General features: G+C 33.6%; 5 protein-coding genes and 1 pseudogene across 6 annotated transcripts in view; 2 read left to right on the top strand and 4 right to left on the bottom strand.

Annotated features, from left to right (window-relative positions):
• Positions 1 to 2,410: 2,410 nt before the first annotated feature.
• Positions 2,411 to 8,734, top strand: LOC132610324 (uncharacterized). 2 transcript variants are annotated; one of them, XM_060324628.1, is made up of 12 exons: positions 2,411 to 2,559; positions 2,661 to 2,763; positions 3,618 to 3,681; positions 3,816 to 3,917; positions 4,015 to 4,079; positions 5,310 to 5,408; positions 5,646 to 5,725; positions 5,807 to 6,023; positions 6,775 to 6,830; positions 7,063 to 7,191; positions 7,322 to 7,499; positions 8,374 to 8,734. In XM_060324628.1, the coding sequence occupies exons 1-12, from the start codon at positions 2,507 to 2,509 to the stop codon at positions 8,479 to 8,481; spliced, it is 1,254 nt and encodes a 417-aa protein (XP_060180611.1). In that variant the 5' UTR covers positions 2,411 to 2,506; the 3' UTR covers positions 8,482 to 8,734. The 2 variants fall into 2 exon arrangements, with proteins under 2 accessions (XP_060180611.1, XP_060180610.1); XM_060324627.1 differs by having other exon boundaries at positions 2,412 to 2,559; positions 7,322 to 7,505; positions 8,374 to 8,693.
• Positions 8,735 to 17,216: 8,482 nt separating this feature from the next.
• LOC132610492 (subtilisin-like protease SBT3.14) lies at positions 17,217 to 28,327 on the bottom strand (annotated as a pseudogene).
• Positions 28,328 to 31,851: 3,524 nt separating this feature from the next.
• On the bottom strand, positions 31,852 to 33,793 carry LOC132611005 (protein BOBBER 2-like). The gene is made up of 2 exons (XM_060325414.1): positions 33,462 to 33,793; positions 31,852 to 32,871 (listed from the first exon to the last, which is right to left on the bottom strand). Exons 1-2 carry the CDS (start codon positions 33,706 to 33,708, stop codon positions 32,414 to 32,416), a joined length of 705 nt encoding a protein of 234 aa, XP_060181397.1. The 5' UTR covers positions 33,709 to 33,793; the 3' UTR covers positions 31,852 to 32,413.
• A 15,703-nt stretch (positions 33,794 to 49,496) lies between these two features.
• LOC132610490 (protein BOBBER 2-like) lies at positions 49,497 to 50,009 on the bottom strand. The gene has a single exon (XM_060324805.1). The coding sequence runs from the start codon at positions 50,007 to 50,009 to the stop codon at positions 49,497 to 49,499; it is 513 nt and encodes a 170-aa protein (XP_060180788.1).
• Positions 50,010 to 53,357: 3,348 nt separating this feature from the next.
• LOC132609849 (protein BOBBER 1-like) lies at positions 53,358 to 54,976 on the top strand. The gene is made up of 2 exons (XM_060324020.1): positions 53,358 to 53,832; positions 54,372 to 54,976. The coding sequence occupies exons 1-2, from the start codon at positions 53,493 to 53,495 to the stop codon at positions 54,788 to 54,790; spliced, it is 759 nt and encodes a 252-aa protein (XP_060180003.1). The 5' UTR covers positions 53,358 to 53,492; the 3' UTR covers positions 54,791 to 54,976.
• A 4,886-nt stretch (positions 54,977 to 59,862) lies between these two features.
• The window catches only part of LOC132610488 (probable magnesium transporter NIPA2), a 5,965-nt gene continuing 4,879 nt past the window's right edge, over positions 59,863 to 60,948 (bottom strand). The window contains exons 8-9 of the mRNA XM_060324803.1: positions 60,678 to 60,770; positions 59,863 to 60,198 (exon numbers count right to left, since the gene is read on the bottom strand). Coding sequence (XP_060180786.1) covers positions 59,863 to 60,198; positions 60,678 to 60,770 — 429 coding nt within the window. The remainder of the gene's footprint in view (positions 60,199 to 60,677; positions 60,771 to 60,948) is intronic.

Genomic DNA, 60,948 nt, shown 5'->3' with positions numbered 1-60,948 from the left:
TTTTTCACTTTTTTTGAAATTTTGGAGTTAGAATTGAAGACGGAGTTGTGTTTGGTTATAGATTTGCAAAGAATATTTAGTTGTTTGAAGGTATCGAAAGTAAAAACAAGGTTTTAGTTGTTTTTGAAATTCCAAATACAACTTCAAGTTGTATTTGGAATTTTCATGGCCAAACGTTGATTTTCAAATAAAGTGAAATAATTTTTTGGAAAAAAGTAAAAAATTCTCATGGCCAAACGGGTCCTTAGTTAATGATAAACATGGAGATATTATTTCATCTATTTTGATATTCAAAATAAGATTTTTGAGATTAATAATGACGATACTTTTTCGAATAAACTAGAAAAAATCATTTTATAGTTGTCATAACCCAGTTATCTAGCACATAAAAAGCTTTAAAGAAGACAATTTAAATGACCAAGCAATACTTGAAAAATGGAGAATGAGCGATAGAAATGCCACTAATTAAACACATTTTAGGATAATCTTGTCAAAGATAAGTATTAATCTCTTTCATTTTCGATTTGTGCATGAGAACTGAGAAGTATGCCATTAGGTTTTAAGATAGTGTGCAATTAACTAAATGAAATTGAAAGGAAGAAAATTAAGGATTGATGATGGTGGTGTGTTATTTGCAATAATTTCCGCTTATATACCTGCAATTATGCTATTCCCCAAAATGTGGATTCTAGCTCTGTAATGGGAAATAAATCTAATAACCATATTTTATTTATTAATATTGGATAGAGACAAAAAAATCGTTCATTTTCTACAAAGTTAGAAGACTAAAACTGCTCAATAATATATTTAAGGGATCATTTTGACTTCAAAGTTTTATAATGTTTTTAAATACAATTATAAAATATAATCTGAGTTGATTTTTTTCCTAATATAACAACAACAACAATGTACTTGGTGTAATTTCATAAGTGAGGTCTGGGAAAGGTGGGATGTACACAAATCTTACATGTGTAAGTGGGGTCTTTGTGAGGTAGAGAGACTGTTTTCGATAGACCATCGGTTCAAAAACAGTATTATCAAAGCAGGATAGAGAGGAAAATAACGACAACGAAATGAATTATTTGCACTTTTGTCATTCAAATGGGTTGGTCTTTAATATTTACCCTTCATACGATGAGATAGAATGCAATAGAAACAAAGACAGGGAACAGGTTACGTACTCTTAATGGGCAAAGCGAGCCCCTTTAACTATTCAATTAAAATGAAATATTACAACTATAACATAACAGGCGTTTTTGTTTTCAAATTCAGATTCGTTAGAACAAAAATCGATTCAATACATTTCTTATGTACCCATAGGTACTATATTGGATTTGAATCAGATTTCGGATCAATCTATATTGAGTGACTGCCTCCATTATGTTGTTGCTAGCAAATACCACTATCTTTGGTTTTGGATCTTCCAAATCATTCCTGCAGGAGATCCGGACCCATTTTTTTCTGATCCTTCGAGAAAAAGATTCATTTTCTTCATAAAAATTAGGAGGTAGAACCAATAAAGATTTCTTTTTCGATTCATCCCTGGCCTCATTCAAGGCTGTTGTTTCACTTTTATCCTTGAAATCAAATTTATACCTAACAGACATAAGTTCTTGGCGCGAAGCATAATTTATGAATATTATGATGCAAATATATAAACCTATGCCCAGCAAAAAAGTTATTTGTTTTGAAGGTAAAACTTATAAGCCAACACAGAATAGGGACAAAAGTGCAAATGACCCTGGCAAAATAGCAGGATAAACAGGACAAATGAAGCAACCACTATTAATAAAAGAGGAGGTTTTCCCACTAACTTCCGTGTGTAATACTTTATGTGGTTTTTTGCGCCAAATATTCCCACTGATTTTCGCTGAAAAATCTATATATATAAAAAATTATGTATTTTTTATTTTCTCACCGATTCAATGAAAATATTTATGAGAGTAGCCACTGAACATTTTTTGGTGCGATTTATCAGTAGGAAAACATTGATTTTCTATTAGTGAACAGGTAGTACTGGCATTTCATGCGAATGTTCCCAATGTTTTTGTTCAGTAAAGTGGGCCCGAATTTAGTGGGTTTTATTTAAATGGGCCAACCTAAAAAATCCACTGTATGGGCCTGACTTACTGATCCACATCCATTTTCTATTCTTCATATCCTTTTTCGCGTCTGCTTTTGTGAAGTTTGATATGTTTTTAGTCATTTTTATATTGAGATTTGAAATTTTTGTCATATCCGACATAACTTGTAGGAACCAAATATTAACTTATGTTAAGTGAAATCTAAGCTTATGTCGCGCAAAAAATACTGAATAACAAAATTTTAAGACAACCTCTAAATATTTTTCAATAAAGTGAGATGTTGAGCCAGAATTTACGGGCTTATATAAATGGGCCAACATACAGTTTCTCCTCTTCATTAATCAACACAAAACCACAAACCCGTATATATAACAATGGCGGGAATTTAAATTAAGAAAAAAAATCTCACCAAAAAAAAAAAAATGGAGCAAAAAATGGAAAACCCAAGTCACAATAATGTTGATTCTCTTCACAGGTCCCTTATTTTTTTTTTAAATAACAATATCAAGCTAAAGAATTTATTTTTATGCTTATTTTATTGATGTTTGTTTAACAATTTCAATTTTTTAATAATAGGAAAATTGAAGAGCTTAGAGATATTCAAACAAGTGTCGAAGACCCAAAATCAGTGGATCTTGAATTGAAGAAATCACTTGAAGATTCTACACTTCAATTTGAGGTAACCAAAAAAAAAAAAAAAATTAAATATGATAACTTTTGGAGATTCTTGAACTTTGAGGTAAATACAGTGGTTAATTGAGTACACTGGTTTATTATTTTGATAAGGAAAAAATTACAGTGGTTGTAGTTTGTAAATAGCTAAATTTATTTTCCAAAAAGAGAGTGGATTAACTGTTTTCAGTTGAGTGAAAGAATTGAAGAAATAAATATTTGATTTAGAATTGAAGTATTGTACACTTCAATTTCAGGTAACAAAAAAAAAAAAAAAGGAACAACTGATAGTTGAGGTGTGTTTTAATACATAGACGGTGATAGTTCAGGTAGGAAAAGGGTACAACTGATAGTTGAGGTGTGTTTTAATACATAGACGGTGATAGTTCAGGTAGGAAAAGGGTACAACTGATAGTTTGGGTATTAAATTCTCGAAAAAACTATAGTTCAGGTGTGTCTTTGGCCATCATCTCAAAAGAAAATGGATTAACTGTTTCCAGTTGTGTGGAGGAATGTTTTCTATGTTTTTGGATTATTTTCGAGTGTTGGTTTGATATATTTCTGGAGTAAGTGTTTGAGATAATTGGAAAGGAAAATGACTTATGTCATTAGCTAAAGAATCCATTTTCCCCTTTTAGGTGGAAATTGTTCTCATTGAAGAAAACATTTTCACTTTAAGATGACCAAACACGTTAGCTCTGAAAATGATCAAATTGACACTCGATAAGGGACAAGGAATAGACAAATGGACGAAAGCAAGAGAGATTGTTTCTTTTTAAATTTTATTTGAATGGATCATATCATGTTTTCTTTATATTTTTCTGTCAAGGTCGTGTTTGTTCACTTTGTATGATTTTGCAGAGCAAAGTGGAACAAATATTATGTGATGCTTCAGAAGTCAGCTTCTCGTCTGATCAGGATTTAGGTAGAAGGAAAGCTTTTCATATCTTCTTTTTCCCTCCATGTGTGTGTTCTATGTATAATGCACACACGCACACATATATATATGTCTGGAGGGAGCTTTATCTGTCATTTATATTCTCGTGTTTGCAACTTCAGATGAATTTTGGAAATATTTGAAGAATGAGCTAAGCACAGAGGAGGCTAAGAATGCAAAAATAGAAGATGAAATTGAGGGGCTTTCAAGGGGATATGTTGAAGGTGTTGATGATTCCGGCTGGTTTTGGGAAATTCAGATTTATGTGGGACTGTGACATGTGCTTGACCTCTGATTTTGAAACGTTCTCTTTTTCTGTAGGTTATAGCAAATTGGTGAATGAAATTGAAGGCCTTAGTTGTTCTTTGGAGCTCATTGAATCACTGGTTTGTTGCTGTTCATCCACTGATTCTACTTGAATATATGCTAAGGGTGTGTTTGGTTTTGTGGAAAATGTTTTCCTATTTTCCCTATTTGGTTGCACTAAATATCCTTGTTTTCCTCAAAATAGGAGAAAATAGAGAAAAATATTTTCCTTAAAAAATTGAGGGAGAACATTTTCTGGATAAAAAAAGCACATTAACGTATCCCCACCCCACCTATCCCCAACCTACCTCCTTACCCCCTCTCCCTTCTACACCCCCCCCCCCCCCCCCCCAACCGATAGAAGTTGCACTCCGAAATAAAAAACCACATATTTTTTTGTTTTGTTTTGAATATATGCAAATGCTCTTAAAATGACATTTTCTAACTTGCGTGCCAAACACAAGAAAATGAGTAGGAAAATCACTTATAATATTTTCTGTCATACCAAACACACCCTAAGTTTGTTGATCAGGGTGGGTGGAGGGCGATTGCTTGCAGGTTTAGCAAACACGTTTACTTGTTGGTTCCTTAAGAAATTGGACATGCTATAGTTTTGTGGTATCTGGCTGCTGACTGAAGTTAAAGCGTTAAGGTGAGAAACCAAATAAAGTGCATGTGGTGGAAGAATGTAAACTGTGACAATTTCTAACTCTTCTGTGTGGTTCAAATCTATATTGAAGCTGTTACTATTTGTGCTAGTGCATAAGTTTACAATATTTCAAGCTTGTATAGCAATAATGGATGTCAATTCTGTTGCACGTTTACCATATCATCCAAGTACAGGGAGCAAATAAGCGTAAAGTTTTCATGTTTTTTCTTCCGTGAAGTGGGATCATCATGTTCTTATTTGGGGACACATTGGACAAAATGGTAGTTTCGTTGATAAGAAAGACACATAAAAGATTGGTGATAATTAGAAATGAATAAGTTACTTCCTCACTAGCCTCCAGTAAATAATGGTAAGTTGTCGATCATGGAATCTTTTCAAGTGGAAGATTAGCAAGGATACTTTTGTTATACTGCTGAACCAGTTTAATTTGATAAATTACCTTAGAGAAAGTTACACTTCGATTAGAGCTGAAGTTTTTTGCTACGTGAACAGTTTCTTGCGCTTTTTCTATCTTTCTCCCACTTTTATTTTCCAAGTCAAATGCATCAATCTTATCATGCTTCCTCTGTGTCTTAGAACTCCCAACTTTGTTCAAATGCTCGTTATTGTTATTCTTATTGTATCTTACCTTTTATTTTAGGGACTTGAACAAGGAAGAGTACTGGAAAATTTTGCTTGTTCTACACCTGGAGAAGATAAAGGAAACTTGTCAAACACATCTGTAGAACATAACTTTAAGGTAGTTACATCTTCGACAACTTAGAGTAGCTTGATATCTATATCAAAATGCAAATCTTGCTGTCAGTTGCTGATGCATCAATAATTTTTTAGTCTATTGGTAGTCTCAATTATCACATTGCATAACAATCTTTCTACTGGCAAACTGCTAAAGCATATTTGGCTGTTGTTCTGTTATTTTAAAAGAAAATTAAGGATACCTCTTTTGTATCATTGTTTTACCCCTTTTGTATTTTAGATCTTTGAATTAGGTAATCAGCTTGAGAAGAGCAAATTGAATTTGAAATCGTTGGAAGATCTTGAGAGTGCTTTCAACAGGTATCTTTGAAACTAAACTTGCATAGTTCTCCGTACTCTCTCTTATCTAACTCTGGTGATTTAATTTTACAATACCATCAGATTCGAGGCTATAGAGAAGATTGAAGATGCATTTTCTGGTCTTAAGATAGTAGAATTTGAGGGGAACCGCATCAGATTATCTTTGAGAACTTTTATCCCAAACTTCGAAAACTTGCTGCACGACCAAAAGATAGTTGATGATGGTGAACCACCAGAGCAAAATCATGAGTTGTTACTTGAATTGATGGAAGGAACCATGGAGCTAAAACACGTCGAGGTATGGTTTTTCAGCAGTTTGCGACATAAAAATTAAGGATAACTGCATTTTTGGTCCCTAAGTTATTGGTTAGATTATATTTTTTGTCCTTGTGATATATGACTCAGCATACTTAACCTTCAATTAATTAACTTGTGTAATTTTGGTCACTTCGGGTAAAAAAATATGTTATATTTGACTATTTATAAATTTATATTACTGGAAAATATAAAGTAACAATACAAACCTAACATAACACATGAGTAATTAAGTGGTGAAACAGTTGATAATTATGGCAAATTTGTGAATATTCACAAGCAAAAGGATGAAATTTAAACAATTTAACTAATTGGAGGTTTACTGGTTTAGTGTGCTTAGACAGATATCATAGGGACTAAAATTAGAATCTATCAATAATTGACAGACCAAAGTGCTATTAACCCTGAAATTTATGAGTAACTCAGTTTTCTTCCACTGACGAGGTGATGTTTCAAAAGAGAATGTGGCATAACATTGTATGAAATGCAAGCCTGCCACAGAAAACAAATCTAGAATAGACTTTAACTTTCTGCCGACAGGACATTGGCTCAAATTGGATTCATTAACCTTCTGTATATCTTCCAGAAATCAAAATACTTACCCACTTGATACATTGACAACATACATGTAATTAACTGTTTGCTTTCCTTTGTTTCTACCGGTCATTAAGATATAGTGCTGCCATTTCTGATCTATTTTGTTCCTTAATTACTTTTTTGGTGATGCTCTTCAGATTTTCCCAAATGATGTATATATAAGTGAAATAACTGATACTGCAAAATCCTTCAGGTGTGTTTCCTTTTCATTTTTCTCTTACACTCGACTGGTCTCCCTAAATTTTTGCTTTTGTAAATCTATATAGAAGAAATGAAATATTTGTTTGTTTATGCCTGAGCATGAAAAATACTTTATTATTTAAAGTCAAATTTGATGCGAAGTTTTAGTTGATTTTTGCAGTGTAATTGATATTTCAATTCTCATTCTGCTACTATGAAAATTCACATAATGCCACTGCTTCCAGACAGGTATATTTCCCTGTGGGAGTTCTTGAAAATAGATTTTCTTTGGAGTGGTTCGTTAAAAGGGTGCAAGATCGAATTGTTTTTTGCACGTTAAGGCGATTTCTAGTGAAGAGTGCAAATAGTGCAAGGTTAGTCCTTATTTTGTACTTTATGCATGCAATTTGAGTTAGATCTTCCTGCAGAGGTGTTGTACCTTTTTTCTTTCTAATAGCGTCAATCACAGTTTTAGCACTTCATTTATCTACTCAAATCAAACAGGCATTCATTTGAATACGTGGATAGAGAAGAGACAATAATAGCTCATATGGTTGGTGGAATTGATGCTTTCGTAAAGCTACCTCAAGGTTGGCCACTTACCAGCTCTGGTTTAACCCTGATGTCTCTCAAGGGCTCAAGTCACTCATCAAAAGAAATATCTTTGACCCTCCTTTGCAAGGTCGTGGTAAGTTGTTCATTGGTAGTGCTGTACGCTGTTATAAACTATAACTTCTTTGTTGTCCAAAAAAAAAAAAAAAGAGGAAGAAGAAGAAGAAAAAGAGGAAACTATGACAGTTTGTGTTAGTTTGATAGAATGAGAAGTTTTTCTTTCCTTATAATACGCCTCTAACAACATGGACTTCCAGTAAGATTGTTAAGCATGTGATCAAAGAAACAAATTAAGTTATGAGTTTTCACATGGAAAAGTCATTTCAGTTGAATGATTGTGCAATATTGATGCTTGGTTCTGATTTGAGACCTAGCATGCGATAAAAGGAAACTAAATTCAGATTTTTCACATGGAAGGTAACTTTAGTTAACATGATGGTGCAGTGCGAATGGTAAATTCTGCTGCTTTTTTTTTTTTTTTTTAAATAAATTACATAAGGGGTAGGGGAAGGAGAAATGGGCGAGGGGGTTACAACTTACAACGTGAGAATTCGAACCCCCACCAAACAAGGTGAAAGTTCAGGTAGCCAACCAATTGAGCTACTAAGATCCCTACGACCTAGCAAGCGCACTAAATTCCATTTTTTTTTTTCTGATATCAAGTGATATCAAGTGTTGACTGCATAATTATTAAAGGTTAAGGTATTCTCAAATGGTCTGCAAAGCGTTTCCAATTGATAGGAGACAATGTCGGGATGGGTAAATTATTGGTTTTATATGAATGTAAAAATTTAATGTTAATGCGATTTTTCTTCTGGGAAGAAAGGAAAGGCTGGCCTATTGTCCCTCTGATGTGCAGCCATAAAGATAGAAAACAATTTGGCAGTTTTGATGCTTTCCTAGTTTTTTGTCCTTATGATCTTTGCTTCGTTTTATCTTTTCAGGAAGTGGCAAACTCAATGGATACAAATGCACGCCAGACTATCTCAGGCTTCACGGATAGAGTTGAAGAAATACTTATGCAACAAATGAGTACAGTAACTTCAACCTGAAAATATTCCGAAAAGATGACTGCTGCCCTGCTTTATTTCCATTCAATAGTACTGATGTCTGCTGCTAGTCCTCAGATTCACTCAATGTACTCATTTCAGATGTTAAGATGTTCTTGTAGCGAATTAGCATTATGTTATGTGTTAAAATATCACTTTGATCTAAACCTTAACATACTTTATTTCTGGATATGGTAAAATATCATTAACATGCACCAAGTGGGTGAGTATATGTACAGCAAAACGGATTTCATTCTCCCTCAGTTTAAACTTGCAGGAGGTTATGCAATCTGTAATAGAGTTATGCCAAGACTTAAACAGTGTAAATATATACATTAGAAACAAAAACTGGCTATATTTTCATATGCTCAAAACATCTGTCATTTCTTTCTTTCCAGTTTCCACACAGCCCAAAAAACTCCAAGCAGGCACCTTAACTCTAATGACCTTTTCCTGTTCCTTGTATTTTGTATTAAATAAAAGTTAAAACACCTTCTACTTTGAACGTGTATGATTCCTTCTTTCTTTCATTAGTTAAGGCACCTTACTCTAAAAAGGATTCTGGTAATTCTCCCACGGCTATCGCTGCCAGACCCTCGTTAGCAGGGAAGAAGGAAGCGAGCAGCAAATGATTATTTGTGTGAGATTAGTATCGTAGTGGATGTGTAATTATTTCCAAGGTATTTAAGATTAAGAATCCTGTTTTTTTTACCTTCTCAAAAGGCAGGGTTTTAATCATTTTAAGGTATTTAGCTTGGGAACTAGCAAATCTAGCAGAAACAAAAATAATACAGTAAGTGATTTCTTCCAATCTGTAAGCCCTTGGTTAGAGTTATCCGATACCTACCAGTGCTGGTGGGAGATACGAAGTATTCCGTAGAATTACTCGAGGTGTCTGCAAGTTGGCCTGGACACCACGTATGTTTTTCTCATAGTTTAACCACTACTTTAAAACATACATCTGAGAATATTTCAGTGTATCACTACCAATCAAAAAATAATATTTTAGCGTATCACTACTTATGTCTTGATCGTGTCAAAACATTTCAGCAGGCATCTGCGTATAAGCTTTTGGTATCCTTCATGTATCCCTAAGTTCATCTCTGAAATTTGATTTACTTCTACAAAACTTAGAAGAGTAAAATTTTGTGGCCCAAAGGCAATGAATTAAAGGGACTTGCCTAATACAGTGTTACATTTTCAGTAGATTACATCTTTTTTAACCTAAAATAGCGTAATATATGTTATGAAAGTTCAACCACCAAGCTTTATGAGTAAAATAAATTCCGCAAAGATGCAAAATTATTTACGTTTTAAAATACATTATTATTTCCTATGTGTTTACATGTAATGTGTTATGATATTTGACTGTTAGTTGAAGTGCTAACATTAAGTGTTTACTTTACGTTTAAAGAAAAAGTATTTCTGTCAATGTATTTCTTTAGCATAATTTTCCAAATATGGGGAGAAAGTTATAAGCTCACACCAAAAGTTATTTAGTTGAATGTTTTCACTTATTTTAAATTGAAACTAGCCAATAAAAAATCTCCAAGTTGGTAAGACTTTGGAAAACGTCACAATAAAAAAGATATTAATGAAGTTGATATACAACCATATGAACACACAATAATCACTATAAATTGGGCTAACATTAAGAAGAAAACCATAAGCATAACAAGAAAGAAAGAAAAAAATTCACCATGTCTTCCTACTCATCACATCAGAAAAAAATTCACCATGTCTTCCTACTCATCACATCACTTTGTACTTTGCCTCTTCTTACTTACTTTTTTAACAGTTCCATCAGTTAATTCAGAGAGCTACCCTCGTTTCACCGTGATCATAAAAAATGAAACTCCGAGTACAGTAACAGCAACATGTTATATACATGATATTCGCGATGACAACTCGATGCTACCAGGTCATACTACTGAATACTATATGCACATTATTCCTGGATATAATAACACCCTTTCTTGTGACATGAAATTAGGGGAGAAGCGGGGGCTTTTCGAGTTGTTTAACGTGAATAATACTCATACTTGTCACACTCCTGATGTATATTGTGATTGGAGGGTACATCAAGATGGATTATGCATGTTGATTGCAGGTAAATGTGTGCTCTTCAAATGGGATACTCACTCAACTGCTCGAGGAAAACTCCCTTCACCTAGACATATTGCAAGTAAACCAATGAGATATACTGCCGGTGAACCAATTAGATATATTGCAGGTGAATCAATTCGATATATGGAAAATAATCCTTAGTGAATCAATGAAATTGTAGCATTTCATGATCATATGAGGTTGTTTGAAATTTATAAGAAATTTTACGGATTATGTATGAAAATACGGTAGTATGGTACTTGTTATTTTGCTTCCTCTTTCTAAATGAATATGCTTCAATTTTTACGCTCAACCTAATGTAGCAATGCACAGCCTGTTTCAACAATGTGCCTGTGTTTTATTTTAACAGAAACTGTTTTTTATCTGGGGTATAAGGGCATGACGAACAATATGCGATATCTTCTTAATTTGACGATGAAGGAGTTTTTCTACAATTGTTGAATATATTGATGAGAAATTGACAAAACTTTTGTCACGACCCAAAATCCTAAAAGTCAGTGACCACAAACCAATTTCCCAGAACCAGTAACGTAAAACATATTAAACCTCATATGCAATCTTAACTAAAGCTGCGGTAAATTCATACCCTAGACAGATAATAATAAATTGAAATTTCCGAAATGAAACCTATGTTTGAGCCAATATGTACAACATATGTCATGGAAACATTTAAGGAATTCTTACGGGACAAGCCCCACATAATAGAAATAAGAGAAAAGGGTCAATGCCCCTCTACTTTGGGAAAGTAAGTATGGAAGCACAGGAGAAACCTGGAGGGATTAAGAAAAAGTTGGTAGAAAATGAAAAGGAACTGAGGAACCGTGGTGAAATAGAGTATGTGGGTAAGGGACCTGGTCCCGAGGAAGACTATTTGGATCTTGTACCCCTGTCTTCCATTGTTGTTCCTCTGGAAAGATGCCCAGGAAGAGAACCTGGTGCCTCAAAACCATCTGGGAAGGGAGATACTACCAAGAGTAAACATATTGCCAAAAAGAAAATTTTCTCATAGCCTAGCAAGAAACCTTTCACTATCAAATTCAAAAAATCTCTAAATCTCCTAAGAAAAAGAAGGCCATTGAAATTGAGGAAATAGGTCCATCCAAAAGGAGAAAGGTGGAAGTCAGCAAGGGACCTGGTCTTTCACGACAGGGAGCACTTAAGAAAAATGAAGAGATTTTAAGAATTAAGAATCTGAAAGGACAAAAGGTGCTACTTGGAAGAGTAGTTGGAATGAATTGATGGAAATCTTAAAAGCTCAACAATGGGACCATCTATTTAAAGGGCCTGCTTTTGCCCATGAGAAAGAGGTAGAAGATTTCTTTGTAAATCTGCAGTACACTGACAACTATACCTTAGTGTGCAGAGTTAGAAAGGTCGATTTCAATCTGGATGAAACTTAGCTGGGAGAGATTCTAGGTGTCCCAATTGAGGGAATGAAAATGCTGGACAATGACTAAAATATCAAAGCCTAAGATGATTTCAAAAGTTTCATAGTCGAGATTGGAGAGAAAGTGACCACCGATACTCTGTACAAGAAGAAATTGAAGCCACATTATCAGCTTCTTTTTGAGTTGGTCAATAAGGCGGTACTGCCCAGAGCTGAGAAAAGGTGCATTGCATCTAAGAGGGATCTGTTCCTGATGGAGGTTTTGGATGAAGGACACTTACTCAGTCTACGCTCCATCATGATTGAGCATATGATGAAAGTCGTTTGCAAAAGATGGCAAGCATGGTCTACCTTATGGTTTCCTCCTGATAAAAGTTTTTGATCACTTCAAGGTTGCTACTGGGAAAGATACTAAAGGTATAAGGAAACAGATGTTCTCTTTGAGCACATTAGAGGAATGTGGTATTGTGCAAAAAAAAAAAAAAAGAATAGAAAGCACCTCTACTATTTTGAGTCTCATTGAGGCAAATGAGAAAATGTTAGTTGAAATAGAGAGGCTGCAAGTTGAAAATGCCTTGTTAAGAGCAGAAAATGCTAAGTTAAAAGCTTGAGGACCTGGTCCTTGAGAGATACAGACAGCAAAGGTTACGAAGTTAAGGGATGAAAAATGTAAATCTGCAGTAGAAAGTTGGAAAACTTCAGAAGCAGATCTTGAAAAATCACAGAGCTGCAGATGCCAGGCAGGACATAATGCTCAAAACTCTTAATCCAATCAAACCTGCAAACTCATGATCCCTCTCTTTCTATCCTTTTGGATCCCTCTTTTTGTTTTTTTTCCTTTCTCTTGCTTAACCCCGGTCCTAGTTTTGTAAACTCTCTTTTTGGCCAGTAACGATGACTATGGCATTACGACAACTTTATTTTGTATATTTATGCTTAAAATGAATGCTAAATCTCAATGACAATTACTCTATTTTGTGCATATATTTTCCCCTTCATATTGTTCTGGTTTTTTCTGGTACTGATCATTCTGAGTTGTCCAAGTGGCTTGAGTTAATGTCTTTGAACTTCTTCAGGCATGTGCTAATCTTATATCTCTTTTCAATGATGCCAGAAAGGGGAAATAGGGTGAAATTAAACAAATTGATGTTCCATTACTTTTCTTAACTAACTAATTGTTGCTAGTTAAGCATATGCACAATTAGTGTAGATGCCAATGAAAGTGAAACATACTGCTGGCACTTGATGTTAAAGGCCATGTTCTCAGGGGGAAGTCCCAAATGAACTTGATATGGTTGGCTGAATATTGCACAGTTGTGAATGGTTTAAAACATGAAGATTGAGAGTCTAATTCGCAGGGGGAACCTAGTCTCACAGGTACAACTGAAAAATTACATCTTTCATCCTGTTGGAGTTTTCTATGAAGAGGAATCTGGTTCTCAGGGGGAACATTAATTACAAGTTTGTCATTAAAAAGAGGGAAATTGATGAGTTATAATATGTTGTCATTTAGATGATTTGAAAAACACAAGGTTGCAATAGATTGTAATCAGAATATTGCTCAGTTTAGTGAAGTTGGAAATCCTACTGGGGTAGGTCGTGGTTTTTAATCCCTTGAGCAAGGAGTTTTTCACGTAAATATCTTGTTTTATTTTCTTTCTATCATTATTCGTGAAAACAGTTCAGGGACCAGGTTCCTTAGACTATTTGGGTGAACTTTCAGGTTGTGAAATCATAAGTGAACTCATAGGTTCTATCAATGTAGCAATATTAATGTGCCTATATTTTCTTTCACATATAGTTGTGTCTCATTTACAGTAGATTAAATTAAATATTGTTGGCCTAAAATAGTGTAATATATGTAAAAGTTTGCCTATGTAATTACATGTATGCTTTTTTTGTTCGACTGTTATAGGTGAAATAATTACGAGGTATTGACTTTGTGTGCCAACAAAATGCATTTGCTTAATTTCCTAGTTTCCAAATAAGGGGCAAAGTATAATAAGCGCATACCAAATAATTGCTGGGGCAAATTCTTTTGTATAGCCGTATAGGGTGGGTATCGGGCAGTCCAGATTTATTATGCAAGTTTCAGTTTTGATTTTTGATTTTTGGACTAAAAATATTACAACCCATTAATAAAAATATATATATACATATATATAGATAGTAGGTAAATGTGTGCTTTTCAAATGGGATACTCACTCAACTGTTCAAGAAAAATCCCCTTCAACTAGACATATTGCAAATGAACCAATTAGATATATATTGATGGTGAACCAGTGGAACCATGAAATTGTTGCATTTTATGATCCGATGGGGTTCTGTGAAATTTATATGAAGTTTTTAGGGATTATATATGAAAAAATATGGTAGTCTGGTGCTTGTTATTTTGCTTCCTCTTTCTAAATGAATATGCTTCAATTTTTACGCTCGACATAATGTAGCAATGCACAATACTGTGCCTGTGTTTTCTTTCAGCACAAACTCTAGAGAAGAAGAAAAAGAATACCCGATATACAAAGTATATAAAAATCACATATAAATTAAAATACATACAAATCACATACAAGATACATGCAAAGACATATTGTGTGCAAATAATAAGCAAAATGTATGAAAGTTGTACGGAAGTTGTATTTAAGTGGTGTGGTGTTTGTAATTGTATTAAATTTTTATAAATATTATTTATGAAAATTGTAAATAAATTATATTGTATCATACATTAGTTTTTCTTGCTTGATTTGATTTCTGTACGGAAGTTGTATTATAATTATATAATGAGTTGCATCAAAATCATATTTAAGGTTAGGCTGATCAAATTACATTTTTTGTATGCCGATTTCGAATAATTGTTGTTTTATACTACAAAAAATTATATAAAAAGTTTGCCAAACTTTGAAGCCCTAACTTGACCTTCAATGATAGTTGGCATTTGGGAGTGAAACATGACACATTTTTGCAAGGAAGAACAATATAAATCTAGGAGAATCACATAGAAGCTTTTGAAAACTGACATCCCTAAAGATATGTGCTAATCATGGTGGTAATTAAGCTAGAATTTTGATTTTGTATATATTTAGTTAGCAACATGTCGCTAGTTTTGGTAAATTGGAAAATACCACGAGAGAGAGAGAGAGAGGATGATCTTGCTCTTTTAGACTAACCATTGCTGTGTGTGCAAGGGTGCTGTAGGCGATCAGAGCTCCGGTTTTTAATCATTGACTACAACTAATAGTCAGTCCTATCTAGTTGAGGTAAGCCACCACTAGATTGTGGAGGTGGCTTCAACTCCTATCATTTTTATCTAGCTGCATCTCAAATCAGTTGTACTCGGATTCTAGTGCTCCATGACTTAGTATTTTGTTGGGGTGTACGAATTGATGTTCATTGTTTAGTATTTCATTTCCGCACTTATTTCTATTAAGAAAGCTTGAATAGTGTTTCCCTCTTATCCATAGTTCTAACTTAGAGGGTTCGCCTAATTAGTGGTGGTTCATTAGGTGCCCTTTCACCACTTAGGTTTTAATAAATCGTGAGAGGAAATCTTTTTACCCTTTTTCCTTTTATTTAAGTATCGAAATTTCGTTTAAAATAAAATAAATAAATATTTAAACTCCTAAAATCAGATTTCTTGAGCCTCATGTTTTGTATTCTTTCTCAAAGTCCTTCACTAGCTTTATTATTGAAACACGATATGATTGGGCCTCTGTTAAACCAATGATTGTGGCCTCACTTTATAGAAATCTTAAGCCTCCGGATCTATGATCCATGTAAATGTTCAGTAATGATCTGAGATAGTTTGTTTTGACCCACCTTATTTTTTGAAATCCATGTATTTCAATACTATTATCGTAAAAATAGAAGATATTGGGTGATGAAATATCTTTAAAGATAGTATTTGGGTAGTTTTTTGGGCTATTCGGTGAAAGTGTGATTTAGGCTCTTATTCTGTATTATAACCAACAATTGCATTAACGGGTCACCATTAAAAATTGAGGAAATATTCAATGTCTTTAAATAATTTTATGTATAAAACATGATTTTAGATTAAATAAATTTAGAACAGCATAAATGTGTGAAACATTTTCAAGTTTCTTTGCCCACATGAAATGATGAAATGTTGTCCAAAGTGTTCAACCAACTTGAGGGTAGGGGTGGGCGTTCGGGCCATCAGATTGGATATGAAATTTTCGGTTTGGATATTCGGTTTTTAGATTAAAGAAATTACAATCCAAATCCAATCCAAATAAGTTCGGATTGGATTGGATATTTTAAGTTCGGTTTCGGATTATTCGGTTTGAATATTTCGGAGTTTCGGATTTGACTCTTGAGACTTAAGGCAAACTTATTAGGAACGAAATTCATGTGTTAGTTTCACAGAGGTAAATCTAAATCATAATTGCTCAGTAAAAAAAGCCTTCTAGTTCAAATTAGGATTAACGAATCCAAGTCATGTCCAACATAGTAAATCCATATCAAATAAAAGCATTCTGGAAAAGTGGAAATGAACAAAATAAAATCTAAGTAGTCATCTGAAAAAATAACAAAGAACTTTGTCATGGGTGACACTAACGTGAGCCTTTTGAGACTTGAGAAGTAAGAAACCCTATATTATATTTGATTTAGTAGAGAACTATATATTGGATTTAATATTTTAATGGGTAGGGCCTTAGGTATTAATCTATTGGACATTTAGAAACTAGACTTATTAGTATTGACCACATATGATATACGTTGGGCTAGATATAAGGTATAAAAATTTCGGATTTTCGGATACCCAAAAATTCATAGTACTAAATCCATATCTAATCCGAAATCCATAAATTTTAAAAATAAAATCCGAAATCCAATTCATAATCCAAATATCCAAACCAAATATTTAAAAAGTTCAGATTTCGAGTTGGCCCAAACTGTGCCCACCCCTACTTGAAGGCGACATTAAGAATCGTAAACTCAAAAAAAAAAAAAAATCAATATTGATGCTAATTTTATTTAATTACATAAGAAAAATAACACTAAGAAAAAAAGTTACTAGGGAGGGGGGTTGAGCAACAAACTCACATGCATTTCTTGAGTTCTTTGATATTCACTCGCTTCCTCGTTTTCTTCTGAAAAGATGCTCATACGTAACAAACAAATGTTTTTCTTCTAATAAAAAATGAATGTCATCACTCCATGCCACACTTCTAAAGCTAAATTTGGTCCCTTTTTCCCTAGACCTCTATTGTTTTCTCACAGCAATAGGAATTCTAACAAAATGCTTGCCATCAGTCCATGCCAAACTTCCAAAGTTAAATTTACTCCTTTGGTGAGTAGATGTGATTTTGACCTCAAAGGTAATCTTCTTTGTCTTGGAATTGAACTTCAAGACATGTGAACTTACTTTAATTGCAGTAGTTTTAGGAGGTTTAATCACTAGTTTGTATACAGAGTTGACATTTCTAACATTAGTAGCAATTCTTCTAACAATAGTTGAATTCTTGAGATTTGGAATAGATATAGAAGGGAGATTCAAATCCAATCTAGAAGGTACTTCATTGGGACATATAATGCCTGCTGCAGTAGAACTTTTCGTATCGGAAAGTAATGTAGTTACATTGTGAACGTTATCATTATTATAACGCAAACTGCAAAGGTAATTCAAATAATATTTTTATCCATATCATAGACTAAGCCAGGATCTGTTGCTCCATTTGGATTACAAATACCACCTCCAAAGTCAAATGGACCAGCAAGTTTGTCTCTTGCTCCGTTCGAATAGATTTCAGATCTATATGTGTCCTCGTTCCATGCTACACAAATAAAATTTATATTACAATTTTTTATAAATTTTAGTTACACCAAAAGAGAAAGAAGTTACTGGAATTATTTATTTTATTGTTCTTATTATGTGTTTATACCTAGAGTTCAAACGCAGTATTACTTTGTTTATAAAATTTTGTATAAAAAAGTCAAAATTTTTAAACGTATGTTGTACATATGAGGAAAGACTATAGATAAGTTGACTCTAGGATAATTTTTACAGAATTATATGTATATTCGAAAATATGCTGAAAATGAGGAAAGAATATATATTTAAATAATTGAAGTTTGTCTATTAATAGTGTATTTCCTTTTTGTAGGATGAGGCTAAAGTGAGCTATGATAGCAGGTATTATCTATAAAAAGCTTAGTTTAATAATGTAGAAAATAAAATAGATAACTATATATTGATGGTGTAAAAAGAACGCATATAAATTTAAATCATATTCTCAATGAAATTTGGAAGTGTAGGTTATACACACTAATATTATACATGTATTTTAGCATCAATAGGTAAAATTGACTTATAACAGTGGATACTTATCAAACTTGATATGGCGTTAAACTATAACAAGTTAAATGCATGGATCATTTAAAAAATTATACTATTAGTATATATAACTTAGAATAATAAGATATTACTGGTAGTTACAAGTGCAAATTTGATAGCTGCAGAAGACCAATTAGGATGTGCAGCTTTAAGGAGTGCAACAATTTCTGAGACATGAGAAGTTTCCATGGATGTTCCTGAATACGTGTTGAATCCATTGTCTCCTTCATTAGGAGGTGCTGCAAGTATACTTACACCAGGAGCTGCAACATCGGGCTACAACAATATTTGGGTAAAACTTATAAATTATTGAAGAATTAAAAGAAAAATAATTCACAAGAGAAATTGTTAAATTAAGCGTAGAGGCAGATCAAAATTTTAAATTCTTGGGGGTCAGTTGTAAGGGTTTTAGTGTTGAATTCACTGTACATCTGAAATTATGAATTTGAAAGTTACTACTTTTATTTCAATTTTAAGTGACTTAGTCTAACAAGACACGAAGTTTACGGAAAAAATGAGACTTTTGAATCTTGTTATAAGCTGAGACTAAACATGTGGCATGTGGTAAAATAGTAAAATGTTCTTTGAATCTTGTGATCTTAAATAAAGCTTGTAAATCAGAAGTAACTTACCAAATATAAAAGGTATAGAATAAAAGTAAGGCAGTTGAATTGAAATGGAGGATAAAATATTTTGAATGTTTTTGGGTGATTTTTGCATATATATGTGTGTATTCTGTGTCAACACAAAATTTATTCTACGTTTGGCACTGCTTTAGAGACCCTTGTTGATGTATACTTTTTTAGAAAAAATTCATGTCAAAACAGCATTACTTTACTTTACTGCTATTTAGAAGAGTGAGTTGTTACTCACTCTTCGTCGTCCGTTTCAACAACATTTCGTCGTCATCGTGAGCCCTTAAAAAAAAAATTGGCCTCATATTAAACAGTCCCTTAAAAAAAATTGAAAAAAAAATTATGGACCCCATATTAAACACCAAACAATATTAAAAAAAAGAAGTGGAAATCACCACATCCAAACTCATGGGAAAAAAAAGTTGATCCCATATTAACAAAATCAAGCAATATTAAAAAAAAATGAATCTCATATTAAAAAAACAAACAATGTTAAAAAAATGTGGGCTCCATATTAAACACCAACTAGTATTAAAAAAAAAAACGTTGAACCCACCACATCCAAACTCACGGGAAAAAAAAGTGAACCCCATATTAACAGAATCAAGCAAAAAAAAAATTGTGAGCCCCATATATATTAAACAACAACTAATACAAAAAAAAAATGTGGGCTCTATATTAAACACCAACCAGTATTAAAAAAAAATGGAACCCACCACATCCAAACTCATGAGAAAAAAAAGTGAACCCTATATTAACAAAATTAAGCAATATTAAAAAAAAAGTGAATCTCATATTAAAAAAACAAACAATGTTAAACAAAATGTGGGCCCCATATTAAACATCAACCAGTATTAAAAAAAAAGTGGAACCCACGACATCCAAACTCAAGGAAAAAAAGGGGATCCCATATTAACAAAATCAAGCAATATCAAATAAAAAAAAAATAATCCCATATTAAAAAAACAAACAATGTTAAAAAAAAGTACTTAGAAAATCAAACAATTAAATCAATAATGATGGATTCATTGCCACATGCGTATTAATCCATTAGTGGCAGCAAATGAAATTATTGTGCAGTAACATACTTAAAATACTTATATATTAAAATAAGATAGAATTTAATTACTTTTTCATTTTTTTCTTACTCTAATAAATGTGAAAAGAGATTAATTTCATAAAAGAAAAAATAATATTGAATGGAGATCAAATAATTAATAAAGTAAATTAGTGAAATTATAATTTTAATTGACGTTTTCCTTAAAAAATCGTGTAAAAAACAACATGACAGATAAAATGAGTTAAACAAAAAATATTTACAAAAAATCCTTTGTGGTCCCACCCACTTTTTTATTTAAGGGCAAAAAATGACATTTTATACTTTATATTACCAACTCTTCTAAAAAGTAGATACAAATATTTTATTATATTTCTATTTTTCTACTATATAAAAGCATCGGTTTACCCATGCTTCGTCGACAGTTACTCTTAAAAATAAAAATAAAAATTAAAAAAAAGGCTGCACGCCACCCTCTCCAAACTCATAAAAAAAGATGGACCCAATGTTAAAAATAAAATAAAAAAGGCAACGTAAAAAAAACGTGCACCCCATATACTAAAAAATCAAACAATATGCATGTAATTCCCAAAGTATCCCCATGGCTCCACATCCAAACTCACGGGAAAAAAAGTAGAACCCACCACATCCGAACTCACAGGAAAAAAAAACGCGGACCTCATGTTAACAAAATCAAACAATATTAATAAAAAACAAAATGAATCCCATATTAAAAAAATAAACAATGTTAAAAAAAAAATGCTTAGAAAATCAAACAATTAAATCAATAATTATGGATTCATTGCCACATGCGTATCAACCCATTAGTGGGAGCAAATGAAATTATTGTACAACAACATACTTAAAATATTTATATATTAAAATAAGATAGAATTTAATTACTTTTTCATTTTTTCCTTACTCTAATAAATGTGAAAAGAGATTAATGTCATAAAAGAAAAAATAATATTCAAATGGAGATCAAATAATTAATAAGGTAAATTAGTGAAATTATAATTCTAATTGACGTTTCCTTACAAAACGGTGTAGAAAACAACATGACAAGTAAAATGAGTTAAACAAAAAATATTTACTAAAAATTAAAAAATAGAAGTTCTTCATTTAGACAAAAATTAAATTTCTACTTTGTTTCATCTTAAACATATAAAATTAATATAATAATTTGAATTAGAATTATCCAAATAAAAATCTGATAAAAGAATTATATGTATTACTTTACTATTACTACTATATAGAAGAGCCGGTTTATAGAGGCAAGATCATCGTCCGTGTTCGGTCCTATTTTTTTATTTAAGAGTAAAAAAATCTTTTATGATCCCACCCACTTTTTATTTAAGGGCAAAAAAATGACGTTTTATACTTTATATTACCAATTCTTCTAAAAAGTATAGATAGAAATACTTTATTATATTTCTATTTTTCTACTATATAAAAGCATCGGTTTACCCATGCTTCATCGACAGTCACTCTTAAAAAAAAAAAAACTGGACCCCACCCTCCCCAAACTCATAAAAAAGCGGACCCCACCCTCTCCAAACTCATGAAAAAAAAAGATGGACCTAACATTAAAAAAAAAAAACAACGTCAAAAAAAAAAAAAAAAAAACGTGCACCCCATATACTAAAAAATCAAAATATATTCATGTAATTCCCAAAGTATCCCCATCAAGTCAATAATAGTGAATTCATTGCCACATGCATATTAACCTATTAGTGAGAGCAAATGAAATTATTACACAGCAAAAAAACATGAACCTCATATTATTACTTTTCTTCAAAATATGTAATTGCTGTATTCGCTATTCCGCCATGTCATTTATTTGTTATGTTTACTAAATAAATATACTTAAAATATATATATTTAAAAAATAAGATACAATTTAATTACTTTTTATTTTTATTCTTACTCTCATAAATGTGAAAAGAGATTAATATCAAATGAAGATCAAATAATGAATAAGGTAAATTAGTCAAATTATAATTCTAATTCACATTTACTTAAAAAATCATGCAAAAGACAACATGACAAGTAAAATGAGTTAAACCGAGAATATTTTCCAAAAATTAAAAAATAGCATTTCTTCGTTTAAATAGAAAATTAATTTCCACTTTGTTTCGTTTCAAACATGTAAAATTAATTTAATAATTTGAATTAGAATTATCCAAATCAAAATTTGATAAAAATAATAAATATTTTACACTTTTAAAGTAATCGAATTAAAATTGAAAGTATCAACTGATGCTTAAATATTGCTATTACTTTATCTCAAAGAGAGAAAAATAATTTTCTTTTAAACAAGTCTTCTCTTTTAAAAAACATTAATAAATGTTCGTAGCAAACACGAATAAAATATAGTTTTAGATACGGAGCACAAACTACAATGTTATATTAATCGTATTTTGAACATATATATATATATATATATATATATATATATATATATATATATATATATATTATCACTATCTAAACACAACTACATATACATAAATACATTTTAATTTGAAGTGTTGGGCCATGCGCTTAGCATAAGCCATCTAGTATAACTATACATTTACCTTCAGAATTTCTGGGGCAAAGGCATTCGGGCCTCTTTGATGAGGACTTAGGCACCTTTAGAGATATCTTATTGCCCTCAAGAACTTCAGATTGGCCCAATTTAATCATAGGATCTTGACTACTGTTGCAAACATCAAATCGATATGCACTAATTTAACAACAATTTTAAAAAAAAAATCATAGAAGTGAGTTTCCAACTTTTTCTTTTCCGGAAAATAACTCATTTTCTAAAGAATAATTTACTCAAAAGTATTGTTTCATATTTAGTTGGAGAGTGAACAAAATTTTTAAGATTTTTTTTTAAATAATCTTAATATTAGCATTGGATGATGTTTCGTGAACTTCTTAAAGTACTATAAGGGTTAGGTATGATGGTAAAGGACAATGACTTCTGTCCAAAAGTGAGAGACGTCAGTATTCCATATTAAATATTTCTAGTCTAATCTAGTCTAGTCTAGCCTTTAGAAGAGCCAGTAAGAGGCACCTTGGTCGTCCGTATGTGGGCCAAAAAAAAAAATTTGAGTCCACATATTTTTTAATCAACTCGCTTTTTAAATAAACCCACTTCAATTGTTTTCACTTCTAAAGGGTAGAATATTATATTACCTTCAAAATCAATCCAGAAACTTTTCAACTTGCTTTCATTTCTAAATGATAGAAAAAAAATAAGAAGCTTCTCATCAATTTATACCACAAAAAATATAATATAATTTTGCTCAGGCTGGTGCTGCAATTTTTTTTCTGGTAATTAAACACTAGAAGACAGTTTATTCCGTCATATCAAATACATCCTGAAAGTTTTAAAAAGATATCAAAGAACCCATAAAAAATGAAATACAAAAAAAGAGTAAGATATATATATATATATATATATATATATATATACTTATTGAGATTAATGCAAAGTCTTTAATTGTTGGAGTAATGTAACTTCTTTGAATGAATGAATTCCTTTCATTCATGACAAACTCCTGATCTTTCAATGCATTTTCCATTGAATGGAGGAATAACTCATGTTATTAAACATCAATAACTGATGTATTGATTTTTGTAATAACGTATTGTTTGTAAATGCTACGGATTAGCATTTCCCTATAAATTGAAGACCATTGAGAACATATCAACCATCAAAAAATTATCATTTTTCTCTATCCTTTTTGTTTCCTCTAGAAATATGAGCAATTATATTTTGTGCAAAATGCTTCAACTTCCAGCCATGAATACACGTTTCTGGAAGAACTGTGAAACTTTGAGAAGCCACCGGCTGTGAACGATTTGTACCAGTGTCGGGCCGAAAATTGCTTTCAAGGCAGTGGCTTGCCACGACACCATGTTTGTGATAATTTGGTTACTATTTTTTAGTTCCAAGTTCAATATTAATATTGTGCTATTTTTCCTAACAATACTTACTTCAATTTACATTGTTGAAAATAATTAAATATTTGCTTTCCTGCCTCCACATCAACTGAAAAGAATGGTATTGGGACACCATAAGTTTGATTGCAGTCATCGTTTTCATTAAGAGGGGAAGTAGAAGCAATAAGAGCTAAAACCCCAGTATTATTTAGAGCCGACAAAGAAAGAACCATTTCCTCTTTGTTTTGAAAGAAAAGCATTAGAACTTTCCCTTTCACTTCATTGGCAATAGATTTAACTTGTTCATGACTGCAAATGAAAAATACAAGTATCAACAAAGTAAATATTTAATTAGAAATTTAAACAATGAGGCCAGACTAATTAACTTGTAATCTATATTGGATGATGGAATGTGCGTTTTACTTACTTTGATATGTTTGCAAAAATGACCAAAGGAGCAAAGGCTTGCTCCTTCCCTTTAAAAAGTCCTTGAGAGGCCTACAATCAGTCAACTACTTTTAAAAGTCTATAGTAGTATGTATAGATAAGAAACTCTCAATCATCAATTTAGCAAAATTTTAACAGACTACATCAACAATATTTACGACGCCTTTACAAAAGGATTAAATGAATCCTCACTATCTATGATGTTTTAACTAAACTCGTTTTCAGTATAGTATTATATGAAAAGAATTAGTTTCTAAAGGAAAATATTACTGCATCAACAAATTAAATTAGAATGTTGGAGAGAAAGTGCACAAACTATTGAAGGTTAAAGAGAAAGTGCCTCAACAGTTAAAGGTTGATTAGAAAGTCATTTCTATTATTGAAGCACTTTGTATAAACTCTTTGAATTTCTACAATATCTCTTGTTTTATATTATTCTCTCTAATTATGAAAATAGCTTGCAACATCCTATTTATAATAGTATGAGAAAACCTATTCCTATACTAATTTGGCTATAAATCCTAATTAGACATGAATTAAAATACCAATCCTAATTAATTTTGCTTTCTTACAACTTTAATTATTATTTCCAAACAGTTTCACTAGCATATACATATCTAAGAAGACTAAACAAGACTCCTAGCAAACTGTTTGACATAAAATAAATGTACTAGTATGATTTAAGACTAAATCTAACTTATTATTGATATCACTTGACATTTCGAGATGACTTCCTTTTATTTGATCTTAAACTTATCTCGTTTTATTTTAACACTTTTAACTTACATGGCTAGTCTCCAGCTTACCGAGGACGTGACCCTAAATAGAAAAGCGTGGAGGTCGAGGATTAAGATAGAAGGCTAGTAATAGAATTATTAGTACCTCCCTTTCTTGCCGGACCATTATTATTTCCATCAATTTCTTGTATTTTTATTTTAGCATCCGCATATCTCTTATTCTTAGTTTTCTATTGCTACTTGTTGTCCTTTCTGTTTTAGTTATTTTTGCTATTCTGATGTTGCTTCTGTGTTACTTGAGCCGAGGGTCTTATTGGAAACATCCTGGCAGGTAGAGATATGGTCTTTGTATACTCTACCCTCCCTAGACCCCACTTGTAGAACTACATTGGGTATGTTGTTGTTGTAACTTACAATCATAAAAGTTATGGAGACTTACTAGTATTGTCTCGTTAGCATCATCAATATCGGCAAGAATATCAGCTTCACAACATGCCCTAGTTTCATTATATTTCCAACATACCTGTTGAAAACACATAACTAAATAAATAAATGTAATGTGTTTTCTCTAACATCTAGCTTTTAGATAAACATTGTTCACTACTAGAAATAGAGATTTTTCCCATCGACATTTAGTGGGAAATAGCTACTGATTTTTTTTTTTCCAGTGAAAAATTAGTGGAAAAATAGAGATTTTTTTTTTTTATAGTGGTTACATATTTTTAATAAGCAATTCATGTGTTTGATGGCCATAAAAAAATTTAAATAGGATGTTATTATGCTCGCTTTAACAATTTAAACTTTTAAATAAAATAGATTAATGGTTCAAGAATACCTTATACATAGCTAACCGTGCAAGTGGTGCTCCACCTCGTACTGTCCCTAAATTAAGACCATAGAATTGAAGATTGTTAACATAAGAACCAGCGGCTGTATAGGCAACATGTGTACCGTGTCCTTCCTCATCTAATGGTGATAAATTAACAAATTTTTCGACCATTGTCTGATTTAGTTTAGCTTCTTCCATTAACCCTTTTATGTACCAACGAGCTCCAATGATTTTTCTGTTACAATGTTTTGTGGCATCGATTTTTTTTTTCATATTTGCAATTACCTTTCCATCGAGATGGAATTGGACCTAGCCTTTTATCGTTAAAAGCTTCTGAGTCACCATATATACCTATACAAAAGTTGTATTTTAGAGTTTCGATTCCACAGGTATGCGGCGTAAAATATATTTTGAGAAAACAAACACAATCTTAATTATTTATTGTCTGTTTAATTTGGTCAAGCCAAAAGTTTTTTTGATTTTTTATCCAAGCATTTATTTAGGAATAAATAAGTGCTTATGAGTAGCAAAAGTTGTTTTCAGAAGTTATGAAAGTAGTTTTTTCCCTTAAAATACTTTTGAAAAGTTGACTAAGCACAAATTATTAATTTTTGTTAGGGACAAGAGTATTTTTCAAATTGATTAGTTAGATACCATCTGCTACTCTCACAAAGTATTTTTTATGAAAACAATTGGTATTTAGATTTAAATATTTAGATACTTATTCAAATTTAATCATCTTAATCTTGATATGTACATCTTAATATTCAAATACAAATGTCTTAATCCTAATAAAAACAAAGTCCTGATTATATAAAATATCTATGCACCACCATGCATACAAATCAAATCATTTTTTATCATGACAAGGAACGAAATATTCGGGGGGTTGGGGGTTGTGAAAGAGTGAGTAATAATTAAGGAGAAAATTAGACCTGTATCTAAAATGCCAATGATTATTCCATCACCCTGATTGGTTTTGTTGAGAAGATTGTTGGGATCATTTTTAGAGAGACCCAAAAAATCCCAACTCCTTGATGTATGTGTCTTGTAACGACGGTTTTGTATAACTCGGACTAGGGGTGGGCATGGTACGGTATGGTTCGGTATTTGAAAGTTCGGTACGGTAATTTCGGTTTTCAGTTTCTAAAAATACTATACCATTACCGTACCAAATTAGTTCGGTATGGTTCGGTATTTTAAAGTTCGGTTTCGGTATTTTACGGTACGGTAAATTGGTACCATAGTTTGTCCGACTTCAACTTACATATACTCATATCGTGGAGAATTATGACTTCCGCTACTTAAGAAACATCTCAATTATTATGAACTAAACACCTTATACACGTAAAAATATTCAATTGAAAGTACAACCAATCCCCTTCGTAAATCAATTACACAAAAAAGACATTTAAATTAAGATAGAGTAGTCAAAGTTCCAACGTTTAAACAATTAGTTTTCTAATAATACTAGTTTATATATTTGTTAGTATTATAATACTAAGATATATGAATTTTATATGTAATTATATACTTCGGTATGGTATTCGGTATTTCGGTAATTTCTTGATGAATACCGAATACTGTACCGAATACCAAACTTTTTAAAAATGCATACCAAATACCGTACCAAATACCATAATACCGAAATCGCGGTATAAAAAATTTCGGTTTCGGTATGGTAATCGGTATCTACCATACCATGTCCACCCCTAACTCGGACCACACCAGGTAATTCTGAAATGCAATCGAAGCGCATATATATATATATATATATATATCAACTTTATAAGAGAAGCTTGAAAAATAATAAAAAGTCGAGAATTTTTTTTTTAATTATAAATGTGCTAGTATCATCAGGGGCGTATCCAATATATTAGCCACGCTTTCATTTGAACCCATTCATCTTCGCTTAGGCTATGTATATGTTTTAATTTTTTTAATTAAATATATACAAATAATAAATTCTGAATCCAGCGTGATAGATTGCCAATTTAAACTCATAAAAAGGTCAAATTTCAAATCCGCCGATGAGTATTATAAGGTACAAATGCATGATAGTGACGGTATTTTATTAACAAAAAAAGTGCACCTCCAATTTGTTTGGCTTGAGAATCGCGTGATAGATTGCCAATTTAAACTCATAAAAAGGTCAAATTTCAAATCCGCCGATGAGTATTATAAGGTACAAATGCATGATAGTGACGGTATTTTATTAACAAAAAAAGTGCACCTCCAATTTGTTTGGCTTGAGAATCGGTGAGCGTAGCAGCAAACCCAGAGAAGCCATATTTATAGCTATACACCATCCGTTTTTTAGCTTCTTCCTTGAGATCCATTTCAACTCATATGCTTAAAAAGAATTAACATCTAAAAAATAAGCAGATAATGTATTATACTAATACAGGTTAAAATTCACTAATACAATTATATAAACGGTTAGTGTAAATAAGATATTCACAAAAAAATCTCCAAGTTGGTATGACTTGTTGGTAAGACCGTACGATAAAAAGATATTATGACAATCACCTTCATTTAAAGAAGTAGTTGATACAATCCATATGACACTCATAAATCACTATAAATTTGGCCTGCATTAACAACTACTTAAATCAAACGTAACAAAAAAGAAAGAAAACATTGCCATGTCTTCCTCATCACAATATCACTTAGTACTTTGCCTCTTCCTACTTACTTTTTTAAAAGTGCATTCCCAAAGCTCCAATGAAGATTTTGTTGTTAAAATTAAGAATGAAACTCCAAATACAGCGAACGCAACATGTTATTTATATGGAGAATATAGCGGCGACACCTTGATGGAACCAGGATTGACTTATACAGGACGTGCACCCATTCTTCCTGGAAGAAATAATAACCTTTCTTGTGGCATGAAAGTAGGAAAAAAACACGGGTTTTACCATTTGTTCGACTCGAATAACACTAAAATTTGTCACACTACTGAAGTGTGTAACTGGAGAATACGTGAAGATGGAATGTGCATGTTGTCTGCAGGCAAATGTGTGCTCTTCAAACGGGATTGATACATAGTACTCACTCAATTAGAAATATTGCAAGTGAGTAATTAGATATATGGAAAATAATCCTTAGTGAATCACATGAAATTGTATCGTTTTCATGCAGATGAGTTTCTATAAAAATATGGTACTCTTGTTATTTTGCTTCCTCTCTTCCTAAGTGAATATGTCTTAAGCTTTATATTCAGTGAGTAACGATTATGGGAAAATATTCAAGATGTCTTGATATAATTTTGAAATTATGTGTTAAACAAAATAATTTATTATGTCATTTCTGAAGAACTTGGGGGTAATTTTGTGAAATACATACGCTCACTAGTGGAATAGTATGTCTAGTCCAAATTTCCAGTTGAAAAAACAAGACAAGTTTAGAGGGTAATTATGAGTTCTGCATAGTTTGTAATACAATATTCAAAGTGTTTGTTGGGTCTCTTTCTTCATCAACCTTAAGAGATGTTTATAGAGATAGACTATGTTTGATTAGATGATGCAAAATTTATTTAAAAACAATCAACTTTCTATTGTGTTGGGTAATAACTTTTCTAATTTGAGAAAGGGAGGGGAAAATGGTGGGTGATGCACAAGAATGGAATATTTCTTAACAAACATGACAAAGACATGCACAGAAGCTTAAACATCTGAAGAACTGGAAGTGTACAATATTTTGTCCAGAAACATGTTCTCCATATATTCAGCTAATAATTACATAAAATATCAGGGATTTGGGATATGTCCATAATTGTGTGTTTGGTTTGCGAAATGGTTTGCTTTAATTTGCCCTCCGTTTAAAATTGCGGCCAACTACACCTTCATCGTTACATCGGCACACATTTGCAGCTTATTTTCCAAGTCTGTTAACGAAAATATTACAAAATAATAATAATAATAATAATAATAATAATAATAATAATAAAAATAGAAAAAAGATCCAAAAATTGCCCCAGTTGTTTGGGGAATTGTACAAATTTCCCCTTATTTGTTCGGTTCAAGAATTGTTGTATTTTGATAATTTCAGTTTGGAAGATTGTAAATATTCCTCTCCGGTGGATTATGAAAGATTGTAAATGATCATGTCTCGCTTCTTTATATTTCAAGTAAAAAGGAAAAATAATTTACCTCTTTTACTTTCATCAAATAAAAGAATAATGTTAGCACTAGTAGTGCCGAATGTGGGAGCATTTAATTGAGTTTAAGTTCTGTATTGGCACTGTGTAATATTTTTATACCGTCAAATTAAGTTGTACGCAGTAATATGTAATTAGTTAAAATTTATTGATAAGTATAAAAAGAACATTACAACAGTAAGTGTATATAACTTAGGTCCGTAAAACAGTAGTAATTGCGTTTTTGTTTGAGCGTTAGTTAAAGTTTTAACTCTCTGTTTTCAAGCAATGCATTTATACCACTAAGATGTGAAACTCTGTCCATTTGGAAAATTAATTTACTTCTTTTTTATTCATTAGACAGAACAAGAAAATTTTAAATTCTACAATGTTTCTCCTCATTTAGCATAATTTAATTCCTTGTTTCCAAATAATTAATGGAAAAAAATTAATAAGCCAACATCAATAGTTATGAACCTTTCCATTCATTTAGGGGTCGTTTGGTACGCGGACTAGTTTATCCCGGGATTATAATTCTGAGACTACTTTGTGCATCTAAGAGATGGTATAAAATAATCCCAAAGTTAATGAGATAAGGTGGATATTTCATCCTTGAGGTTGAGCTTCATTTTATACCCTATTTGGTAGAAGGTATAAATTTATCCCAAGATAAATTTATACCTTCTACCAAACATGGTACAAACTCAGTCCCAAAATTAGTGATGAGATATCCCACCTTATAGTTTGACTTTTATACACCAATACCATATCACCTAAAAATTACTACAAGTAATCATCCATAATTATAAGCAGAAATAAAACCAAAAAGTTAAGTGCATAATATGCTAATTAAGGTTAAAATTCACAAATGATGTAATTTTATTTATTCGATTAATATATACAGTGATGTTACTACATAGATTGAAGGGTGGGTAGCGAACTTGAAGGGTGGGTAGAGAACATCCTACATCAAAAACTATAGTGTGTATAAAGAGAATAAACGCATAGATAGGTCAAAATTTACTTTTTTTTTTTTTTGGGTAATTAACTGATAATTTATTATCAAGGTAGGAGAAAATTTATTTTATATTAGATCTCGACTGCCCTTAGCGAAATTTTTAATTTCACTCACGAGTGTATATCAGTTAAATCCTTTGTTTAAGTTGAAGTTAGTTGTTGAAAATCTCCACTAAGGTTATATGACTTGTTGGTAAGACCTTGTCAAATAGTATCAATAAAAAGATAAAATCCCTATTATCATTAATGAAAGTTGTTGATCCAAATAAATATTACACACATAAATCACTATAAATATCAGGGCCAACATCAACAAGAAAATCATAAGCATAACAAGACAGATTTTTTTTATTTTTTTATATCACCATGTCTTCCTCATCACAATATCACTTTGTCCTTTGCCTCTTCCTACTTAGTTTTTTAGCAGTTAATCCACAAACAATTAGCTATCCTGATAATTTCATGGTGTTCATAACAAACGAAACTCCAAGTATAGTTGAAGCAAGGTGTTACTTATATGGACAAGATCACGGCGTTCAGACAGTGAAATCAGGTTCTAAAGAAGGATATTTTATGCCCATTGCTCCTCAACTAAATAATACCTTTTCTTGTGACATGAAATTAGACGGAAAACACGGGTTTTTCCGTTTATTTGACTTGAATGACACTGAAATTTGTCACACTAGTAATGAAGAATGTAACTGGAGTATACATGAAGATGGATTATGCATGTTGTTAGATGGAAAATGTGAGCTCTTCAAATGGGATAGTACTCACTCAGTTATAAATATTGCAAGTGAACCAATTATATATATTGCAAGTGAACCTGTGAAACCATGAAATTGTAGCATTTTCATGCATATGAGGTGGTTTTATAAAGGATAAAAAAAAAAAAATTGGTACTCTTGTTATTTTGCTTCCTCACTTCCTAATGAATATGCCTTAAGCTTTATGTTTGATGAGCATTGATCGTCAAATTAATCTTTTCTATTGGGAAAGAGAAAATTCACAAGTAATTTCAAAAGGTTCTAAATATTTGATGGGCAGAATTATTAATATGTGTAAAACATATACTACGTGAAATATTTGAGACACCGCAAACTGATCCGATTAATCAATAAACAAAAATAAATAGAATTGATCTATGCGTTTACCAAACAATAAATCCCCACAACATCCAAAAAGTAAAAACACTCCAACAAAAATCCCAATCTCTCATACTAGTATGAAAAGAATATATAAATCTACTGGAAATTAGAAAGAAAAAACTTCAATGCAATTTGCCCATCATCTTAGAGTTTGGCATCATCTTAGCATTATCAAAATTCTTAGCCATGTCAGGATTTTGTTCCATGAATTTCTTCAACATATCTTGATTCTTAATCTCCTCACTTGATGGAAGTCCCATTTGTTTTTGTCTCTGATCAAACATCATTTTTTCAACCGCTGCCCTTGTTTCTGTGTCTAAATCAGACAATTTACTAGGTTCTGGCTCAACTTTTTGTGTGTCAATTTCTGGTCCACCTTTGAACAAACTCTTCCACCAATCAGATTTGTTTTGCTTAGTTAAGAGAATTGAAATTTCTTTTTGATCTTCTAAACTCCAATAACATTCATCAACTTTCACTGCCTTGAAATATTCACCGTCTATTATTAGTGGTTGATTCTTGAGTCCAACTTTGAGGGAATTGTTCTTGATTTCAACAACTATGAATCTTGATTTTGTACCTGATATAGAAAAAAAAAACATAAAGTAAGAAGAAAGATTGAGGCTCTAGAATAACTTTTGTTTGTGGCGAAACCAAAATTTTCTCTAAAATCATTCAAAACTTGATGAAGGGTGTTTGACTGACCGCCCTTCAATATATGTAGCTATTACTTGCCCCTATATACGACAAAATCAGAATTTATATGAAGGGAGGAAAAAAATTAAATAGAATGTCAAAATTAGAATTCAAACATGCGATCTAAAACATTTTTTTATTTGAACTCAGACCTTTTCAATTTTATTAAACTTCTTCTTATATCAAACGGATTCGATTAGCGACCAAAAGCAAGAATTTATATAAAGGGATTAGGGAAAAAAGAATGTCACACTTGGTATTTATATATGCTAACTAACGTAATTTCTGAATCTGTCCTATTCCAATTTAATTAGACCTATTCCTTATATCAAAAGGATTCAACAATTTATATATAATCAGAAAATTCTTATATAAACACATAATCAAGAAGATATAATACATGTAATATTTAAATTTAAAAAATAAAATCTTATTCAAATTTTAATATAACCTAGTATCTAAAATCAACAGTACCTGGTGGAACGGGGACATTGATGGTGACTTCTTGAAGAGATTGTCCCCATGAATAATTCTCCATATCAAGCCCATTGGACTTGTTTGGCTTTAGTTTCTTGTTTTCTTCCTCATCTTTTGGGGCTGAAGAAGAACTTCCTTCTTCTTTAGGGGCTAAATTAGAAGATGGATTTTCTTCTTTTTTCTCTATAGGCTTCATGGTTTGTTCTTGATTTTGATCTTCATTGTAGTCTGAGAGAATTGCCATTCTTGAAGAATGTTAAACGATTCTTTTTTACGAATAGAAGAGGATAAATTATGTGAATTGAAGTGAAAAATTAGGAGAATAATCGAGTGTATATATAGAGAGATGGAAAGCCTTTTTTGTTAAGAATTAGAATCCTTAGTGTAGTTGGAAAGTCACCTAATTACTGTGAACCGACTCAATAACTTCTTCCCTAATTTTAATTTATTTATTTAGTTTGTAAAATCGAATTAAAGAAAGAAAACGAAATACTTAGTGCGAATTAAATTTTACATCAAAAAGGTAAGTATTATACTTTTCCTAATTATAAACCGACTCGAGATTTCTTTGCTAACTAATAAAAGCTTTGGCTTACTCTTCTTTCACGTTACTACTTAACGAACGAGAATTGTGGCGAGATGGATTAAATCCTCATCGCGAGTTCAAACTCTAGATATGCAAATTTATATTGAATAACGCTTCTCCTTAAATAGATGAGAATTCAATATAACCGGATCCACAATGCGGATACGGGCATCGGATGACACAAAAGAAATGATAAATAGCTAGGGAAACTTTTGTTTATTTTCTATGATGTTGGCTACATTTTATTAATTAGGAAAAATAAGAAACAAGGGGCAAGACAGAGTTTTTTTTGGTTTGTCGCCCAATTTTCGCTATTGGCATTAGAACCTTGATTAATTTGAATTCGCATCGAATAAACCTTTTAAAGGGAAATGGCCCCTTATTGAAAAAAGTTGTACATATATCCAGGACACAAATTCTAAACCTATGCTGAAGAATAAAAAGATCATCTCCATCTCATTACAGTCCTTAGTGGTAGAGTGTTCAATCCAGCCTTTGACGACTAGAATAAAGGGAATGCTTTCCTCTTTACTCGATTATATAAAATAAAGATAGCTTAGGACTAAGATTGAATTTATAATCTACTCGTAATACAAAAAGTTTGAAATTTGTAATTCAAAAAGATCAAATAGAGCATATATCATGATAGGTTTCTTATCTTTCTTCTAAACGGAATATTAAAAAGACAGTAATTAAATTAATCTACATATATAGGGCGAAATTAAAGGGAGGCAAGTGGTTCATTGGATATTTTATCGGAAAGTTATCTACAAAAGTAAAGTAAAAACCAATCCTTGTGTATATGAAATGTCGAATCCCTTTTAATATAAAGGAAGATTCTAGTGCAGTCGTAAGAAGGCTCAAAATTTACTTTCATACTTTAGATGTAGCACTCCAATAATTTTTTGAAATCTCATTATATGAATTTGCAATTCCGCGAATAATATATTCAAATGTTATCTTATTAAGAACATCGTCAATTCCTTTTGTGAGTTACATCTTCAAATAATCCGATGGAGTAACGAAGGACGCTCAAAACGTAAAAACTTAGTCATAGACAATCTTTATAGTAATTCAATAAATGCATACAATATATGTTCATATATTAATTTCTATCTTTTAGTCATGGTTAAATAAACGTATTTTCACTTTGTTAAATAACTTAATCATGATAAATTAAATATAATTTGATGTAAATATCATATGTCAATATGTATTAATTTACCCACTCAAAAGGGTGAACGTTACTGCTTAAGCATACAAAATATGTTTGGTAATCCTCCTTCAGTTTTGATTTGTAAAGAAAAAATATATATTATTTGCAAGACCATAATTAATGTCCTCTCCTGGTTATGGTTTATTTAGGGAAAAAATATGTAAGACCTCAATTTTCTTTTCTAATCCTCTAACACTAGCAAAGTTTGGCTTAGATTACAATGTCGTAGTGCCCAATGGGTCACCTATGTGAAATCAAGATTCCAACTTCCAAGTTTACAAAATTTAGATTTTTATCTTTTCGTTAATGAATTCTAAAAATATAATTATACATATTAAATTCCCTTTCGTAAGAACAATACGAAATTTAAACTAAAGTTATTGAGCTGGATTTACAAAAAAAAAAAAAGTTATTGAGGTGGAACCTTATCGTAAACAATATAACCACTAATGAGTAGGTACAATTGATTATAGTCAGTGGCGAATCCAGGATTTTCATTCAGGGTGTTTGGAAAAAAAAAACTAAATATAAACTGTAATTTTTTGCCGAGGGTGTTCAAAAGTTAATATATGCACATAAACACAGAAAATTTACCCTATATATACATTGTAATTTTTTGCCGAGGGTGTTCGGGTGAACACCCTGGCCCCCAAGTAGATCCGCCCCTGATTATAATGCACCCATATATGTGAAATCAGTGAGGCTTTAACTTCGGAAATGAATCCAAGTAATCGCAAAGCTAGATTCACTATCAAGTATGGTTATGGTAGGATGAGGGATGTATAGAATATCTCCATCCTTAATTAGAAGTCTCGGGTTCTGCTTTTGCGAACGGAGAAAATCATATTAGGGAGCGCTTTTATCTTAAATGGGTCTTACGCAGTGTGAATTTGTATTAATCTGAGCCTCAATATGAGTACGAATATATATAAAAAAGAAAAGAAAAAAAGAAAAAAAAAAAAAAAGCTTAACCATCAAGTATTTAATGCCGACAAAAAACATATGTCATAGATTTAAATACTAGAGCTAGTAATCCATATATTATCTCTAGTTTTCTGCTGATAAAAAATATACGTCGATTCTGAATTTCATCACTTGTCGTAAGACAAAAAAATATCTTGATTGTGAATTTCATCACTTTCTGCAAGGCCCATTTGCTTTTGTCTTTGATCAAGACTCATGTTCTCCTTAGCGCCGCTGAAACCTTTTTTCGCGATAGAGTAAGTCGCTACAAAGAGTCACCACGGAAAATCACATTTCTTGATGTCAGGACAATCAAACCTCTTTATGACGTAACATCGTAATTTGTTCGGATACTTTTTGACTGCTATAACGAAATATTGTTATAAAAATATACTATAATATAACATAACACAACACAAAAAACCGGTTCCAAAGAAAAGTTGATAGCTATAGGGAAATGTTTTGTTTTAGGTAGCTAACATTGCAGTAATCACCAGGATCAGAATTATAATGCAAGCTAACATCCACGGTCAGCTTTATCCGAAAAGAAACGCACTATTTGCCTTCATGTAATAACTATCAGGCCTTTGATACTCTCCTAATTACTTAGATGCTAGCATATATTTTCATCAATCAAGACTGAACTAATTTAACAAGATAGGCAAAATGCAAATAACATCAAAGCATACCTGCTGGATATTGGGCTTGGGTCATGGGTCGCCCATGTGGACAGACCCGACCCGGTTAGGAGAATTAAACAAGCAAGAATTTATCAGAAGTTAAAATAAAAAAAAAAGGAGTTACCACACTAAAAGGTAACTTTTACCCTATCAACGTGGGTTTGTGGGAGGAGTTTTTGTAACTCCTGTAACTTCTCTCTTCTTGATAAAAAGACACGGTTTCTTTTTCTTCTAAGGGTGATAAGAAAATACAGACTCTCAATTTCTCCAACTTTTTCCATAAGAACACAAAAAAAAAGGCATTTAGTTTGTGAATAGAATTTGGTTTCCTAGTGAGACCAAGTCAACCTTGGGCAATTTCTTTGTGTGGCAAGATCAACAACTTCCGCTGCAATTGAAAGGTACACAATTCGTTATTCTTGCCCCGTTATGATTTTCTAACAATGGTATCAGAGCAAGGTTTTATGTATTCTGTTTTGAATACACCATTCTTCGCTGTTAATGTGTTTACGAAGCATTTTTCTTGTTTTTCTTTTGGAATTGAAAGTTGGGTTCGACATTCGTTTTTAGTGGGAGTAAGTTGTAATTCTCAGTTCCCAATTCCCTGATCTCTCTATAATTAAATAAAATAAAAGAGAAAAACAATGAAAAGATTTCCTTGAATTGCGGAGTGCTGTTTGTCATTCCTTTGAAGATGGCCAGAATGTGTTTGGTATTTTGTTTAAAAGGAAGAGTCTTGAGAATTGTCCTTAGAAAGTTGGATATTTTTCATAAAAAGTCATTGGGTAATAAACTTCTACAGAAGTAGACATCATTGTTTTAAATTCCTTTTAATTACCATGTGTTTCTTTACATTCTCAAGTTGCAACACTTGGCAACTTCTTGTGACCCAAGCCATATAATTACCACGTTTTCTAAAAGTATGAACATTGATGACGAGCTTTTTGTCATATTTCCTTGATGTCAATTATAAATATGCTACTGTTGTTAACAGTGATACGGAGTGATAAAGGAATGTTTGTTCAAGATTCAGCAGTAGCAGTTCTTTTAAAAGGGAACCTTTATTTAAAAATGGCTTTAAAACGAGTAAGATATGATCATATGATTTTTTGAAGTTATGCTGAAAATTATGACAGTTTTTTTATGAAAATCTGCTTCTGGAATTTAATTTCTGGAAATTACATGTTATGAATTACAATGTGTGATATATATTTTCAGAATCTACTCGTTACAAGCTTTCCGTTGATATATTAACCATTAGAAACGGATTTAAAACGAGAGAGATATAAAGTGTTGAAGTTATGTTAAGTAAAATAAAATAAAAAATTTTAACCTCCTAATAGCCATGCCATTTTATTGGTATATGATCCTTGACGTATTTTTGTCTTCTACGAGTAATGTGGCATGTGTTGTCATATTGAATGGTATGTCCATTCTTATTGTTTCATTGTTCCCATTTCAGACATGGCTGGACAGGGACAAGCTCGAAGTACTCCAAAGAGGAGTTCCCGAAATCGAGCAAGGAGACAATGTAGAAGAGTATGTCGTCGTGGGACACATTTCCGTGGACGTGAAGTCATAAGGAATAATGTTCCAAGGGCGACCCAAAATCTACTAAGGGATCAAAGGGCTATACGAAGGGAAGGAGAGAAGAAATTTAAAGAGTTTAAAGCTTTTAAGATGTCTCATAATACTTCAGTGCCTGAACATATTGAACTTTTTCGGTTGCAACGAGAAGAACTGGCTAATTTTATTGAAATCTCTGATTGGGAAGCTTTAGCAATTTTAGTAGATTCCCTCCGAGAGCCTTGGAGTGGTATTTTAGTTAATATTTATCACTCTTTCTTTCTAAGTCAACATTTTGAGGTGTATGTTCAAGAACTTGAATTCGAGTGGGAGATTATGAACTTGTAATTTAAATTGTGATTTTTTTTTTAATATATGGTTATGTTGTTTAACTTTCTTTTATATATCCCGTTTATTTATTTATTTTTAAATGGGTTGAGACATAATTGAAAGTTATTAAATAAAATTCACGCTAAGATTTATTTTTTCCATTTTTGATTAAACATTTAGACTGTAGATGATGATTGGAAACTTTGTGGCCTTTCGATTTTATACTAAATGTGAAGTCATTTATGGAAATTAATTGCTTGAGTGTGAATATCACATGCATAAATTTATTAAAGTAAGTATTGATGAATAAGAACTTGCTTAATTTTCTCAATCAACAGATATGGCATCTAAGAGTATCATTGCTGACTTAAACAAAGGTGAAAAACTGAATGGCGAGAATTACGACATCTGGAGTCGTAAAATGTGGTATGTATTAGAAGAGCAAGATGCTCTGGAAGGTATTAACCATGTTTTAGTTCACCCAGAAGAGGGTAACACTGCTCAGCACAGAAGAGATCTGGAAACTTACAATGCGTGGAAAAAGAAAGATTCTACTGCACGTGGAATTATTGTAAGTTCTGTCGTTGATGATCTCATTCACGAATGTGAAGAATACCCTACTGCTCATGCTATGTGGGCACACTTACGAGAGACTTATGGGGGTACCACTGTGACCCGCCTTAGATAGCTGACTATCAAATTTGACACTTACAAGAAGCGTCATGATCACAATGTCAAGCAACACCTTAGGGTGATGTCTAACATGATTGCTCAACTCAAAAGTGCAGGTCATGTTCTCTCTGATGAGCAGCAGGTTCAGGCAGTGATCCGGTCTCTTCCCAATGGTTGGGAACACTTGAAGGTTAACTTAACCCATAATGATAGCATCAAAACTTTTTCTAATGTTGCCCGTCATGTCGAGCTTGAAGACGAGCGTCTTGGTGCTGCCAAAACTGTATCTAATGCCTATGTGGCAGAATCAAGTGGCACCAAGTCTTCTGCCTTCAAGCGCAAGAAGAATTGGAAAAATGACGGAAAGGGTAAGGAGACCGGAGAAGGACCTTCCAAGAAAAGGAACAAGCCAAATCCCAAGAAGGGAAAACGGTTTTTCAAGAAGAAAGACAAGAGTAAGATGAAATGCTACAACTGCCATGTTCCAGGTGTCGCACCCCTTTTTAACCCCGGAGAGTTAAAGTTAGAGGTATGACGTATTGGTGATTCCTATTTATGTGTTTGTTGTTAAGGAGTCGCCACCTAATTATTTATGGTGAATTAGGACACCTAAAGTTTATTAAAGTTATGTTTAAAGTTAACTTTGTTTAAGGTCTGCGAAACTTAAGATTCTAGGTAAGGGTTCAATTAGTCTAAAGGGAAGGTATTAGGCATCCTTTAAAACCCAATAACAATGGTTAACCGACCGGACTTACAATTAATTAGGCTAAATGTAAATATAATATTATAGAAAAGAAAGTAGCTTTGTAAGTATGGCTAAAGTTATAAATAAGCATGTGAACATGCTATTTGTAAAAATAGAACTTATAAATAATAATTTGTATAAAAGAATACTCATTATGTTATTTTAAAATACAACTTATAAATGTTGTTGAAATTTTAAATGAAAGTGTAATAGTATTGTTTAAAATAATACTTGTAAAAAAACACAATAATTTGTATAGAGTTTAGTTAAAATAAACTAAAAGAAACAGAATATGTAATGTTTATATGTATTCGGAGAAAAGTGAACTATGCCGACTCACAAATTCAAAGAGTTATTGTAAGATTAATGTGGAATAAATATTAAAGGCTTCATATGAAGACTAGTAGTTTATATATATATATATATATATATATATATATATATATATATATATATATATATATATATATATATATATATATATATATATATATTGTGCTAAGGTTATTTCCAACAATTATGTATTTCAAGTGTTAGAAAGGAATTAAAGTGAGAAAGTTATCCGTTGAAACTAATTTGCCTTTTATTTTTAGAATAAGCTAAGTTAGTGTAAAATTTGGGGCGTTTTAAAACTTCTAAAATAGTAAGTATAATTTATGGTTCCTTTAGTCAAAAATATATAGTCATGATACTTTGAAAATCAATTATTCTAAAAAATGATAAATATTGTGGATAATAGATAATTTCGATATAAACTACTGAAGCTTAATTGTTAGTCTTCTCTTTGAATTAACTACCCACAACTAAACTAAAATCTCTAATGTTACTAAAGTTTATCTAAATTAGCAAACACAATGTTAATCATACAATATACGTTAAATGCACATAAAAAAGAATAGGAATGAGACAAATGAGCTCAGCCCACTTTCTTGGACTGCTGTGATCCGTTTGCTGTTGGGCTTCGGCCCAGTAAAGCTGCTGCGAACGAAACTGGTAGGATGACTCAAGAGGAGTTATGTTGGGCTTTTATCCCAACGCCAAATGCGGGAAAAGACGACGAGCCGCTTGGACTCGTATGCGATGTTCATGCATAAGAAGGATGAAAGGAAAAGGATTAGTATGTGAAGATGTGCAAAATATATTCTTTGAATATGTAAAAATATTTGCAGCAGCAATCCAACTTGCACAGTCAATAATCCAAAAAGAGAAGAAAGAAAAATACTTTTTAACAAAAGATGCCAGTATATATAAGCGTGTACTGGGAATGTGTCTTGATGTATACACTTAACATATATCTTTATTATACACCACTGATATATACTAAATGAGCAGCTAGCGTGCAAAATTAATTAGGATCGAACATAATTATTTAAAGGTCGAACATTCAGCACAAGGATCATGTTTCAAGACATCGAACTACTAAACAAACTATATTATCCTTCATTTCCTTTTATTCAAAAGAATCCAGAAACCGAGACCAAGACGAGGAACAATTTCAAAACTACAAACCTTGCTACACATAAAAGATAACCAGGGAAAACAGATTTCAGGCCAAACGAGAGGGCTGCTATGAAAACAGAGCGAGAAAGAAGGGGATCCATTCCCTCGGGCAATAGACAATGTTTAGTTTCATAATATTCGAAGCCATAACAACGGCTTTTAACAGAGAACCAGTTAATTATTTCTAGCAGGGAGAAGTTTGTTTCCTCTTACAAGTAGTATTGTGTTTCTCGGAGAAACATAACAACAACCCATCAGTAGCCTATTTTGGTTTTTAAAAAAAAGGTGAGTCTCAATGATATAACCAATAATGCATCCACTTTATTTAGAGGAAAAAGGAAGCAAATAAGTCGTGAGAAATTACACATATGCCCAACAGTTGAGGCAAACAGGTTCAGGCCTAAAACTGTGTTCAAGCAACCAAAAGCAGAGCAGATTCAGTTTCCAGGGGGCAACAATACACGAATAAAATCAAACAAACTTCAAACTATTCACAGAGAAAACTGAGGAAGAAATCAACCATTTTCCCATTTTTAGAGTATTAAATTTGCTTACAGGGAGAAGATTGTACCTGGTGACATTCTATATGTATCAAAGTTAAGTACATTTATTTAGCCACACCTAACTGAACAACTATTGGACAGAAGCAAGGTTATTCATTCAGTTAAAAAAGGGGGCTGGAAACAGAGGAATCGTGCAAGATTCAGATGATGCTTTTAGAAGGAACATACATATAATCAACACATTGTATTCGAGAGAATTAAAAGAGGGGACCCCTCAAACATAAAAGAAAACAGAACACTTATCTTGAAACAAACACTATGAAGTTCCTGAGATCCCATTTTTGACTTAACATGCTGCTTCAAGTTATTACACATAAGATTCTGGTCATATACTTAACATTTCAAGGACCTATACACATTCGTTATATCGGCCTAAACTGGTTTCATTCAGCAGATAGATTAAACTTCCTACAATGTTACCAAAATTCAAGTATAGAACCCAACTCAGCAAACCAATATGCGACTCTTTGGATTAAAAGCTGTATCAATGAGATTTCAAAACTGGAAACACTGTATTTGGGTTCCTGAAAGCTAAATAAGTTTATTAATGAACTTTACACCAAAACAATGTTTGAATCATTACCTATGATCATGGGAGATTTTTACACTTTAAAGATTCCTACTTCAGTTAAGCAGGTTCAACAGAGTTATTCAAGAAAATAAATCTCTGTAACCAAGGTGTGCCAGCAGATTTTAACAATACACTCGCTGAGCAGAATTTGAATTCACAGACTATCAACAAATGACTAACATAGAACTTTCTGTGTCCATGAACCAAAAGGTACTAATAGAACTGCGCCTAGAACATAAACCATAGACCAAATCAAATCAGTAACCAACATCGACATACCATATAATCATTTTATCGTATCTAACCAAGTAAATTACATTCGTGACAGGGTATATTGTTGAACAAATAGAGTAAGAGAGAGATAGTGCTGGCCTGTTTTAAATCGTATACATAATATACCTAAGATATACACACCATAGTGTGTATATCAGACGTATATCGAATATATACCTTCGCCTTATCTTGATAGCTCATTGTATACCATATGTATATTTGGCTCTAAGTGGGTTCTAAGTTTTGGGAATTCAATCTAAACATCCAAATTACAGTATACCTCTTTCAAATTCATTTTTTGGCGATTAACGTTTTATTCTAACAATTCCCAAAACATCAGAAAATAATATGACGACAAAGAAACTACATAACATAAAAATAGCAGAACCAGCTAAAAAAAAAACTTAACCAAAGCAGAAATTAAGGACTCGAAGTAATAAAGGTATCGAAGTTTACCTTTTTTGTGCGCAGTGAAGTGGGTGTCGACGTCTCGAATCTACACTCGAATGCGACGAACTCGAAATCGACTAAGGAAACTAAAGTCTCAACAGAGAATGAAAGTAAAATAGAGTAGTTGTTCTTGTCTTTTGATTAAAATTAGTGTTTGATAGAGAATTTTGGTTCCAGATCCTTCGTTTTTCGATCTGTTTTTTTTTCTTTTTCTTGATTCGAGTTTCTTATTCCTAAGAATAGACCATTCAAAACCCCAAAAACTCCTTTTTTTTTTTAGGATTTTTGGTTTTTTAGATCTGGTCTTGTAAGGGATTTTTGGGTTTTTCAATCCGTCCCCTCTTTGTTCGATCCCTCTCTCCTTTTATAGAGTAAGGAGAGAGGAGCGGCGTGGGGACAACGGTGAGTGGATAGCAGAGGCGTGGTGGAGTGGAGGTGTGGTGTCAGAGGAGAACGTGGTGGGGGACAAGGCATGGTGGAGGGTGTCAGATGGAGTAGTGGAGTATGGGCATGGATGGATGAACGTGGGTGTAGCAGAGGTGGTGGCGACGATGGTGAGGGAACGAGAAAGAGAAGAGAGAGAGAGTGAAGGGTAGGTGAGAAGGGAGAGGAGGAAGAGAGAGACGAGGGTGGGAGGCGGACGAAGAAGAGGAAAGAACCCTAGGGGGTTTTTGTTTATTGACCCGGGTCGGGTCAATTTTAAACGGGTATTGGGCTGGTCCATTAGTGTATAAAATAGGTATGGGCTGGTATTTAAAATGTGGGAAATAAGTAATGGGCTGGTCCGTTTGGGCTGAAAATATGGGTTGATATAAATGTAGGTTGGATATTAAAATGTGGGTCGCTTATTCGGGTAGGGAAATAATATCTGTATTTATATTTCGGGTCATGAATTTGGCTGAAAATTGTTGTTCCTTCCTCCGCTATTTAATTATTCTTTGGGCTTCTAATTTAATAACTGGTATAATATATATATTGTGTAAAGATAATAAATATGTAAAAATAAATATTTTGCAAAGTGTTGTCTTGTAATTAATTTAACGAGTCCAAACCCGAAAAAATGAAATGATGACGAATCATCTAAAATTTGTAGTAAAGTAATACTTGTAATGTCGAAAACAAAAGTAATGATATTGGCAATAAAATATTGTAAAAAAAATAAAGTATTTAGCTCGTCAGTAAATTTAGAAACCCGAGTAAAATTAAATAAAAGAGGGACAAAATTGGGTGTCAACACCAGGGCATTTTGCTCATGAGTGTCCCGAGCCGAAAAAGGTAGCATTTCGAAACGCATCTCTAAGTGCTACATATGTTTCTAGGGCTGTTTTACTAACTGAATCTTATCCTGTGTGGATTGTAGACTCAGGGGCCACCGACCATGTGAGTCGTGATCGAGAAGCGTTTGTGGAGTTTCGTCGAGTCTCACCTGGATCAAAGTGGATATATGTAGGAAATAATGCAAAGCTTGAAGTCAAAGGGATATGCACTTGCAAAATGGACTTGCGTGGTGGCCGAACTTTGATGTTGCACGACGTCCTATATGCTCCAGAGATCCGACGTAACTTAGTATCTGTGTCTGTTCTTCTAGATCTAGGTTTCGATTTAAAGTTTAGTCGCAATGGTGTTAGAATTACTCAAGACAATGTTTTTTATGGTTTTGGACTTCGTTATGATGGTTTTATTGTTTTAGATTGTAATCCTTCAACTTATGACTATTATGTTGACCGTTGTGTAATGACATGTTATTCTAGTAACAGTGATGTTGATGTTATTACATGGCATGCAAGATTAGGTCACATAGGGCAAGACCGGATGAATAGATTGGCAAAGGAAGGGCATTTAGGTCCTTTCTCCAAAATTGAAATGCCAACTTGTGAACATTGTCTTGCCGGAAAGATTACGCGTAAACCATTTGGGAAGGCTAAGAGAGCAGATTCCCCGTTGCAATTAATCCATTCTAATATCTGTGGTCCAATGAATGTGAGGGCAAGGTCTGGTGCTTTGTATTTCATTACATTTATTGATGATTTCACGCGCTTTGGTTATGTCTATTTGATTTCTCATAAATCTGAAGCACTTGAATGCTTTAGAAAATATATGAATGAAGTTGAGAATCAATTAGATAAAAGTATAAAGACTTTAAGAACCGATAGAGGCCGTGAATATTTATCAAAACAGTTTGAAGAATTATGTAATGAAAAAGGCATTACGAGACAGTTAACTACTCCTTATACACCTCAACAGAATGGTGTAGCAGAAAGGAGGAATAGAACATTATTGGATATGACAAGATCTATGATGGCGCAGGTAAATTTACCTATCTCCTTCTGGGGAGATGTATTATTGACTGCAGCCTACTTACTAAATAAAGTGCCTTCTAAATCAGTTACTTCCACTCCTTATGAGCTATGGACTGGTCATAAACCGAACTTGAATGATCTACGACCTTGGGGTTGTGCTGCATATGTAAAGGATCGTTTTGGTAAGTTTGGAAAACTGAGTCCAAAAGGGAAGAAATGTATCTTCATAAGATACTCAGAACACTCCAAAGGGTATGTGTTCATTGGTGAATTAGAAGATGGAAGTATAACTGAAATTGAATCACGAGATATCATTTTTTTAGAAAATGATTTTCCCAAAAAGGGCGAAATAAAAGAAGGAGAGCCTCTTTACGAAATGTTAAATTCAGATGATCAAACAATGTATTTAGACATGTTTAATAGTCAAATAGATCAAGGATCGGTTCCTTGTCCAAGTGGGAGTTTTGAATCCCAAAATCCTTTAGAGGAATCTGAATTTCAACAACGTAAGAGTACCAGAAAAAGTGTACCTAAACGATCTTATGAGATTGAAGATTACGTTTTCCTGGTGTCTCCCACAGAATTGGATGAGCCTAATTCTATGACTGAGGCTTTGGCAAGTCCTGGAAGAGATGAATGGATGAAAGCAATGAAAGAAGAATTATAGTCCATGAGAACCAACAAAGTCTGGGATCTGGTTGACCTTCCTTCTGGGCGTAGAGCCATTGGGAACAAATGGGTTCTCAAGGTTAAACGTAAAATGGACGGGTCAATAGAAAGATACAAGGCACGATTGGTCACAAAAGGTTTTGCCTAACAAGCTGGAATAGATTATGAGGAAACCTTTTCACCAGTTGTGAAGTTTACCTCAATTCGGTTACTTTTGGCTATTGTTGCACGTTTGGATCTAGAGTTACACCAAATGGACGTGAAGACAACTTTTCTCAATGGAGAATTAAACGAGGAAATCTACATGGAACAACCTATAGGTTTCATCGTTAAAGGCCAAGAAAAGAAAGTTTGCAAATTAAAAAGATCTATTTATGGCCTGAAGCAGTCTTCAAGGCAGTGGTATTTGAGATTTCACAAAGAGGTGATTTCATATGATTTCACCATGATCGATGAAGACCATTGCATCTATGTGAAGAAGTCTAATGGAATGTTTGTAATTCTTTCCCTTTACGTGGATGATATTTTATTAGCCGGAAATAATTTGGAGTATGTGAAAACTATCAAGTCATGGCTTTCAAAGTCATTCGATATGAAAGACATGGGTGAAGCAGACTATATATTGGGTGTTAAGATCCAAAGAGATCGTTCCAAGAAGGTTTTGAGTCTATCTCAAGAAACTTATATAAGGAAAATTTTGGAACGCTTCCGAATAAATAGTTGCAAACCCATGGATACTCCAATAGCAAGAGGTGAAACTTTAAGCCTTGAAATGTGTCCAGAGACTGAAAAAAGAAAAGGAAGACATGTCTCAAGTTCCATATTCTAGTGTTGTCGGGAGCTTGATGTACGCTATGATGTGTACTCGTCCGGACATTTGTTATGCCGTAGGTCTGGTTAGCAGGTATCAGTCCAATCCTAAAAGAGATCATTGGAAAGCTGTGAAGAGGATCTTCCGATACCTGAAAGGAACTGTTGATTATTCACTATGTTATAGTGGAAATGATTTACACTTGAAAGGATACACAGATGCTGATTGGGGTGGTGACCGGAACGATAGCAAATCGACATCCGGTTATGCTTTCTTACTTAATGGTGGTGCTATTTCATGGAAAAGTAAGAAACAAACTTGCACGGCTCTTTCAACTATGGAAGCTGAGTTTGTGGCTTGTGCGTCTGCAGTACAAGAAGCTGTTTTGTTAAAAAGATTCTTTGAGCATTTGGACGTAGCAAAGAATTCTCAAGGATCAATGATTTTACATTGTGTAGTCAAGCGGCTATTGCATACACAAAGGATCCTAAGTATCACAGCAAAACCAAACACATTGACATCAAGTATAACTTTGTAAGAGACACAATAGCAAGTGGAGAAGTAACTTTACAATACATACCTACGCGAGAAATGATAGCTGATCCTTTTACAAAGGCGATATCTAGAGACCTGTTTGAGAAACATGTTATGGCTCTAGGTTTGCGTAGGATATGATTATATTTCTATATTGTAATATGACTTGGTTGCTATAATATTTTCATCAATATTCTACTCTTGAATTTTGTGTTCATATCTTATATGCATGTGATGATGTAATATTATCGATAAAGTGTGTCGAACGAGTCGTTAGATTGGCTCTCTCACACGAGCAAGCGCCTCTTACGTTGAGTAACGTGAAGAGATAAATTCCACCACCATGTTATGACTTGTTTTGTAAGCCAGATATGAGTTTCTCTAAGAAGATGGATTTGAGGATCATTGAAGAAAGAAACTCGGGTTTAGACATTTTGGAGATGTCTAGATCAAGATTTGTACGGTGTTGAATGAGTAAAAGAATGAGACACACGCGCCAATATAAGGTGAGAACACCGTAGCACGTGTTTCATACCATGTGTGCTAAGCGACCAATGGGTTAATGGAGAATGGATCCCTGCTTCTTCATTGTGTGAGACCCGAAAAGTTACATTAACTTTTCAATGGAATACCTTTTGACCTTTGACTGTTTCTTGAAGTTTCAATCAGTGTTGCTACTTTAGCATGTTACTAATAGCCATGAGTGATTCGGCAATGCAGTGCATGTCTAGGAAAGCAGTTGATTGAAACAAATAGATTCGAGTAGAAAGGGAAGACAATTAAAATTATTAATTTAACTTCTATTCATAGGCCGGCCATTGCACTTGCCATACAGTGTCAAGTGTAATTGTGGATATAAAGTTAAACATGAACTCAAGTTCACCTCTTTCGAGGATGAGGGATCGGGCAACTAGCTACTAGAGTAGCAGTTGATGTCTGGGGTATTGTGAGTAATATGATCCTTATAATCGATAGTGGATTCTTTTTCGTATGTGATTGAATTCCTACATGGAGCTCTCGTAATACCTTAATAGGTATTAGCTCTTGATGCTCGCAGGTCGCACGAACTATTTCTCTGTATGAATTATGTGTGTTGTGTGCTATTAGCATGGTACTAGTATGAGTCTAGTCCACCATGTGCGAAGTGGGAGATGTTGGATATTGGTCTTGGGTCATGGGTCTCCCATGTGGACAGACCCGACCCGGTTAGGAGAATTAAACATGCAAGAATTTATCGGAAGTTAAAATAAAAAAAAAAGAGTTACCACACTAAAAGGGTTACTTCTACCCTATCAACGTGGGTTTGTGGGAGGAGCTTTTGTAACTCCTGTAACTTCTCTCTTCTGGATAAAAAGGCACGGTTTCTTTTTCTTCTAAGGGTGATAAGAAAATACAGACTCTCAATTTCTCCAACTTTTTCCATAAGAACACAAAAAAAAAAAGGCATTTAGTTTGTGAATAGAATTTGGTTTCCTAGTGAGACCAAGTCAACCTTGGGCAATTTCTTTGTGTGGCAAGATCAACAACTTCCGCTGCAATTGAAAGGTACACAATTCGTTATTCTTGCCCCATTATGATTTTCTAACAATACCAATCTGGCAACTTATGAACAATTTGACAAAATAGACTCTAATTTCTGCTTAAAATAAGTTAATTTCATAACTAGCCTAAAATACAACTTTTCCACCGGCTGCCATAGTTTTGATGTGAAAATCCTCCATTTACTCTCAAAATTTTGTGTGTCAATTTCTGGATCACCTTTTAACAAACTTTTCCACCACTTCCTATTTCTCTTAGGAAGACTAATGCAAATTTCATTTTTATCTGAGAAATACCAACTCCATTCATCAGCTTTTATTTTCTTGAAAAGTAAACCATCTATTATAAGTGGTTCAAGATGCCTTCCAACTTTAAGGGAATTACTGTTCTCTATTGCTACAGTAAAGTAATTTACACTTTCACCACGTGGCAATGGGATATTTATGGTGACATTTTCAAGTGATTGTCCCCATGAATAATTGTCCATGTCAAGTCCATTGGCTTTGTTTGGTTTTAGAAGGTTCTTTTTTATGAGTGGTTCTTGTGCTTCTTTTTTGTAATGCGAAAGAATTTCCATTGTTGGAAGGAAGAAAAAAATTGTTTTAGAGATAGAAGAAAGAGAGAATACGATCACCAAAGGTTGTGATGGAATGATAAGTACTCTTTTATTCTTAACTAGAGGTGTTAACTTCGAGCTTTGGGTATGGAGTCGCCTTTATTAACGAGTAGTTTACCCTCATATGAGACTTTCTGATGCAAATTCAGATTCAGTGATCCCAATACAAATACCAAACATCTATAAATCGAAAAAAGAAAAGAAAGAAAGATTATGTAAATAGTCCAATTCCTCCCAAGCAAAGTTTAGAATCAACAAGAATTGATAGAAGGAAGGGTATATTAAAGGGGATGTGAGAATTTGGGAGAAGAATATAATGATGGGTGTATATATAGAGAAAGATAAAACCCTTTTATTTAATTTATTAGGAATGTGTATCCACAGTGGAGTTGGAAAATTAAAATTACTATGAACCGACTCAAGACGTATTTCCTGATTATTAATTTTTTTTTAGAAGTTCAAAATAATGAGATAAGAAAGATCAAAGAGACTGGATTAATTATCGACTTCATCTACAAGCTACATTATCCCTTAAAGCAGAAAAAGGGTTTAAAAGTTGCAAAACAATGTTATTTCCACAATGTTGACTCTCGGTAATATTTTTTCTTTTTGGTAAATAAACAAATTTTATATCAAGAATAAGGGAGATATCCAGAGTTGCAACAACTATAGAGGTATCAAGCTGCTAAGCCATACTATGAAAGTGTGGGAAATGGTGGTGGAGATGAGGGTGAGGAGAGGTGTGTCTATTTCAGAAAACCAGTTCGGATTTATGCCGGGACGTTCAACTACAGAAGCCATCCATCTTATGAGAAGGTTGGTGGAGCAGTATAGGGAGAGGAAGAGGGACTTACACATGGTATTCATCGACCTAGAAAAGGCTTATGACAAAGTTCCAAGACAGATCCTATGGAAATGCTTGGAGGCTAAAAGTGTACCTGTGGCGTACATTAGGGTGATCAAGGACATGTATGAGGGAGCCAAAACCAGGGTGAGGACAGTAGGAGGAGACTCAGAGCACTTTCCAGTTGTGATGGGGTTGCATCAAGGATCAGCTCTTAGTCCGTTTTTATTTGCCTTGGTGATGGATGGATTGACACGGCAAATTCAAGGTGAGGTGCCATGGTGTATGCTTTTCGCGGACGACATAGTCCTGATTGACGAGACTCGTAGCGGAGTTAACGCTAAGCTGGAGTGTTGGAGACATACTCTGGAGTCTAAAGGGTTTACGCTGAGTAGGACCAAGACAGAGTACTTGGAGTGTAAGTTCAGTGAAGCAACTCAGGAGGCTGACTTGGAAGTAAGGCTTGGTACCCAGGCCATCCAGAAGAAAAGTAGTTTCAAGTACCTTGGGTCTATTGTGCAAGGCAGCGGGGAGATTGACGATGATGTCACACATCGTATTGAGGCAGGGTGGATGAAATGGAGGCTTGCTTCCGGAGTGCTATGTGACAAAAAGGTGCCACCAAAACTTAAGGGCAAGTTCTACAAAGTGGTGGTTAGACCGACTATGCTGTATGGGGCGGAGTGTTGGCCAGTTAAGATCTCTCACGTTCAAAAGGTGAAAGTTGCCGAGATGAGAATGTTGAGATGGATGTGTGGCCACACCAGGAGTGACAGGATTAGGAATGAGGATATTCGGGATAAGGTGGGGGTGGCCTCGGTGGAAGACAAGATGCGAGAAGCGAGATTAAGATGGTTTGGGCATGTGAAGAGGAGAGATACAGATGCCCCAGTGCGGAGGTGTGAGAGGTTGGCCATGGATGGTTTCAGACGAGGTAGGGGTAGGCCGAAGAAATATTGGGGAGAGGTAATTAGACACGACATGGCGCAATTACAGCTTACCGAGGACATGACCTTAGATAGGAGGGTTTGGAGGACCCAAATTAGGGTAGAAGGCTAGTAGATAGTCTCGTTATCCGTTCTTATTAGTAGTCGCATTATTGCAATATAATTTCTTGTGCTCCGATTTCTGCTATTATCTGTTATTATGTGTTATTTCCTGTGCTTTGGTTATCCTGTGTCATCTGCTTAGATTTCTGCTATTATCGGTTATTTTCTGTGCTCTGATTATCCTGTATTATCTGTGTCGCTTGCATTATTTCATTTCCATATCGCTTTAAATCTCTTATCCGAATCTCTTAACCTTATCTAACCGTATCTGACTTCTTTATATGCTTTTATTGAGCCGGGGGTCTTTCGGAAACAGCCGTCCTACCTTGGTAGGAGTCAGGTCTGCGTACACTCTACCCTCCCCAGACCCTACGATGTGGGATTTCACTGGGTTGTTGTTGTTGTTGTAAACAAATTTTATATCAGCTTACCTTCCTATGACATGATCTATTCTTAATATAGTAAGACCTTAACTATATATGATGATGTTTACACTAAACCATATAAATTTATTATAATTAAGCGATTAATGAGCCTGGACGCAAGTAAACTTTTACCTTCTTAATACAGTATACTTTTCTATAGTAAAGTACTCAATTTCCTGATACAGGTACTATAAATATACAGTTTTAGAAGAAAATCTTGGGGAATATACGAGTGATTGTCCTAATGTGTGTGGTATGGTCAAAATCTTCAAGTGATCTGAGAGCGTGTTTCAAGAAAACTTCTAACTAACTCAATCCTGTGGGTTATTTTTCGTTTGGAATATTTTTCTCATTTTCTTCTAAAAAATGGAGTTAAAGTTTACATTCTATGTATTGATGTGTAAACAATGTTAATGCAGTCAAATCACCTTTAAATGATAAGTAAATCTCTATGCTACGCATCAATCGATAATTTGGTGAAAAATCAATCTAGCTTTATAACTTAAATCCATAAAATTTGTGTAGAACACTGGATTTAATCAGACTTTTTTTTTCCCACCTAGAGTTCAATATTCACTTGAGGGTCCGACTAAATTCGGATTTCACATAGGAAAATCCTTGAGATAAATTAAAGCGCACTCTAACAAAAGCAAATTAAATCTATATAATTGAAATCCATAAAATTAATATAGAACTACGTATTTTACTAGTCATTCGTTTGGTTTTCCACTCGGTGCTCTGTACCAACATCGAGGTCGGACTAGACCCGAGTTCGCATCTGGAATTTCCACCTAAGTGACCCTAACAAAGGCAGGTGACAACTCTATATCCAGGCTCAAACTAACAACCAATATTGAAGGAACATTTATTAGTTATCACACCACCACAATCCTTGGTAGTCGTTAGTAATAGATAACTAAGGATTTTACTAGACATTTTAGTTTGATGTTTAGTTTAGGCTACAATTCAATCAGTCACGAGTCTCACGGCATCATGTTGTTATTAAGACTGAGTATTCCTTTTCTTTCTCTGATAATCTACTATAAATACACTATGTTACCAAATTTTCACACCAATTCACTGACTTTCCTCTTTTAATTTACTCATTCATTTTCATCACCAAAAAATGGCAATTCTTTCAGACTACACTGAAGGAGAAAATCAGGCACAAGCCTTAAAGCCTACAGAAGAAAAACAACAAGAAAATAAAGAAAATGAAGATCAAGAACAACCCCACAAAGAATCGACCACTTCTTCTTTAGAACCAAAAGAAGAAGAAAATAAGAAATTAAAACCAAATCAATTTAATGGGCTTGATATGGAGAATTATACATGGGGACAAACTCTTCAAGATGTTACTATTAATGTCTCAGTGCCACCTGGCACAAAATCAAGATTGTTAGCTGTGGATATCAAGAACAATTCCATCAAAGTTGGTCTCAAAAATCAACCACCAATTGTTGAAGGTGTGGTATATAGTTTGTTTATATAAACAAATCGGATCTAGAATTTAATATTTGTTGAAATTTTAATGACTTGTTACATATATATCTAACTTTCGTGTTAAAATATTTTAGTTCAACTGAAATCATACATTTTTTACTAGATCCACCACTAAATATATATTAATTGGGTTTGCGTCACTTCGAACGGTACAAATGAGTTAGAAGGCTTATATATCAAAATACTTGGTACTTTCGGTATTTATTTTGAAATTTGACTTCAAATATGAATACAAATACAAATTTAAGTTCTACATTTAAATGGACATTTTTGTTTCACGAAATTAGTAGATAGACTATTTTGGATACCATTGGTTCAACTCTTTAAAATCATGTCTTCTTTGAAAAGTGTGTAAGTAAGAGTGTGACCTAGAATTTAAATTTGATGAGTTTAACATTTAAATTCATACTAGCGATACAAGTAATATCTCTGTAATGAAAGTTGCTTTCATTTGCTTCGAAGCCTTTCTTCTTACGTTTTAGTATTCTATTTTCCTAACAAGGTGAACTTCTGGAACCTGTGAAAGCTGATGAATGTTTCTGGAGTTTAGAAGATCAGAAACAGGTGACAATTCTCATGACTAAAAGGAACCAATCTGATTGGTGGAAGAGTTTGTTCAAAAATGGACCTGAAATTGACACACAAAAAGCTGAGCCAGAGCCAAGTAGGCTATCAGAATTGGACTTAGAGACAAGATCAGCCGTTGAAAAAATGATGTTTGATCAAAAACAAAAACAAAAAGGGTTACCAACAAGTGATGAGATTCAAAATCAAGATCAAATCAAGAAGATTATGGAAGAAAATCCTGAGATTGCTAAGCATTTTGCTAATTCCCCTGCTAATGCTAATGGCAAAGGGGGGATGCCCAATGTTAGGATGATGCCAAGTGGTGGCGGAATGATGCCTGGGATGATGCGTTAATGTTTCACATGACTTTTTTGTTTCTGAAAGTTTGATGAGTCATCCACTTACATGTCTTGTTTTTACTGTTACGTCACAAGTTACTTCACGTATTACTTAGCATAAGACAATTGTGTTTTAGTTCTTTTTTCTGTTGCTTTTCGAATTCGTGGAATTGAAATTATGGTCCGAACTGTTTGGAAGCAATTTTTCTAGTTTTGATATTGTTGAAAAATGATATAGTCCCAATGTCGATTTATTTTGATATTTATGGGGAAGTTTGGAGAAATAGTTTTAATACAAAAAAGAAAATGAACATCAAACACAGTGATAAAAATTCCAAGACCAAAAAAAAAAAAAAAAAAAAAAAATCTTAAAACGATCGAAAAGAGGGGCTCAGAAGGTAAACACTCTCCACCTCCAAATCGAAGGTGGTCATTTGGTACGCGGGATAAGGTGAAATATCTCGGGATTAACTTTGGAATAAAATTTATATCTTGTTTGGTTGAAGATATAAATTTATACCTTCAACCAAATAAGGTATAAACTTTATCCCAAACTCAGATTTGTGTAACCCATTTTACCCCATCAAGCTTGGTATTATTTTATCCCACCTGCAAGATGGGATAAATTAGTTAAGAGATTATAATCTCAGAACTATAATATCGGGATAACTTAATTCGCGTCCAAACGACCCCAGCAAAAATGGTGAACTCATGGGGAAGGGGGGTAAATTATTATTATAATGTTGTGAACTGGAAGTTCCCACATCGCTCGCACACGGGATTGTGTGCGTGCTTATAAGCAAGGCCTGAAGCCTTTACTTGTAGACGCGTTTTAAAGCCGTGAGGTGCGCCAAAGCGGACAATATCTACAAGCTGTTTATAACACGTTATCAGCACGATGCTCGCGATGGGAGGGTGTGTTGTGAACTGGAAGTTCCCACATCGCTCGCACACGGGATTGTGTGCGTGCTTATAAGCAAGGCCTGAAGCCTTTACTTGTAGACGCGTTTTAAAGCCGTGAGGTGCGCCAAAGCGGACAATATCTACAAGCTGTTTATAACATATAACTATTTATAAAAATCAAATTAAAAAAAAAATACTATGAGCACAATAATAAGGAAAAATAGGGGCAATGAAGTAATTTCAACAAATGATTCCTCTTTCCAGCTCCTTGGAATCCTTGTAATCTGATGTCTGCTCATTGAACAGTTCAACTACTAACTGCAGAAATCAATTCATCCAATCAAAACCTTAAAAAACCCAATTTCCATTTTTGTCCTTTTCATATTTCTCTAAAATTTCTGCATAAAAAAATTTCCCCTTTATCTCACTGCTTTACTTTTCCCAATTCAAGAAGCCTATTATTGGTTGTAAAGGTCAGATTTTTATCACACTTCTTGATTTTACTTATACATATATGGCAATATTCTTCCCTGAATTTTAATGGTTATTTTTGCTAAAAAGTTGTGATTTTGGGTATACCCATTAGCTTTTCTTGGAAAAAATTTGGGTTATTTGTAGTGTTGATTTGATTTTTTTTATGGATTTGTGGTAAAGACTGCAATTTGGGGTTTTGGGGTATGTGACTTTGATGATGCCACAACCAAGAAGGAAAAAAGTTTGATTTTTTTGGTATTTAAGTTGTTGTGTATGGGATTTTTAGTTGCTTAAAGTTTGTTGAATTGAGTAGTTTACTTAGTTCTATTTAATGTATTTAAGTTGTTGTGTATGTGATTTTTAGCTTCTTAAAGTTTATTGAATTGGGTAGTGGAGTTAGATTTATTTGATGATGCCACAACCAAGAAGGAAAAAATGGACTGAGGCAGAAGAAAGAACTCTAATTGATAAGTATGGTGAGATGTTATGTGATGGGACTTTAGCTAAGATGAAAACTAGGGAAAAAAAGTATAGACCTATTGCTTTACATGTAAATTCTGTGCACCATGTTCGTGATCCGATCACTTACCCATGGCAATGGACTTGGAAAGATGTGTCCACTAAAGTTCAGAACATGAGGCACCAGTATTCACTAGTGAAGCAAAAGATTAAGAAGCCAAACTCTGGGGACGAGTCGGAGGAGTTTGATTGGATGGAGGGGCTAACTCATTGGTCGAATTTCTTAAGGTATAAGGAAGTTTTCGGGGATGTGAATACACTTGTCTTCAATTGTACGGTTGTAGGAGATGGAAATGAAAATGGTGGGGGATTTGATCAATTTGGGCATCTAGGTCATGTTGGGGACGGTGATTTTACGGGAGGTATTAACGGGGTTGATGATCATGGAGTTACGGGTATGGAGTTTGATTACGATGGGGAAGAAGGAGAGGAGAATTTCATTGGTAGTATCAGGAGGAAGGAAGATGCGGATGATGGATTTGTTTACGAAAACATCGAGCCAACAGAGCCTGATACGAGAAAGAAGAAGAAGATACTAAAAGGGGTGGAGTCGAAGAAGGCGTGGGGTTTTCTTGCTACTCAGTTGACGCAATTAAAGGAAATGGAAGCTCGGTTTGAGCAGCGCGAGGCCGATAGGGATCGCGAGAGGCAGAGGAGAGAACATATTAGAATGGAACACCAACAAGAGCGTGAGAGAAAATGGGAGGAAAGGGAGAAAGCAAGGGAGAAGTTGGAGAGACAGAGAGTTCAAGAATGGGAATTAATGGAGAAGGAAAGCGAGGAACGGGAAAGGAGGAGAAGAGAGGAACAACTTATATTCGAGAGAGAACGGGAAGAAAGAATACACAAGAGGAGATCAGAATGGAAGAAGAGGATTGACGAGACGTTAGGTCAGCATCGAGCTGAAATGAGCCAGATCCAGACTCGGATACTTCACGAGCAACAAAATCTTACTAGTCAGCTGCTCGGAGTTTTTTCTCAGTGGACTGGTCATCCAACCGGGCTTTCTGATCACACAGGTGCTAGCAACCATTATCTTTCACAAATGATGCAAAACTTGCACCATGTCAATGGTATGGTTCATGGTGATGCAAGGGTTGAAGAAGATGCTCAAGAAGACCAATTTATTGTAGATGGATAAATAGCCTTGCAAGATATGAACAACTGTAAAGGTCAGTAACTTGTAATTTTTATTATTTGATATTAGGTTTCTACTCAGAGCCTATGTATTTGAATAATGTTTCCTATATCCCCTTTTTAATGTAGCCAGTATAGAATGTAGAGTTCTCAGCCTTTAAGTTTTTATGTCGCCTTTGTTCAATAAAATCTTTTGATATATTTATATAATACCATCATCTTTCTAGTGAACTTTCTCTAATCTGTTCTATTCTTCTATTATCGACTCCTTGGTCTCTAACAATGCTGGTTAAAGGCACATGTTTAGACTTGTGTAATTGTAGTTCCACTTTCTTGCTGACTTCCTTTGTAGAATATAAGTCCAAATTGGGGTGTCAGTTATAGTTGTCATTGACATTTAGGTTTTCTAAAGATGCAGTTTAAGGGCAAACCTTTGCAATTTGTCTGAAAAGGAAAAAATTATTCACTTTTGGGTCATGAAATCTGGCATGCTATTGGGAATTGCCAGTAAGACAGCGTTAGGTATTAGACCAAATATTACTGTTAACTAGTAGAAGTTAGTGTCCGTTCCAGGATTACCTTGGGTCAAAAAGTGCCAAATATTGTTATTCTAGGTGGTAGCTTCATCTGTTTTTTCTGATCATTGGAACATATGACATCTCGTACGAGAAGTCCTTAATTATCACATCTTCTATGAAATCTCTGAATGTACTCCTTAGTGATCACAAAATGCTCCTTAGGCCAAAATGATGTCAAAAGATGAAAACTGCATTAAAAAAGGCTGCTAAATAAAATATGCAAAGGCCAATTCAGCCCTGAAGAATAATTTTTAACATAGAAATGGTATTTTCTTCTCACGATGTTCTGGAAATCTAAAAGGGGGATTATTGATGACTGATTAGAGTTTTGTTGGTGATAACAATGACAATGGTGGTGGAGGGAAAGGAAATGCTAGTGGTGGAAGAACAAGTGGAGTGGAGGGGTAAAATGGGTTGGGGGCTTGGGGCGCTGAGGTGGCATGCCACGTGGCTTCCACCTCATCCAAATGTCAGTACCACGTGGGATTGGGTGTCCACCTTGGACAGCCCTAACAAAAGAGGGGTATATTTGAACCATTAGGTAACGGCGGGGATATTTTTGCTTGGATAGGATCACAGAGGGTAAAATCGATCCTTTTCGAGCAGTAGAGGGCTAAATTTGACCTTTTTCCTTTAGATAATCCTTAATTACCAAATGAGGGGGAGAACAAAGTTTGGTCTTGGACCAAGATATGTTGGTGCTCGAGACTTGAACAAATTATCTTGATTTCTGTTGTCATATTATAAGTTTATGCTGTTATCAACAGGTTAATACAATCAAAAACTTGTCAATGGTTGTTGAATTGCACTTGCAACCTTCAGACTCTTCAAAAATAACGTCCTTGTGTGCAAGATCCTCCAATGTAGTGTATTTTTGGAGAATCTGACTCGGACACGGCAGCAATTTTGAAGAGTCCGAGCAACATAATTTGCAACTATCAATTTGATGTCCTCAAGATTCCTCATGACCTACACAACCCATAATGCATTAAAAGGATCAATGTAAATTACCTATAAAAACACCACTTTACCTATCTATTACAAATACAAGAACTTAAACCAACAAGAAGTGGAAGACATTGAAAACCAACTAGACAAAGTAACAAGAAAATCTCGATACAGGCATTAACCTTATACACAAGGAAATGCTGGCCAGAACAAAAAAATTCGAGCTCTTTTCTCATATTATCAGTGTATATAAGTCGAAGAAGCATATCAATATTCGATATCAGTATCCACACTGTAAAATATTTCTAAAGTCAAAATAAAAAAAGATTGATATCGAAATTTCCTCCTAGTAAAGCATTGGCTTCAACCTGTCAAAAACCATCACCTCTTTGAGAGTTCTAAGTTTTTCTCCTTCTGTTTTTATCCAATAAGAAATGCTTCTATCTTCCTTCTTTATGAGTGTCATCATTTTCCTTATGCTCTCTTGATGATGCAATTACAGATCAAAACTTCTACAACCGTTTTTACTTCAAACCTCAACTGTAAGTTTTGTGGTTTCACTTGTTTGCTTACGAGCCGTGGTTCTATCGGAAACCGCCTCTGTATCTCCCAAGGTAGGGGTAGGGTCTGCGTACACTCTACCCTTCCCAGACCCCACTTGTGGGATTGCACTGGGTATGTTGTTGTTGTTGTCATCGCTTGTTTGCTTACAATCATTTTCTGTTTTTGGACGGAGAACTGGTAATAGTTTGGATGGATTGCTTCCCATGTCCTTGGTTTTGTGTAGGAGAAAAGTACCACAGAGGATAGTTACAAAACCACATAACTCTGTAACTATCTGTGTCGTATTCTGATGAACATAGTCCTGAATCCCAAAACGTATCACCAAAATTAGAGAAGGTTTGGAATACAACTTTCAAATGGAAAAGAAGGGCAAAACAAAATACTCCTTGCGTCCCAATTTATATGGGACACTTTTCTTTCTAGCAGTCCGGAAAAGAGTGATATTTAGTAACAATTTAACTTTTGCACTTCCCCTTTTACCCTTAATGAGATGATTTATAGCCACACAAATATCTATGACTTGTTTTAGATCACAAATTTCGAAAGTCTTCCTTTCATTCTTAAACTCCGTGTCCAGTCAAAAGAACATCACATAAATTGGGATGAGGGAGTACTCATTAGCAAATAGATAAGCCAATAATCCAACTAGCATATTCTTTTTGTTTGCTCCAGACGTTCATCTTCTCAACATTTCGAGATAAATCCTTATCTCAAAGAAATGGAAGTTGATAAACTAAGAGTTCTGAATAGTAATAACCGGAAAACTTAATGTTGTTTTACCTTAAACATTATCATGCTTGCAACAATGGTCAGTGTCGTAAACATGACGTAGTATATTGGGGAAACCACAGCGGTATTAAATGTGTCAAGTGCCTGCATAACATGCAATAGTCATGCAAACATTTATATATTAAAAAGAAGAAGCACGTAATGAGTAAGATGAGAAGACATAAATCCAAGTAAACTACAAACTATGCATTTTGCCATGGAATTTAATCTCATCAGTCACCAGAGCTGGAAAAAAGATTCAAAATTTCATGCTTGTTATGAA

The sequence above is a fragment of the Lycium barbarum genome, chromosome 9 (genome assembly GCF_019175385.1).
Source record: "Lycium barbarum isolate Lr01 chromosome 9, ASM1917538v2, whole genome shotgun sequence".
NCBI classification, from domain to species: Eukaryota; Viridiplantae; Streptophyta; class Magnoliopsida; order Solanales; family Solanaceae; genus Lycium; species Lycium barbarum.
This window is presented reverse-complemented; position numbering and strand designations above follow the sequence as displayed.

Coding starts and splice junctions, on each gene's coding strand:
- LOC132610324 (XM_060324627.1), top strand. CDS start 2,507: ATGGAGCAAAAAATGGAAAACCCAAGTCACAATAATGTTGATTCTCTT. Junction 2,764..3,617: donor ATTCTACACTTCAATTTGAG/GTAACCAAAAAA, acceptor ATGATTTTGCAG/AGCAAAGTGGAACAAATATT. Junction 5,409..5,645: donor CTGTAGAACATAACTTTAAG/GTAGTTACATCT, acceptor TTTGTATTTTAG/ATCTTTGAATTAGGTAATCA.
- LOC132611005 (XM_060325414.1), bottom strand. CDS start 33,708: ATGGCAATTCTCTCAGACTACAATGAAGATCAAAATCAAGAACAAACC. Junction 32,872..33,461: donor CAATGTCCCCGTTCCACCAG/GTACTGTTGATT, acceptor TTTCTATATCAG/GTACAAAATCAAGATTCATA.
- LOC132609849 (XM_060324020.1), top strand. CDS start 53,493: ATGGCAATTCTTTCAGACTACACTGAAGGAGAAAATCAGGCACAAGCC. Junction 53,833..54,371: donor TCAACCACCAATTGTTGAAG/GTGTGGTATATA, acceptor TTTCCTAACAAG/GTGAACTTCTGGAACCTGTG.
- LOC132610490 (XM_060324805.1), bottom strand. CDS start 50,009: ATGGAAATTCTTTCGCATTACAAAAAAGAAGCACAAGAACCACTCATA.